The 72,089-nt window shown below is 39.8% G+C and overlaps 4 protein-coding genes across 7 annotated transcripts in view; 1 reads left to right on the top strand and 3 right to left on the bottom strand.

The window, feature by feature from the left end:
* The window catches only part of dipk2aa (divergent protein kinase domain 2Aa), a 21,780-nt gene extending 7,161 nt beyond the window's left edge, over window positions 1-14,619 (bottom strand). The window contains exons 1-5 of one of the 3 annotated variants that reach the window (XM_053628405.1): window positions 14,272-14,619; window positions 9,810-10,128; window positions 9,651-9,693; window positions 6,216-7,106; window positions 447-750 (exon numbers count right to left, since the gene is read on the bottom strand). In XM_053628405.1, coding sequence (XP_053484380.1) covers window positions 447-750; window positions 6,216-6,869 — 958 coding nt within the window. In that variant the 5' untranslated portion in view covers window positions 6,870-7,106; window positions 9,651-9,693; window positions 9,810-10,128; window positions 14,272-14,619. The remainder of the gene's footprint in view (window positions 1-446; window positions 751-6,215; window positions 7,107-9,650; window positions 9,694-9,809; window positions 10,129-14,271) is intronic. The other 2 variants (XM_053628404.1, XM_053628406.1) reach the window with 2 other exon arrangements.
* Window positions 14,620-22,010: 7,391 nt separating this feature from the next.
* chst2a (carbohydrate (N-acetylglucosamine-6-O) sulfotransferase 2a) lies at window positions 22,011-26,381 on the bottom strand. The gene has a single exon (XM_053628403.1). The coding sequence runs from the start codon at window positions 25,870-25,872 to the stop codon at window positions 24,487-24,489; it is 1,386 nt and encodes a 461-aa protein (XP_053484378.1). The 5' UTR covers window positions 25,873-26,381; the 3' UTR covers window positions 22,011-24,486.
* Window positions 26,382-32,927: 6,546 nt separating this feature from the next.
* pls1 (plastin 1 (I isoform)) lies at window positions 32,928-44,992 on the top strand. Of its 2 annotated transcripts, XM_053628402.1 has the most exons (16): window positions 32,928-33,067; window positions 33,174-33,329; window positions 33,791-33,951; window positions 34,147-34,276; window positions 34,792-34,924; window positions 35,369-35,450; window positions 37,242-37,407; window positions 38,014-38,156; window positions 38,392-38,487; window positions 39,078-39,273; window positions 41,994-42,072; window positions 42,398-42,512; window positions 43,068-43,201; window positions 43,536-43,659; window positions 44,101-44,225; window positions 44,320-44,992. In XM_053628402.1, the coding sequence occupies exons 2-16, from the start codon at window positions 33,260-33,262 to the stop codon at window positions 44,447-44,449; spliced, it is 1,884 nt and encodes a 627-aa protein (XP_053484377.1). In that variant the 5' UTR covers window positions 32,928-33,067; window positions 33,174-33,259; the 3' UTR covers window positions 44,450-44,992. The 2 variants fall into 2 exon arrangements, with proteins under 2 accessions (XP_053484377.1, XP_053484376.1); XM_053628401.1 differs by having other exon boundaries at window positions 32,928-33,329.
* Window positions 44,993-47,163: 2,171 nt separating this feature from the next.
* On the bottom strand, window positions 47,164-56,502 carry pcolce2a (procollagen C-endopeptidase enhancer 2a). The gene is made up of 9 exons (XM_053630103.1): window positions 56,402-56,502; window positions 55,182-55,290; window positions 54,289-54,544; window positions 52,790-52,914; window positions 52,287-52,423; window positions 51,669-51,838; window positions 50,038-50,121; window positions 49,634-49,801; window positions 47,164-48,220 (listed from the first exon to the last, which is right to left on the bottom strand). The coding sequence occupies exons 1-9, from the start codon at window positions 56,500-56,502 to the stop codon at window positions 48,090-48,092; spliced, it is 1,281 nt and encodes a 426-aa protein (XP_053486078.1). The 3' UTR covers window positions 47,164-48,089.
* Window positions 56,503-72,089: the final 15,587 nt, after the last annotated feature.

Here is a 72,089-nt window from a genome sequence, read left to right as displayed (position 1 = left end):
TAAGTAATTAAGTAAATACGTAACTAAGTAATTAAGTAAATACGTAAATAAGCAAGTAAGAAACTAAATATTTAAAACTGAAGTACCTAAATAATTAAGCATCTACGTAAAAAACACAAGTACGTAAGTACATGACTAGTGTACTTATGACTAATACATGACTATTAAATAAGTATCTAAGTAAGTAAGGAGTAATTAAGTAACTAGTTAAATAGCTAACTAAGTAACTACACAACCAAGTTAAGTAATTAAGTAACAGAGAATGTTACTAAGTAATTAAGTAACTAAGTGAGTAATTAATAACAAAGTAGCCAAATTAACGAAAGTACAGAAACAAACAAACAAACAAATAATGAAATAAGTAACGTGACGATAAATAAACAGACCCATAGTTCAAAGAGATAGAAAAAAGAAAAACAGCTGGATAACGAATGTTGCCCACGTACTCTGCTTGATCAGCCTCTTGTCGGCCACGATGACGTTCTCCGCGTCCACGACGATGACTTTTCCGTCCCGCGGGCCGACGGCGAAGTTGTCGAAGCTGACGTCAAGCAGGTAGAGAGCGAAGTCGAAGTCGTTGTTGGTGAGCTGCTCAGCAATGTCCATCAGCTGCTTGGCCAAATCCACACGCTTCTCCCAGGGAGCGTTGTAGAAGCTCCACAGCTCCTCGCCCACGTAGTTCACGGCCACCATGCGACCGCACGCGCCCAGGTACTTGGCGAACGGCCAGCCCTCGTCAGAGGGGAAGCTCTGGCAAGACACAACATTGCAGGAGTGCTGTTACAGGACTGAATACTGTGTGAGCTGGACTTTAAGAGCTGCACTTACAAGTTCACACTTGTACAAAAATGTTACTTCCACCACAATAAGAGAGACAGGATTTGTGTGTGTGTGTGTGTGTGTGTGCCGTTATTACGAGGCTCCCACGATTTTGTGCTTTGTGAAAGGAATGTGCACACAGCTTTTTCTTTTGTTTCCTTTTCAGCCTCTCAGACACAACAGGAAGGCGTGTGTGCAGCCACGGAGCCGGTTCTGAAACTTCACTCGAGTGCTCCGAATATCAGATTTCGTCCGTTTCAAGATCATTAAAAATGGATGCGTGACTATTAAACTTTCATTTGTGTGGCTCAAATGTTTCGTGCAGGACTTTGAAAGAACCTGAGAGAAATTTGTGTGACTGGAAAAAAAAGCTCTTTATGTCAAGAGTGAAGCTTGGAAAAAAAAAAAAATTGGCGAAAATTTGTGAATTTCGGAATTGTGAGTCAAAATAAAAAAATAAAAATATATAATAATTTAAAAAAAGTTTTCCATTGTTGTTAAGTAGCTTTTTTTTATTTTATTTTTTTAAATTAACAACGTTCATTATTCAGCAATTTTGTAAATCAAATAATTCAAAATATTTATTATTATTAATTACATTTTTAAGTAGCAGTTTAAAAAAATTTAAAAAGATAAATAAAATTACCAGTTTTTCACAACATGCTTACATCATAGTAGTTTCTTTTAAATGAAATATTTCTTACTAAGCATTAGTTTAAAAATGACAAAATATCAGGTAAAATTACTAACACAATGTTTAAACATTGTTGGTTTTTTTAAAAAAAATTTAAAGTGCTTGTTATTGAGTAATTAAGTCATATAAGTGTCAAATTTAAACAATAGAATAATAATAAATGTTTATTAATAAGTCGCTTTTAATAAAAATACAAAATGTTTATCTTTACATAGAAAGTTTTTTAAAGGTTTATTATGAAGTATTTGTGTAAAAAAAAAGAAAAAGAAATAAATGTTCTTAATAAAGTAGCCTTTTAAAAAAAAAAATATATATATATATAATATATATATATACACACACACACACACACGCAAACACACACCCATATACACATACATATATATACATATATACACACATACACACACACACACACACTATTTTTACGTAGCAAAATACTAATTATTAAGTACCAATTTATAAAAAAAAATATTGTTTGTTTATTATCAAGTAGTGGTTTAAAGAAAAAAAAATACAAAAAGGTTATTATTAAGTAGTTGTTCAAATCTACTAAAATCAATAAGTAGCAGTTACAGCAGAATTTTGTCTTATAACTTGCCAAAAAAATAACTAGCTAGATAATGTTAGCTGTTCACTTAACCACTATGTTCCCTTTAGAACCGCCCACCTGATAGCAAGGTGAAATTCCACCATGAATTACGTCTAAACGCTATTTTACTCTTGTGCTGTTCCATAAAAAATGAAAAGCCAAAACTACTGTGTCTAATCTGCAAACGTGGCCAGTGTCCAGGTATCCTGGCTCAGATTCAAGATGGCCGCTTTTCCCGAACACCGTCTTTATCCCGACTGAGGAAATACAGGACGGCCGGGAACAGAACAAGTCACGTGGCGTGCGTGAAATATTTCAGATGCTTATTTGACACTGACGGAGCAAGGACGAGAGCACGTGCGTGCGAGTGCAGAACAATGCACGCTAACAAAATGTCAAACACATCTGGTGTGAGAAACCGAGGTGAGATCCTTCCAGTTCAACAGGTCACGCACACACGCACACACGCACACACACACACGCGCGCGCGTGCGGCAGAGTGTGAACTCACAAAAATTCACCAAATGCATCATGTCAAGGAAAAGCAGCTCAGTACAGTACAGTAAAAGACTTGAATTCAGCTTATAGAATCGAGTGCAGAAGTTTAGGCTATAGTCTATAAACGTATGGCTGGTTTACAATGCAGTTTGGAATAAAAACAGCTGCCAAATGGATAGAAATAAGTTATTTTCAGCAGACCTTTGGAGAAACAAGTGCTGCATTTGGCAGGAAACTGGCAAAAGAAAAGTTATGCACGGTTTCTGCATTAAGCACGCGAGAGTCACTCATCTGGCACTCTCACTCAGCGCAATAATAAATAAATAATAGAAAACGCATCCTACGCCGTCGAGCCTCGCTCAACTCGACAAGCTGTGATTAGCGTGACCTTCAAAACGACATTGAATTTTGAACAGTATTTAAAAAAAAAAAAAAGAAAAAAACAGACACAAAAAACCCCCGTCATTTTCAGAAAGGAAGCTGGCCAGGTTTATACGTTACGCTTGTAATGGAGGAAAACCTCGTCGAAAAGCTCCTCGTTCGGACTCTGCATCTCAGAATCTCTGAAACTCGATTATGGAGCTGGTTCGGTGGGCGAAATCCAGAGGCTGGGGAGGGAATGATGGTTAAAGGTGCAAGAGGCGATTTACTAGAACAAATGACTTGGGGAAAATATGTAGAATGAGAATAAATATAGCCGTTTCCACCATGGACTTAGCGCACGTGGCTGAGAAAACTCCTTCAGGAAATGTATTTTATAGTCCAGAATGCTTGTTTGTGTTTGGATGGGCGTTTTGTCAGTCTTTTTATACCTTCACTCCGGTCTGAAATGGGCAAGCGCCTGGCGCAGCCAGATAATTCTCCTGCGAGCATTAATAAATAAACAAACAAACAAACAAACACGGGCAGCACTTTTCCAAGATGGTGTCATTTATTATTGGTGATGGCGATGAAGCTGGACGCAGAATTACCGCCGTTGCTCCTGAACTGATATGTATAAAGCGGCGAATTGTTCGAATGCCTTATTTAAGCGCTTATTACAAAGAAAAAAAAAAAGCCAGCGACCGAACATCCTCATATAAATAATTCCACAGAGAATTTTTGCATCTTTAGAGTAGCACGACTTTTACGCAGTCCAGTCCCAGTCCTTTATCCAGGATTCCACCATTTTGCGATAGCGGTATTCGGAGGAGCTTCGGGCCAAGACGTGTCTTGTGACGTCACGTGCGTCGAACGCGAGTCCTGTTTACCGACAAACATCACTGCGAAAGACATTGCGCATAACAATTTCGCCAGTTCGAGTAGTTTTCCAATGATTCTGGTGATTTCGAACACCGACTCCATTTGAACAACTGTAGGTTCTGTGGACGGAGCTTTGCGTGCGTGGGTGGGCGGGAACGGGGGGCGCGCTCGAAGGGTCGTTTTTCTACCTAATCCTGACACCTTTTGACAAATCTTCCCTAAAGCACCTTTAACAGCTTTTTATTTTTAAGCGATGACAGGAACTAACCGTTTCGTGGACGCGCCACAACATTAAACGCGACTAGAAATGGATAAAAAGTCGGACATGGTGTTGCTTGATTAATAAAAACTGTAATCGTTGGAAAGTCAAATTTAAAAGACAAACAAACAAACAAAAAAAAAAACGCCAGACCATCCCCAAACACCACTTACTTTCCCAACGAGCTTCTTTTTATAATACGGAATATTTTGGCATCACATCTTCTGCTGGGTGGAAAAAAAACCCTTTTTTTTCCACTTGTTTTTCTCTTGCACGCTTCGGTACACTCACTGCCCCACGGTGGTGTTTGGGCTCCACGACAACGAGCCGAAAAAAATAAAATAAAAATAGCCGTGCTGAATTCACCCTCGTTAACACAAACAGTTGTAGGGAACGCCGCAGGTCTCCTGTCAATTTTGGGAGTGTTTAGGAAGGTGCCTGGAGGCATCGCAACCTCATAATGACCTCATTGCCAGGTGAAGGATGCGAGGCGTGCTAGATTAATACCTCCATAGACGTGACCCTTGAGGTGCTGCCTGTGCTATTCTCAGCCTCGCTGAGCAGATGGGCCACGTTCTCAACTGAGCAAGGAGTAATGTACTCAACCCCCGGAAGCTTTTCTTCTCTCCCCCCCCTCTCACCACAGCACAAAACGTCGTTCTGGCTACAAGAATATAATTCTCCAGTTCCCCACACACTCACACACACACACACACACACACACACACACACGCTCACACGTGTGTGTGTTCCTGAGAGTAAAACTGCCCCAGCCCCTGGCCCCTTTCGCTCCAACCTTCTCTGCTAATGCAGGGCAGCAAATTGTTTTCCGACCGCTCGGCTAAAAATATCCCGGCCGCGAAGGCTGGAAACGAGCAGCGCGCGGCTCCTGCGGTAGGAAAAATGGGAGGTGGCCATACCGCCGTACGTCAACGTCGAAAACTGACAACTTAATATGGAAGCGGTGACAAGGTGACAAACTGTTTGATTCCTGCGCCCGCCTGTAGAACCCGGCGAATCTGCAGGGCGGGTTTATTTCAGCTTCAAGGAGCCTCGCTTTTATTAGGCTGGCAGACGATTTTAAAAAAATATAAATAAATAAATAAATAAATAAGAGTCATGCATGAGACGTCATCGAGGACGTCTACGAAAGGAGAACGTTTTCTCCACCTGAGGGATCAAAAGGACAAACTTCTCAACAGGCTTACGATCCGTTTTTAGTGGCTACCAGTATGCGTCAATGGCATGTGTTTACGATTACTAGACAGTACGGGTAATCACGTGCTACAGAGGGCCTCGTCTACCCGTCAGGACACGTGAGGAGTTATGTAGGATGTTAATAACGTCCGTTTGACAAGCTCGAAATGTATTAACCGATTCCAGAACCAAGAAAGAAGAGAAGGATTTGGATAAGAAATCAAGTTTTACCAAACAAACTCACTGTGTAAGAACATTTTGGACGACTCGGACGATATTCGTAAGCAGTAAAAAAAAACATCATCATCATCACAGTTCATTTTTGGTATAATCAATTTATAAATCAGAATTGTATTCCAGCGTAGTGCTGGATTTTAATTTAGCCTCCGCTGATCTATGTAATGCAGCAGTCATCAACCCTGTTCCTGGAGCTCTTACCATCCTGAAGACTTGAGCTCCAACCGTAATGGTGCCCACCTGACCATCTACGCATTGCATTAAGAAGTTCCTGATCAACGAAAACAGGTGTGTTAAGATCTTGGTTGGAGATGAAACCTGCAGGAAGGTAGATCTCAGAGGGTTAGTGACCTCTGGAGTAGTGCATTCGGGTTTCGGTAGCCCCGTTATAGGTGTGTCACATCACCATGAAGCAATTACAAAGAAACATACGTACCATATAAAAACCGTATGTAGGAAGTAGTGTCTATTTTCTTTCTCTGATAGTTGAACCTACGAATAAAAACACTAAAACCCCAGACATGAAACCTGCTTGCTTTGGATGCCAGGGATACTAAGACACAATCGCACCACCTGCCTCTTCCAACCCAAGTGCATGTTTTTAACCTATAGGAAAACACTGAAGATAAGAAAACCAGCACAAGCAAAACGGCAAAAAAATTTAAGAATGGACATACCTGTAGCACCAAGGGCTCCGGGTTGAATGCAAGAGTCATCAGTAGCTCCATCCTCTCAGTATCCTTTAGATTCTTCAAGAGGAAGCTTCCAGAGTCTTTGGTCTCAGCATACCTCCTGACAACCCTATCTAGGAGTCTTTGGGAGGGGCAGTGCACCATGTCCGACCAGCCCTCCACCACGTCGGGTGTCAGCAACCTCACGTCCCCGTTGAGCCGAGCGAACTCTGTTTTGTACATGGATTGGACGAGGTCGCAGCGAGGTCTTCCCGTCGCCCTCTTGCAGATCTTCTGATCGATCTCGGCAAGTTCTGCATTGGAGCCCAAGCGTTTGAGCACCACCCGCCGCGTGCCTTCCCTGGGCTCGCCGTATTGAGCAAAGTAGACGTTTTTCACGTTAAAGAAGTCCAGAAAGCGTAGCCGCCCCCACGTCTCGAAGGTCACCTGGCCGTTCGTGAACTTGCGACACCAGCTGGTCCCGAAGCAGGCCGGGCATTTGTTAAGGCCGATGAAGCGGCGGTCGGTGAGCTCGTTCCTCTGGAAGGAGGCGAGCAAGTTGTGGGTGTTCATGAGCAAGACGACAAACAGGGCCACAATGAAAAGGAACTTGATGCACCGGTACACACGGGCGAGCTTCAGTGAAAGCAAGCGCAACATGCTGACTAGGAGTGGCACGAGGAGGATCGGTTCGGTTCAGTCTCCCTCAGTGCCACCGTCCCAAACTTCTTGCCGTTACGTGCTCCATCATCAGCTTTCGTCACCTATTATGATCCATGTTGGCAGCGAGGCCTCTGAGTCACACCATTAGCCTCAAGAACCTCTGTCCACATGTCTGGTGCTCAAGATTTAATTCACACTTTAGCATTGGGCATCCTTCTCAGGAGTCGCCTTTACCTTGAAAAGAACAGAAATCTTGCTTTACACTAAACAATTCACAGATATGTAGGAAGACCTTACCGGGGCTGCTTTAAGATCTTATTACTTAAAGGAACGGGTGTCTACGCAAGAACAAGACGCGGCCTGTTACGAGGAAATCACACTACATCCGTCTTAAAGCGCGCCTATTATGGTTTTTCAAATATTACCTTTCACGTAGTGTGTTATAGAGCTGTTCGTGAATGTAAAAACGTCTGCAAAGTTTCAAAAATCCAAAAAACTCGCAACAAACTGAGTTACTGACTCTCAAAAGGAGTGTAGACGTGGTGATAAACAGTGGGAGCGCGAGTAAGCTCTGTAATGTCTAATTAAAACATTATGATCAAAAGTAAAACAATATTCCTAAAAGCAAAAGCAGTGAGTAACAGAAACCATAAGGGGAAGTGGATGGGACTTTTTATTATTAATTTAGGACTGTAGTTTAATTCAGTGCTTTTTGTGCATCCATAAAAAAAATAATGCAGAAATACTGTAATATACTATAATATACACTTTACTATATATATATTATATAGTAAAGTAAAAGATATATATATATATATATATATATATATATATATATATATATATATGTGTGTGTGTATATATATATATATATATATATATATATATATATATATATATATATATATATATAATTTTAAATGTATTTGTGTGTGTGTGTGTGTGTGTATGGGGTTCTTTTCTGTTTTGGACAAACAGTTGTGTAAAGTTTTAAATTTTAGTCTTAAGTTTGTACTGAAAGTTCGCTCCCTCCCCATCCGATTAATCGGAAAAATAATCGGCCAACTAATCAATTATGAAAATAATCATTAGTTGCAGCCCCAGAGCAGAGTATGCTCTCTGAAAGGAGGAGCTCAGAACGAATCCTTTCGAACGGATCATTTAGCGAGTCGTTTGTGACACTGGGGGGAAAAGGTAACTCTGCAATTTAAATTATGAGCGCATTAAAAAGTGTTTTTGACCTCGGATGTGCGTAAATCTATCGTATGAGATATTTAAAACAAAATTAGGCACGTTTCAAAACCATAATACGTGCGCTTTAAGGCCCAATCCATGCAAATGCTTATGTGGAAGAGTAAAGAATAAAATCTTTTATGTTAAATTTGTTATTGTTGTATTTTATCCCGTATCATAGAAACGCCCCGGAGAATCGTGATCTATCCATCATCACGGAGAACTATACCTTCAGAGATATTTTTACTCATAAGGCCTCATAGCAATGTTAATATCGCAGTAACGATATTACATCATCGTACGACTCTCTGAAAGTGTGACGAATCAAGCAAAGACTCCGACTCAAAAAGTTTCAAGAGTTTCTCCTTAAAACTTTTTAAAAGCACAGTGGAGTTTTTAAAAAATATATATATTTTTTTTATCCTTCCGCCTTTTTCATCTACGTCTGATTCAGCTGAGTCAACGTGCACCGAGAGCAGGCGAATCTTTTTCGTATGATCCTTCGATATTAAATTTAATTGCAAAGCATAATCAGGGAGATAAAAAAAGAAAAGAAAAGAAAAGAAAAGAAAGCGGACGTGTGCCAGGACCAATTTTGATAAGACCGGACAATGGTGTACGTATCTCATCCTTGTCCTTCGGGCGATGAGGGAATTTAATTACTTTAAAAAATGACAGGGAACGCTTTTTGTCTTCCGTCCGTAACCGTTAACGCGATCCGCAAAGACGCTATACATCGTCTACAAATTAGTCCTTTGCACGCTCTGGCGAAACGAGCGATGTTCTAATTGCTTTCATTACCGCTCCGAGTCATCGGTTATCTCTTTTCACACTGCTTCGAATTCCCACATCACGAAGACGTAAGCCTTTTAAAGGGAGGTTCGATAAAAGCGCACGCTGGCAGCCGTGGCGGAAAATAAATACGTAATGACCGAGGAGAACAAAATCAGATCGTTCAGGCAGGTGACACACGGCAGGCTTAGGGATTGCGTCAGTATTCTAACTTCTAATCTAAAGACCTTACGTCCACGTTGAACAATTTAGTCCTACTGGGATGGTGATTTAGAATGGTGCGGGGGGAAAATAAATAAATAAATAAAAATAAATAAACAATGATAATAATAACGTTCAGCGAGTGGCAGTTCTGCCTTGTGGATGAGAGAGGCTAGAGGATGATGCGAGGTGAAGAAGTCTAGTTCAAATAACCGCTCGTCACAGCTGTGGTGAGCAGAAAAGCATCTCAAAACGAGACGGTGAGACTTGAAGCTACAGCAGCGCAATATGGCGTCAGGTTCGACTCGTCGGGCGCGAACGGGAACCCGAAATCGTACGTCGGATTTATTAGGTAATAATTAAAAGCGGTAATGCCGATGCTGGTCACATGACCAACTCCCAGGTGGTTATGAATGAGGCTTTATGCCGCATACTGAGAAGCTGTTGTTATTAGATTTAAGAAAAAAAAAAGAAAAGACTTTTACGAGTAGGTGTGCTGGGTTAGTCAGGAATGACATTAATCACCGGAACAATGCAACAGACAAAACGTACCGCGGCGCACTGCTGCTCTTTCTCTCTCGCTGAGGTTTATGAGCTGGAAAAGAAAGTGCAATAAAACCCTCGTGAATTTACGCACACAAAAAGAGTAACCACTTTCCTCAAGGGAAAGAAAAAAAAAAGACATTATATATATAGAAAAACTTCGCTTACATACGCACGTAGGCAGGGAAGAGAAAACTAAGCCGTATCTGGTGTGTTTAAGAGCGCCGGCAGATGGTGAGAGATGACTCATCAAGCTCTGGTTTCATCAACACTCCAGATGAAAACTGGGCACAAAGCCCGAACCCAACGCTCCTAGGCTTCGAGGAGTCCAGACGGCGCGCTGCAGCCCTCGCCGGCGAGTCAGGTTTAGTACGATAAAGACAGAACGACTTGGAGAGACGAGCGTAATAACTTGGAGAACTAGAGTAAAAAAAACCCACGCAGGAAGAACATGTACAACCTTTTTAAGTGGATGAAGACTGTAGACCTGGAAAAGAAAAAAAAAAACGTGGCTGCTGAGGTTATCGAGTGCTCCGCTCGATAATGTTTGATCACAGAAGCATTATGCTGCTGGGACAACAATCAAGCAGCATACACGCTCTCTCTTCCTGGTGCCCGGAGTAATTAAGCCGAGAACCGAGTGGTAAACGTTCGACGTCCGTTACGTTACAGCGAGTGCGCAACTCAAGTCCTCATAAAACCTACTACAAGCAGGACTTATGGTATACGTGGACGTCGTATAGCTATCATCGTAACTGGTGAATTTTCAATACGGATTGGCCAGTCGTAGCTACAAATGACTTTATTAAGTTCCGATATTCTGAAATGGTTCCACGATAGCACAGGGATGAACAACGTTAAACATAATTATAAACAGATATATATATATATATATATATATATATATATATATATATATATATATAAAAATAAAAAAAGACGTGTGGCATCATTTCTACTAAAAAGTCTGCAGCCAATCACGATCGACGTTACTGCATCCCTCAGATCCTGGTAACTAAATGTAGATTCCTACAAGGTAAATCTACAATGTGTATGGGTTTTTCTCCAGTGTGTGTAGGTTTTCCACCACAGGAAACTCTTCAGGACTGATTGTGGTGTTAAGCTTCTTTTTTTTCTTTTATTAACTTCAAGACAGCGAGGAAAAAAAAAAAGAGAGGTTAGTGACGGACCAAGTGTTTATAGCTGCTGGAACGTAAGTGATAACTTTTTTTTACCGAATGTTCAACGAATGCATGCGAGCAGCGACTGGCGGGTCCAAGCACTGACGTTGCTTGTGCGGCATGACACGTAATGTTGTGTTAGTGAAGACGACCCATTGTAAATCAAACCTCCAAATGCGATGTAACATGCCTACGAAAAAAAATTTAAAATGTCACGGGGCAACTATAGAGTCCCTGCGCTACACCTGAGTCCAAGAATAATCCTGCCAATTACTGGTCCAACCTTTTGGTGATTACAAACGGATAAAACGTATGACGCATCGTACGATAAAATTCGCAACTTGCAGCGGTATACAGGCAATAAAACACTTCACATCACTTCAGGATGTGCTGTTCTCGGAAAATAATCCATTTCAGACTGGGAACGATAACGCTGCTTCACCACCCCACCTCGTCATTGATTATTTTCCTATAACAGCACAAAACCAAGTGTTCTATTCCTTATACATCATCAGCATCTTGTACCACGACCTCCTTTTTAACTTACGCTCAATGGAATGTATAAGAACCTACAAGAGCTGACAAGGAATGCAGCAACAATAAACAGATTAGTTAGCGAACGCGCCTTTTTTTTTGTCGTTTAGCTTGAGCTAGCAGCGGAAAAAAAAAGTAGCGCCCGTATTAGCATAATTTCTTCATTAATAAGGACTGGAGAAGAGAAGTTCATAGCTTTCATTATTTTTTCATCACTCTGTATGGGGGCGTCGCATTTTTTCTGCGAGAGAACTTTGCACGGCACCGAGATGAGGCCTAATTGCTACCTTCGTCCCGGCAGATGCTTTGTTTTTCATTAAAGTGTCGTTCTGACTCCGAGCAAACAAGCCAACGTTTCCCTGCGCGACTCACGACTAGAACAAACATTTTCTGATCGAGCATGTGCAAATTTTAAAACAAAACAAAAACCTCATGCTAATTCATCCTCCGTGTGTGATTTTATTCTGCGTGAAATAAAAACATTAAGCACTGACCAACATAATGCACTTCACGGTAAAATGTGTGTGCAAAGGTCTGTTTTCATTAAAGAAGAACCAGTGCGAGATTAAATGTCACGAGCAAAAGGTCCTTAATTAAACGTCAAGTCGATGCCGTATGACGACGCGTTTCCATTTGAAACTCGGACAACAGCCAATAGGCTTCGAGGTACACCATACCCCTTCTACTGAATCTAAACGTAACCTGAAAGCAGCTTAGTGAGCTAGCCAAACCCTAGCTAACTACAGAGAGCAGCGAAGAGTTTAATGAGAGTTTAGCTACTCAAACTTTTGATAAAATGTACAACCTCAGTTTCGCTTTTTTTTTTGTAGTTTTTTTGGTATAATATTAGAACAGTAGTTATATTTTGATGTTTAAACAGTTCAGCAGACGCCATGTTTTTTTGTAAATTTTTAGACAAAACTTTTTTTCCCCTCGCTCATAGAGTTCACTTGTGAGTCACCATGGATCTGAAAGCCAAATGAAGGAATGTAAATGTTCGGTACGCTGACAGGCGCTGCTTATGCAAACAAGCGGTGAAAGGTGTGTACGTGTATCACGCCATGCTATCGAACTAACTAACTAACTAAGTAACTAACGCAGCAGGGGAAGTAAGAAAGTACTCTTCTCTGTTTTCATAAAATCCTCCTCGCCAGGTTGTGGTTCATAAAATCAGACTCAAGTTATTGTTGTGAATGAACTGTAACGCTGTTTTTGGTGTGTGTTTACAAATATAAGCATTTAAACATAGTTTACGACAAAAAACAAAGTACTTAAATGAAGTTTACAACAAAAACAAAGTATTTAAACACAGTTTATGACAAAAACAATGATTTAAACGCAGTTTATGACAAAAAACAATGATTTAAACGCAGTTTATGACAAAAACAATGATTTAAACGTAGTTTATGACAAAAACAATGATTTAAACGTAGTTTATGACAAAAACAATGATTTAAACGTAGTTTATGACAAAAAACAATGATTTAAACGCAGTTTATGACAAAAAACAATGATTTAAACATAGTTTATGACAAAAACAATGATTTAAACGCAGTTTATGACAAAAAACAATGATTTAAACGCAGTTTATGACAAAAAACAATGATTTAAACGCAGTTTATGACAAAAAACAATGATTTAAACGTAGTTTATGACAAAAACAATGATTTAAACGTAGTTTACGACAAAAAACTAACTATTTAAACAGTTTATGACAAAAACGAAGTACTTAAACATAGTTTACAACAAAAAACTAACTATTTAAACGTAGTTTACAACAAAAACAAGTATTTAAACGCAGTTTCCGACAAAAACAAGTATTTAAATGCAGTTTACGACAAAAAACAATGATTTAAATGTAGTTTATGAGAAAACAGTAAGTACTTGAACGCAGTTTACGACAAAAACAAGTATTTCAGCGTAGTTTATCTCCAGACCCCATTGCCATTTCAACCCACAAACCCGCTGCTGCTCCTCGGCTTCCTCGAGCTACATATCGATTTTTGAGCAAAATTCCACTAAACAAATCAGTGACTCAAACGATTCAATTCACTCAAATAACTCAAATATTTACGCAACAGATTCACAATGGATTCTTTGCCCTGCGAAAGTCTACGAGAAACCACGTCTGTGCGGCATTTAACATCCTACTATACATACTTCCATTTTACATCAGATAAAAAAAAATAAAAAAGTTTTTGGAGGAAAAACTTTTGGAGTCGGTTTTAAGGAGTCGAGTTCAGGTACAGTGTTCAAATATTCAGGACAGGATAAGGAAATGTATTATCCATCCATCCATCCATCCATCCATCTTCTATACCGCTTATCCTTCCTTCAGGGTTACGGGGAACCTGGAGCCTATCCCAGGGAGCATTGGGCACAAGGCGGGGTACACCCTGGACAGGGTGCCAATCCATCGCAGGAAATGTATTATTTACTTCGTTATTTAGTTCTATAATAAATAAGCTACATTTACATTTAGCTTGACTTGACAGTTAAATTGTTATTTTTAATCATGAATACTAGTTATGCACTATATGTAAATTATTATTATTATTATTATTATTATTATTATTATTATTAAGTATTGAAATAAAAAAAATCATTTTCAGATAATCATTGGTTAGTTAAAGTGCAAATGATGCAATAATAGGATTTATATTATATTATATATATATGTGTGTGTGTGTGTGTGTGTGTTTTAAGAATTATATATTAATCCTGAGCAGCCTTATTAGCATACTGGCTAACTCACATTACACTCAATAACAAAAAGTTAACATAAACGTCGCAGTATTAAGAGTTCTCGCGCTCAGGCCAATATCTACACCTATACACATTGAATTTATGTTTTTATATTTCTAAGTACACAATAATAAACGGATAACAAAGTGAAATCAATCCCACATACACACCAAACGACTCCGCAACCGATTCACCGACTCCGCTCCGTCTCTCATCGCCTCGGTCCTTCCCTGCGCTTCAACCGGTTCGCGCCTCACAGCGGAAATCCTGTTTTATTCCTCTGGCCGAGTAAAAAAAACACTTTTGTCTCCCGAATTTAAACTCCGACTGCGATTTTCTTCTTTAAATTTTATTTTATTCAAGAGCTCCACGGGGGAGAGGGAAAAAAAGCTCCGACTCCGTCCGCTCCGGGTTCGCGCTTACGAGTCACGACACCTCGGACGCGTTTACGTTACCTTCCTGGTTACTATAGCGACGGAGGTTAAGCTCCCCCTCGAACGTACACGTAAATTCGTGAGCGCCCCGCCCCCTCACCAACCAGGAAGTGCTCTACAGACCGTATAAAATGATAAATAAATAAATAAATAAAATTATCTATCTATCTATCTATCTATCTATCTATCTATCTATCTATCTATCTATCCCTTTATTTCTTTCTTTATTGTTTTATTTAATATGTTCATGTTTTATTTAATAAAGTGTAATACTGAGCAACAAATAAAAACAAAAAAGGAAGATGAAATACTGTATTATACTAAAATACTAAATGTATTAGTAGTAGTAGTAGTAGTAGTAGTAATAATAATAATAATACTGTAGGTCTATGCAAATAAATATCACTCAATTCTACAGTTATAATTTACTAATTTATTTTAAATAATTCTTTAAATCAGGAACAATTTACATTTATATACGTTATAAGGATTATATCAAGGTGGGTTTTTTTACGTTCTAAGTTCCTGTAGTCTTATAAAAAAAATGTTTTTTAATCATTCCATATTCAAATATTCAAATATATATATATATATATATATATATATATATATATATATATATATATATATATATATATATATATATATATATATTAAAAGTACATTATAGAAGGCAAATAAATAAACGACAATCTTTTAAATCTATTTAAAATTAAAAGGTTTTGTATTGTATTTTCTCAACCAGAAATGTATCCTTAGCAGTCTATTTTAATTAATTTCACCGGTCACGACTGATTATTCTAAAGATTATTTTAAAAAAAGAAGTTTTATTTTAAAACGAGTGAGTTTGGAGTGTAGGTCATATGCTCATTTAAGATTTTAATGAACACTTGACACTTTTTCTGTATTCGATATGATTGCTCTTATTACTGTATGTATACAAAGGTGTGCTTCTTAGATTTTACCCGTATTGTGCTGCCCTCTAGTGGTGAATTCTACACACTACATTTATTTTCGACGACACTGAAATGAATTGTGTGTCATTATCTACACAGGTACTAATCAGCCTGAATCCTAGAGGAATGCAGTTCAGCACAGCTTGCCTGATTTTTCTGACCAAAGATTCGTTTCACGAGTTAATGACCCAGGTCAGTGAGGAAAAACAGTGGAGACAAAGAAAAATGCATAAAAAGTCCAAAGAAAAGGGTTATTTTCAACCGGGAAATGTGAGTAACTGGTGGCATGGGAAGGCCCAGGTCAGTGGGATATCTATTGCAGGATAGTGAACAGAACATGAAGGTTAAGTTACACCAGTAAAAAGAAAGCTGACGACGTTTGACCTTTTGAAGTGGCCGGTTTATATTTCTTGGCAGATGCAAGAAGGGAGCTCGGGTTCACAGTAATGGAGGACTGAAAATGCCCTTAAAACTAATCAGACTCTTAAAAACAACTGCTACTGCTACTACTACACATTCAGCTATACAGCAATCACTTAGCAGTTAAGGTTACGTGACTGTGAGTCGTTACAACATGATGTGCAGTTAAACTGGTGAGAAATACAAGGAAACAAAGTGATACTTTTAGCCCAGAGTAAAGCCATACACACACTCATGTGACAGAGACAATGGGGTAAAAGATGTCTGGGACTCTGAAAATACCCACCTTTCTGAGTCATGATACTGATGATAACTTGTCCCTAAATACCACAAAGCCCTGATTATTCTAGCAAACAGTCAGCACTTACTGCTTCCCTTTAATACACTAACTACAGCGAACAGTCAGCACTTACTGCTTCCCTTTAATACACTAACTACAGCGAACGGTCAGCACTTACTGCTTCCCTTTAATACACTAACTACAGCGAACGGTCAGCACTTACTGCTTCCCTTTAATACACTAACTACAGCGAACAGTCAGCACTTACTGCTTCCCTTTAATACACTAACTACAGCGAACAGTCAGCACTTACTGCTTCCCTTTAATACACTAACTACAGCGAACAGTCAGCACTTACTGCTTCCCTTTAATACACTAACTACAGCGAACAGTCAGCACTTACTGCTTCCCTTTAATACACTAACTACAGCGAACAGTCAGCACTTACTGCTTCCCTTTAATACACTAACTACAGCGAACAGTCAGCACTTACTGCTTCCCTTTAATACACTAACTACAGCGAACAGTCAGCACTTACTGCTTCCCTTTAATACACTAACTACAGCGAACAGTCAGCACTTACTGCTTCCCTTTAATACACTAACTACAGCGTGTCAGGGGGAATGCAAACCTTCTGAGCTCACATGCTCGAGGTTTTCAACAGCAAAACAATAAATCAACATCTATACATCCATTTATCCATCTGTCTGTCTGTCTGCCTGTCTGTCTATCTCTCAACCTCTATCTATCCATCCATACATCCATTTATCAATCTGTCTGTCTGTCTGCCCATCTGTCTATCTCTCAATCTCTTATCTATCCATCCACTCATCTGTCTATCCATCTGTCTGTCTGTCTCTCAAAATCAATTCGCTTGATTTTGCGTTCATTTTTTTTTTTTGCGACCGCAAACTCGCAAAATCCTGGAGGGAACAATGTTCCAAACCCCTTATCCTAGATAGGGTCGCGGGGGAGCCTGGAGCCTATCAGAGGAGCCTCCTCCTCCACCTCCACCTCGCTGTAACTCGATGGTGACTACATGGCATCAGTGTACTGATCTGTGGCCTCACACACAGCTTACACGCTGATTTTCAGTCTCGGCGATATTGCTTGCCATTCTCCTATACTGTTCATTTCTTGCATCTGATGTGTTGGAAGGCGTTGATTACTTTTCTAATCTAGCAGCTGGGACAGTAGTGATATAGTCTCCACAGTAACAGCTCATTTATAGAGACATCGATATGCTGAAGCATTCTGTAAGCAGACGTTTACTTAACATTTAGGGAAAGAGTCTCCAGTGTCAGGAAGTTTTCTGACACGGTTCAGTCTTCAGGACAGAGCAGAGTTTCTCGGTAACACGACAAGCTGCGGTGTGTCCCCCCCCCCCCCCCCCCCGCCAAATAAGAGAATCTGGTTAGGGAACCAAGTGATGACATGAACTAACGTTTCACATCCATAAATATAACTATAAATGGAGCGAATAAATGTGAGCTTGAGTCTTTACAAGTTTCAAAGATTGATATAAGAGAACTGGAAGTTGTGCAGATGATATGTTCTCTAAGATATGTCCATCTCAACAAATCATTTTTGAGAAATCGTTATCTGAAATCTGATATCCATCTACATGCCCTGTTTTCATGTTGTTCGCATGTGTAAAATCTTCATTATTTCCTCTTTCATCATTAGTTTTTCCAGTTTATCTAGATTTTTGGAACTACAAATATTGACATACACACACACACACACACACGGTATATTCAGTTCAAACAAGTGCATGTCACATGGCACGAAATGTCGTGCTAAAAGAAATGAGCCATTTCACAAAGAGCAAACAGGCATTCACCACTTTTGTCTTACTGAACACAATTCTCTGAATACCACCTGAATTCAGACTGTGTGTGTGTGTGTGCGTGTGCGTGTGTGTTTACCGTACAGTGACTCACAGTCACATCCCTGAAATGTCGAGTGGGTGGACGAAACCAGATGGAGTGTGAATATTCTGATGCAAATACACTCATATCTCAGGCTGCAAATACACAAATATAGGCAGCCATTTTTATTTTTATTTGTACTGTAATACCGCACATAATACTACTTCGTAATGAGCGATAGCATGTCGAATATCTCAGCACGCAACGTATAATATGCAAATCATGCCGTGGTAGTTTTTTCAAATTCTGGTTTAGAATTGGCCCCCCGTTATTAATATCATTTGTGTCAGAACAACATTGAACAACAACTCCTTCCTAGAACGTGTGACAAGGTTGGAGACACTCCACGGTTGGAGGGTCGAGGACTCTCGTCCGTGCTCCACGCGACACATCAGACTTCATCTTCATCGGTTTGTACGTTGGTCATGTGTTCGTTTAAAACAAATAAACAAGTTATTTTTTTTACCATATCTCTAAATGGAATTAATATTCTTTTAAGTGCTCGGTCATATGAGAAGGTGGTGTGGAGGCCAAACAGACATATCAGCATTCCAACTGTTTATAAAACAGATATATCAGCATTCCAACAACTCTATGTGGAAAGAATAGTTATTATTAGTCAAAAAAGGGAACGGCGACAAGCACCAATAGACCGCCTGTACAGAATTTTGAGGATTCTTTTTTTTTTTTTGCGGCAGTTGCAGCCAAAAATGCTTGATTTTGCTGCGGCTTTTTTTTCTTTCAAAATTACTTGTATATCAACGACTTGAATCTCACGAAATTGTTTTGCAAGCTCTTTCGCAGTGATGTTTGTCGGTAAACGAGACCTTTTAGCTATACTCATGAATCGAAGAGGGTTTCGGCTGAATGAGCGTCGTGATGACGTCACATGACGCGTCTCGGTCCAAATCTGCGGAAAAACGTGGTAATTCTGAAAAATTGCGCGCTCCTCCGAACACTCCAGTGTTCGCTTGATTTTGCGTTCATTTTTTTTGTGACCGCAAACTCGCAAAATCCTGGAGGGAACGATGTTCCAAACCCCTTATCCTAGATAGGGTTGCGGGGGTGCCTGGAGCCTATCAGAGGGGAACTCGGGGCAGAAGGCGGGGCACACCCTGGACAGGATTCTAAACCGTACACACCCATTCACACACACTATAGACAATTTGGAAATGCCAATCAGCCTACAATGCATGCCTTTGGACTGGGAGGAGGAAACCAGAGTACCCAGAGGAAACCCCCAAGGCACGGGGAGAACGTGACGTATACCACCGTTATTTTTATTTTTTACATTTTGATCTTCTGGGAATGCTGTCATACAAGCACATGTTGTTTTTCTATTAAAAAAAAAAAAAAAAAAAATTATGTATAGCATGAACACCCATGGCATTCTCACTTGTTATTTTAGTCCCTTTGTATTTTCTAAACCTAACACCCCATGATGGGGGTTGAGTGCTGGATAGGCCAGACAAACAAGTTCCCATAGTTATGCAACGTCATTACAAAATTCTTTTTTCTTTTAAATTGTAAAAAATAATGGATGAAAGAGGTGGATCAGGTCCAAATTAGTTACTGAAATGAAAGGGAGACGTGGCCTGATGGTCTGGTGAGAATCTTAATTGAATGCCTTTGTACCTGTAACTATCACAAACATGTCTAACAACATAGTCATAGTATTGTGCGTGTGTGTGTGTGTGTGTGTGTGTGTGTGTGTGTTTCTGAGAAGCAGTTAAATGCCTGGGTTTTTTTTTAATAGGAAATGTTTTATATTCTACATTACGCAGCCCTAAACCTAGATTTTTAAATGCGCCTAATTGTGCTAATGTAGATATGCCTGCTGTTTATGAATCACATTCTATCAATGTAGTAATCACACACACAGACATCTGTGCTCCTCACTTTCCTCATGCCCTTCTGAACGTCCATCCATACGCCTCTGCATTGTGTTCAACGATAAATAATTAATATTCGTCACCTCGAGTTTCCAGATCTGATAATTTACCCCGCATTCATTATTCGTATTATAGACTGTATTTTGTCGGCTCTGGTACTGTCAGCTAACGTTCAAAGCGATCGTCAGAGAAACGATCTCCTGGCTCGGGAGTCACGTAATGTAGCGCTAAACGTTGTTCAACTCTTAACGCTTAAAAAGGGATAACGTGGCGTTTATTAAACGTATGAGAAAAAGAATGTAACCATTGGCCAACACTGTATGATGTGCTGTAATGTCGCAGTGGTAACAGGAAGTCCTCTCTTGTTGCTTACATCTTGTATACGTAAACAAAACGGACTGCTCTTGGTGTGATTTCGGACTTCGCGCAAAGATTCTTGCTGGAAATCTCGGCAAATCTGAGAACACAAACTCAAATGTTGAACTTCCAAGTGGTAGATTTCCGCAAAAGAAACGCACATCTCTGCGTATTTAATACCGAGCACCTTGCTATTGGACGCACACCTCCACCCTCCAATCACATCCGCTCATGAATTCGTAGAGGACAGCTCCTCTGGCATATGTTACCAACCACACTGGGGGTTCGGACAATCCTGTCTCTTGTTACTCTATCTGTCTCCATGTCTGACGGCGAGATCAAGTTCAGGTTGGTTATTCATTTGTTCATTTTATTTTCGTCTTCTTTGTTTGGTCGCACTTCAAACAACAGCCATGCACACACGACAGATGACCTTTCCAGTTTCAATGCTTGTCTAAACCACATTATGAACGGCGGAAATAAAAAAGTGGGCGCAATTCATGTGTAAATAATAAATCTGTAATAAACCATATTACGCTTTTAGCATGTATCAATTCTTAGAATGCACCTGGCCGATGAAGCTCGCTGATTCATCCATTCATTCATTACTTCCATCCATCCCATCCATCCATCAGTGGAGCAGTGGTGACTTGGTGGTTAATGCTCTGAGTTACTGATTGGAAGGTTGGCGGTTCAAGCCCCAGCACTGTCAAGCTGCCACTGTATCATGGCTGACCCTCTGCTCTGACATGCTGGGGTATGTGAAGGAAAAAGATTTCACTGTGCATATGTATATATGATCAATAAAGATCATTAACATTCACAAATCTACAGTGTGCAGCATGGAAGCTTGTGTCTCGTTATAGCTGAGTGAATCTCTCTGGAAGATTTCCCAACCCATGGCTCAGGAAGCAGCCTTTCATGCAACATTGGTCATGATGGAATTTGCTTTAGATTTAAAGGATAACAAACTACATTCACAGCGACTTTCTTTACCAACTGCCTCACTGTATTTTGTTGTTTTTTGGCTAGTTAGTTCCTTTTCCGTTTCTTTTTTTTTTTTTACCTCAAGGCACATATACTTACTTACTGTAACAAACACCTGACACTGGAAACTGCTTCCATTATTGTAACTCAACATCTCTTTACAGATAACATCAGCATATCAACAATGACACGTTTTGACATTTTTCTTTGTTAAATAACGTGCTTATTGAACAGTTATCAGATCTTAGATTAGGTGGTGCGTCCACCATACAGTACAAATCCAGTGACTGGGCTGTTACTATGGAAACGATGACGGTTTAGAACGTGCAAGCTAATGGATAAACCTGTGAATAATGGGCATTGCTTTGAACTGTTAGGGAAGCTGGGCGTGTGTGTTGTATGGCCGAAGCTTAGAAGGTTTCGTACTTTTTGTTCAGTAATACCTCTCGGAACAAAGCACACAGTGCTTCTCATGAGAAACTGCTGTGTGTGTGTGTGTGTGTGTGTGTGTGTGTGTGTGTGTGTGTGTGAATAAGCTCCATGGTTAATTCGCCAGTTTTGTGGAAAATCACTTTTGTCAGCTGTTTAGTAACCTGTTGGGGATTCACTGAGTTTTCCCAGTGAACGTTGACTGAAAGACGTCCATTGACGTCTAATACTGGCCCGATTCAGTTCATTGTCATTTGTCTGCTTTTGCTCGGTCCGGAATGATCCCCCTAAACTTATACCCCAAATTTCCCACTGGCTGCAATCAAGACATTCCACTAATATAAGATCTGACTCTTTATCAGGGAGCATTGGGGGGTTTTGTTTTGTTTTTTGTACACCAAACGACACTTTTCTACAAAAATAGAAAGCAAAACGTTCAGTGCAGCTCCTCCACATTTTTTATTCTCAAAGAAACTCACAAGACTAGGGTTGCCATGGCTGTGATTTTTACACCAAGGTTGCAGGTAAAACGCAAGCAAGCAAGAGTGTTTTTTTTTCGGGCTTAGTTTAAACAACAGTCCACAGTATTAAATCGGAAATAATTATAAACAATTCCCACAAATATATGCTGTGGCGAACATATGGAAAGTACGACATGTGTAGAGTAAGATTTAAAGATGAAACGGAGGAGAGTGGATAATGTTTATACATCAGAAATGATGTATCAACGTTATGATCTTGCTTCCCCACCAAAGGCTAAAAATAAGAAGAAATATAACCAAATCTTTTATTTTGGTTTGTTTTTAAATGCCCTTTAAATGCCTTTTGGCAACATTGCACATGACCTGTCAAATGTCATGTAGGTGCTACTACAATATGTATCTTTCACTCTGTGTAGCTTTCACTGCTGTCCTTTCTCCTTCGGTGAAATTTTTATTAGCGTTTATTAGCTGAAAGAAAATAAATAAATAAAAGCATATCACAATGGCAAAGGGTTAAGCTTCCCAGTATGACGAGCACTGCTTTCACATACTACATTTACAAGGTGTCCTGTCATTGGTTTGTTGCCCAATTGTGTTTACCTGTTCCGTGTTAAATCTTTCATTCGTATTCTACTTTCATCTTGTTGTTCCTGGTTATCTTTGTGTATTATTGTTCATGCAGTTGTCCAAGCCTTGTTTTCAGAGTGCTGTGTACTTCCTGGGGTCCCCCCCCCATGTTTCATCATTCAGTGAATGTAAACAGTTGCTTTGCAAAACATAATTTAATTGGGCAAATGTGATTGAGTGTAGCACCGTATCACTGAGGACTGGGATTTTGAATAGGAGGCTACGTTTTTCCCCAGAAAAAAAAACTAAATCAACCGATCTACTTCGTCTCTCTTTTGACAAATCCATAATTTAAAAAAAAAGAGGAAACAATTATTTAGCAAGATGTCATTTTTAAAGTCTCTTCCTCTGATTTACAACAGAGAGACTGAGAGAGAGAGAGAGAGCGAGAGAGAGAGAGAGAGAAAGAGTAGAGTGGAACAGAAGAGATGGCAGGAAGCCAGTGCAGTTGCCAAGGCTTTGCTCTGAGAGCCGTCAGGTCCCCATTTGAGGTCCCTCTGTGTCCACTTAACATCCTCCCTGTATACCGTGTCCCTATTTAGCGCTGCTGCTATTCGTACTATTTCCCTGACATACTTCACTACTTTTGTGAATCCTGCAAGACTCTGACGCTAGAGCGTCCCTGAGGGGCAAACCTAATCTCTTTACTCTCTTCAGTTACTACAGTCCTGACAGTGTGTGCCGAAGGCTGCTTTTGGAATGAAGGACTCGATTAAGAGGGATGTCTGGGATACAAACAGGAAATAGTTTGGTAAAATCATCCCTTGCCGTTTTTAAACACCACATGACCTGTACTTGAGTATACACAAAAAGGATGAAGGGATTTAAAGGAAAATATAGAAAATGTACGGATTTCTTATTTTCTTCAAGGCAAATACATAAAAACTTTAATTAACCAGATTTTGTAAAAGTGTGATGTATAATCATGAGGAAAGAAACAGAATCGTGAGGGGGGTTTTTTCTTGTTGGCTTTCATTACAACCAATGATTTTTTTTTTACTTCAAACAAGGCACTTCATCTCATTAAGTTTCCCATTATCTCAAACCCTAACCAGAAATAAGTTCAAATAATTTGCTGTAATACAGACATTAGAAACAGACCCCAAACCCCAAAGTTCCAGGAGAACATTAGTCCAAAATATTCCTTAAAAATACTCCCTGCATCATTAAATATTTATATCAGAAGGCATAGAGTCAATATTTTAAATTTCCCACAATCCAGTACATTTCCATGCCTTCATAGCTTTGTGTGAAGCTAAAAGCCTTGGGGCATCACCCACGCATTACTGTGCAATGTATTAGAAGCTTTTTTGTTTCAATAGAAAGAAAGGTCATCTAAGGGAAAGAAGAAAGCTCCAAAGCTGCGCCTGTTATAAAGCAATCTCAGTTGTCTGAGTTTATATCTTGGCACAGCTTAAATTGTAAATCAGACACCAAATAGAGGTATTTTTTGTCTTTTTGTTTTTGGTCAAAAGTGGTCAAATGGTGCTAGTCGTAATACCCAAACAGTCACACCCCATCTAAAAGTCTACCACACTCAATTTGGAGTGCAAAACAACAATGCGTTTGTTCTTTGGCCACCACAGAGGTTCAGACCTTGGGTAACATTAATAAACTCTTGCTCAGGTCTTTCACCTCCCACAACGTGCGAACACGTAAATATCCAAGAACAGACATGGAATGATGGCAGTAGTCCTCCACCTGCCGAATCTGTTGGAGGGTGAGCACAGTTCTCCATGTGCTAGCAGCCACAGTTGCGTTCCTAGACGAAACTTGAAACGGTTTGGCAGAGTTACTGTGGCCACTTGTCATGTTCACGACAAAAGCTTCCATGTTGCGACTAACTGTCAGGTTTACAAAGTGGTAAACACGATTTAAGGTCCTGACTGGGTTTTCCACCAAGTCCTCGTATCGCACCATAATGTACTTCCCTTTGAGCCAGCTTGGACTGCTGAGGGCCGTTTTCAGAGTCTTGGACATGTGCTCGCAAATCACCTCCATGGCTCCGACGGCGTGGTAGTCTGAAGCATCTTTCCTGCCGGCTTTATGGTTCGGGTCAGCCATGGGCAAACGCCGCATCTTCGGGTTCCTACTCCGTATCACTTGCAGGTTCTCCCGAATCAGCCCGTGCTTGGATCTAATTCTGGAGTTGGCTGTGGCTCGTGGGTCCCGCACCAAGTGGACCACTTTCAGATTGAGCGACGGGTCCGCCATCAAAGGAGCCAAGACATTTACATCCAAAATGCGTACTCCTTTAATCACAATGCTGTCATATTTTAAGCACTGCTCCTCCAACGCATGAAGGCTCAGAGGGGGACACTTTTTGCACACTATTTCGTCCACCATTTCCACCACGTCCTTTCTATAGAACGAGCAAAGGGGATAGGAGCAGATAACTTTATTAAATGGGGCACCAAAGACTTCCAGAGTGGTTATATTCTTCCCGGCTTGAGTGTTGTACAACTGAAAAACTGAAAAATCACACCTGTACAGAGCACTTAGCATGTCCCTCTCTGCTCCTTGGAGTGACAATGCATCTCCAGGGTAGAGCTTCTGCCAAATGTGCCACATCGGTTCGTACAAAAAGAACACTCCGGGGTTTTGGTTGAAAAGCTCGCCAAAGAAGGACGAGCCCGAGCGCCATGTAGTTAACACGTACACGAGCTGCCGCTTCTTCACCTGCGGAGCCTTGTAGAGCACGTGAAAGTTTGGTCTGTTCTGAAAGTTCCTGTTATCGCTCACCTGGAGGCTGCACGGCTGTGTCTCTTTGGGCCATTTGTAGTTAGCCAGGTTCAGCATTGTCAGCACCACAAGTGTAAAGTAGGCGAGGATCATGACAACCTTCTTCCGCCTCAGCACTTTGATGACCAAGCCAGGCTTGGCGATGATCCTGGTGTGGCTCCTGGAGGACGTTCTGGGCTTCTTTCCGAACGCTTTCTCCCATGACGGTTTAAGAAGGAATGACTTGTTTTTCATTTAGGTAAGGATGATACAACAGCTCGATATTAACTGAGGCAGGAGCGTTGCGGTTGTGAGTTGACTAGGATGAGGATGAGTCCTAACTGGGCACATTCGATCAATATCGATTAGGCTGTAGTTCTTCAGGGGAGCAGTCCAAACAAGAACCTAGATATGCTAAACTTGCTTAGATACAGACTGAAATATAATTATACATAGTAGTATATTTTAAACTGCAGCCTCTGCTTACCACGCAGCATCCCTGAGATGTTTTTTTTTTTTTTTACCTCACGTTGCAGTACTAGATTAATAAAAGCAAAACCGCTGTTAAAATAACGACGTATCCGCGCATTGTAAGTCCTCATGGGGATATAACATTCCTGAAAGCACTATGATAGAGATATAACGTTTCTGGGGGTGGAAAACGAGCCGAAATATATGTGTCGAGCAGCAGAAGCGCCTCCTGTCCCAGCCTCCTGTTTACTACTCTACAGTACACGAGCTGAGAGAATTCAATCAGGGCTCAGAGACACACAAGTCCCGCCTTCTCTGGCAAGCGATTGGTGGAGGTGAGGCTGTCGGGGAACAAATACGATTGGCCGAAATACACGTGCGTCAAAATTACACAGGGAGCAAATGCGGAAACGCGCTAATAATGAAGAATTTCAAAGATAATACTTGTTATTTAAGAACTTTTACATTTTGTATTTACTGTACTTAATAAATACATTTTAAAAAAAAGTACATTTTCTCAACATGTTATGTGATTTACGTTACGTTTTGGTTTTTTTCAACACTGGTCTCATGCTTTATTAATTAGTCATTACAGTGACTACATCTGACAAAACATTACATAACCTAATGGCAAATAAATTAAAATGTATTGTCTTTTTAAAATATTATTATTATTATTATTATTATTATTATTATTATTATTATTATTATTATTAATAATAATAATAATAATAATAATAATAACAATCTTATTCAAACCTTTTCCACTTTCCTCTCATTTGCCAAAATGAGAGCAAAACGGTCTCCTTTTAAATATTGAGGGCATGAAGTTTCATAAAAATTGGCAGAATAACCAGAATCTAACCTCCACATTTATTATGATATGCACAATCTAGAAGGAATAAGACACATCAGGACATGCCGTCATGGGAAAACTATGAAGTGGCATTACTTTTACCACTCCAAGTTGATTATTTTCCAATAACTGCAAGTCGTGCTTTGTTTCATTCCTCTTATAGCCCACTACAGTATTTTGCACAGGCTTACATTTTCTATTTATTAAATGTATTTTTTAAACACCAAGTTCAACATAATGTTGTGAAATGTCCCCAAAACAAGTACATGCTATCACTAACATTATAGCAGCTATAAACACTACTGTATATTCCTTCCATACTCAGCCTCTCTATTTCTATCAAACAAATAAATAAATAAGCAGTCAAGTTACCAAGGAACTGCAAAGAAAGAAAAAAAGCAGCATAAACTCCTTAAGACTTTCCCATGGTGAAAACTGGAGACTCCTTCCAAACCCGTGATTTGCCTTGCAGCAAGAAACACTATCAGGGCTGCTGTTGTAGAAAGTAAGAAAAAAACCAAATCAACACCTTCAGACCAATTTGAATTGAGAATTCGACAGCGTTGTGGTATCAATTACTGACAGAGAGCTACTAGACCAGTGGTGTTCAAACTGTAGATACTTTTACATTCTGTCTACTATAAATTAAATGTTTCAGTATAGGGCCAAACTACTTCACTGACGGTCTGGAATTTCAATTCAGTTTTAAAAAAGGTCAAACTCTCATTGGGGCTGAAAGCTGAGGCATGACTAATATTTGATTGCTATTAAAATAAATAAATAAATAAATAAACTTTTTTGGAAAGAGGTGAAGAAGGGCAAATAAAATGGTGGTTGTGATTTAAAGACACACTGTATGGATACAATTACACACACTATACGCTCATACAAACAGTGACAAGATATGTACCAAAGATAACCGAGTGAGAAGGAAAACTACAGCTTGGTACCTTGATTTCTCACTATAATTCTAGCAGTACAGACATTTCTTGTCTTACACAAGATGTCAGAACTCTGCATTGCTTTTCTTGTGCATGAGCGCCATCTTCTGTTCTTCTTCTCTTACAAACACACAAACACTCGTAAATATATACAAATAACTGGGTATTTATTTATAGACCCTTAACGTCCATGACACTCACCTGAAGAGACAATTTTGAGCATTTATTTTCATTTCCCTTGTTGCCCAGAACCCCCCCCCCCCCATGTGTTACATTCATGTGGTTAATGAATATAAACATGAATCTGTACGTGACTCTGTGTAGGATTAGTGGAATTAGGGCTGTATTAGGCTGGAGATAAGCCATGAGCTAGATTTGGGATGTGTGTGTGTTTGTGTGTGCGTAGTAGAGTGTATGTGTGTATAGACTTCAGAGATCAAATTTTCACATCTCACTTTTCTCTTTCTGCATTGTTTATTTCTCAGTCCTCCATCCACAAGGAGAAGAATATGAACACTACAGCTGTTTCTTGACACGTCCTGGTGCGGATTATTATCCTGGACGATGGACGCTGACCTTTGGTCCAACGACTCTGGAGAATCAGGCGCTTTTCCTGGGCTAGGAGATCCAGAAGCACCATGACAGGTGAATCCAAAAGTCTGAGTCAGCTAATAAAACTGAGTTGGATTATAAAACAACAACATCATGTTTCACAAATAACAGATTTTAAAACAAATAATTTTCCTCAATTGGAATGGTAATATACACCACAGCCAGCAGATGGCGCCACATACGCCCTCATAAATAAATCGTCTTACTATAACATCGTCTTTTTTCTTTTTTGTTATTTTGTTTATCCTATTCACCTGTGCCTCGTCAAATGTATACAAATTAGCGCATTCTAAGTAGTTAACGCCTAATTTGCATATCAATGTGGCGATTGTGATGACGTTATTAGACACAATTTTTATTGTATTCACCTGTAGGGTCTCCAGTAAGTACAGTACATTAGCCTGTTATATTGGAAGCCTTGATATATTGCTTTAGGTCAACTTTAGCATTAGCTAGTAGCTCATGAGTCATGCATGTCAGCAGGACAGTTAACTATATTTGTCTTTTGGCTAAAAGCTGTAAAGTCGAGGCACTGGTAGCTTATTCTTCTGTTCAACACCACTCACCTCCACACAAGACAAGAAAACACAACTGGGATAGGAGCTGGGAGGAGCTACTGCCTGCCTGTCTGTGTGTCTGATGTGCTGATGTGTGCTCTGCACTGCTGTGCGGATGGAGAGAGAGAGAGAGAGAGAGAGAGAGAGAGAGAGAGAGAGAGAGAGAAAGGGAGGGGAAGGGAGAGAAAGGGAGGGGAAGGGAGAGAAAGGGAGGGAAAGGGAGAGAGAGAGAAGCAGGGAGGGAGAGAGGGAAGGAAAGGGAGAGAGAGAGAGGGAGGTAGAGGGAGAGAGAGAAGGAGGGAGGGGGAGAGAGAGAGAGAGAGAGAGAGAGAGAAGGAGGGAGGGGAGAGAGGGGGAGAGAGAGAGAGAGAGAGAGAGATGGAGGGCATCGGAACTCAACAAAGTCTGATCTCCTGACCTGATATTTAGATTTTTTATTCAATAAATATATTTGGGCAAACAGGAATATATATATATATATATATATATATATATATATATATATATATATATATATATATATATATATATAAAATATTCATTTATTTAAAAAAAAAAAAAAAAGAAGAAAAAAAAGCATGCCACAAAAAAGGGCACGTTCTCTCGAGGAAGAAAAAGGGCAGGTGCTCAAGCCCCCTTTGATGTCTATGTGTGCATCTGCCTGACTATACGTCCTGTCCAGCGATCCGCCACCGATTTTGTTTAATGACAAGTTTGTTTAATGAGAGGTCGTAAAGGACCAGATAAGATTAAATCACTTAAAACAGAAAATAACACGACAGAGTATCATTCCAGCCAAACGTTTCAGTTTGTCCCTTTACCTAATGCCTAATAGATTTAATAAAATCTCAATTTGAATTTTATTTGTCACAATATTGCTTTGTCTATGTAAAAAAAAAACCCCAGCAAATTTAGAAATCAGTTGAAACCCCAATCAGCACATTAATGTAAATATTGACATTATACAGAATTCTACAAGCAGATACATTTAAGTGTTAATAGGCATGTACAGGATAGCTATCAATACCTGCACAAGCCAGTCAGCTACTCTCATAATTGTGAAGGGGATTTTGTTTTAAAAGGTCTTTCTAGACCTATAATTATTGTATGACGTTTGATTTGATATATTGTCATGCAGTGAGTTTGGGTGGTGCATTTCAAGCTTCTGTTCCTGGAAATTATCTAAGCTCCCATTCAAAGCAGTGCTGCTTAGATGTTTGTTGCGTTTCCCTAAAAGGCAACAGACGAGCCTGGCCTTTGCTTTGTGGAGCTGATAACCATTTCCATTGCAAATGTGTACAGTCTCACAAGCAGCAAGTATCTTTAAAAGGTAAAGCTACAAACATAAAGTCTTCTTCATTTTTTTTCCAAGCTAGGGCGTAATTTACGATAGATCGCAGTCTACGGTGGAAGGTTCCAGTAGAAGTTCATCATTTGTTTGTTTTTGTTTGTTTGTTTTCCCCCATCACCAATGAAGAAAGCGTGGATTCAAAAGCAACTGACGCTCTCGATTTTGCTCTCTGACATCAGTCAAAGTTTACAGAGCAGATCAGTAATTACTTTGCCACTTAGGGGCATGCTGTTTTAGGAAAATAATAATAAACAAGATGCTGCAATGCAAAGGTATTGTTACCACCGTGAAGTGGATTATTGCGATGTGTCATGTTACAGAGAAACCTGAAACTTAAAAGTTTCATCTTTAGCTCTGACTGTGATAAAGCGCTGACGCTGGAGACTCCTTCCATAAATGTAAAATATAGAAGAAAACCTCACCATATCGACAATACATGTATTTTCTTTTTTAATCCAGTTATGTGGAACGTCCTCCATACAAGTCCTCATGCATGTTGTTACTACACAAAGAAACACATTCATATAAACCTTGCACCTGGAACTATTGTCAAAACTGCTGTTATAGAAAACAAATCAGTACCTTCGGACCAATTGGAATTGAGAAACGATTATATGGAGTTTAGAGACTTACACGCTATGCATGCCACATGGGCTATACTTCCCTTGTGGATGCTGTGAGTCAGAAGCGATTAATCGCAAAGCGGGCGAGTGGATAAATCAAGGGGGCATGCTTCACCTGCTTGAAGGTCCTTCCTCTGCTTGGTAACTGATCCTACTTCTCGAGCGATCAATAATGCAGGTGGTGGAGATGCAAAGCCCCGTGACGACCTCTTAAAGAAGTCGGCATGGCTTGGTATCAGGTGTCTCAGCGTTTCTGCGTCTCGCTTCCAATTTCTTTCGTTTACACTCTATTAGGAGGAACTTCGACTTTGCCCATGAAGAGAAGCTCTAAAGTTTATCATGGAATTCCCAAGATATACTGCCAAACAGGAAGTCAATTGACTTCCTTAATGCGGCATTATATTTGACGACTCAGCAGGTTTGGTAAGCATATCACTACTGTATTAGACGCTCAGTTCTGAACTGGTTTTGCTTTTGTCCTGAGCTTGCATTTTGTATTTTCCAGCCTGATCCCTGATGTGGACACATTAAGTAACCTTTTAAGATAAATTACGATAATTGTGATTATGTTCTGCATCGGTGAACTGAATATATTTAGTATAATGTGTACTAGCAGCTGCTTCATCATAAGAGGCGTTGTGTCCTTGTTTTGTTTTGTGACATATGGAGCTCTCACAAAAGCGAGTACATCTACAGATATTGTATACCTGGCAGCAAAGTACATGATACCTCAGGACACACACTTAACATAAAGTGTCCCACCAGTGTTGAAATCTGTACATTTCTCAGTGCACTGGACTGCATATGGCTGCTCTCAGAGTTGACAATTTTTCTCAAGCACATGTTTTACATGTGAGCACATGTTTTACATGTCAAATCCACAGGGAAGAGGCTACTTACAAAAAAAAGTACAACATTTTAAAAAAGGACCACCATTAGCTGCAGATCAAAAACTTGATTAAAATTTTTTGACCAATCAGGTGCGAAAAATTCAGGCAACTTCAATCTTTAAGGCTTTCCTTGGACCCCAGTGTTTATCGTTGGAGTTCTCATCACTCCAGGCTTATAGCAAATGCTTACTGCAAATAAGGATTCAGATAGATCCAGAAGCTGGTATAACTTGGTAAATGGTCTACTGTATATACAAGAACCCAACATATAAAGTGTGTTAGTAAGGTGTTGGGCCACCACGATCCATCAGAACATCTTCAATGCAAGCGACAACCAAATCACGTGTACATTCTGTGTAGATGGCCGGCAAATACATGTGCGATGAATCCCATTGCATACACAAATGTAGTGCTTGTCATTTCGGAAATCATTTACATTTCGTTGATTTACATTCATAGCATTTGGCACATGTTGGTGCTTTTGAAGTTTCTGTCCAAAAAAAAAAAAATCCTCATTTTGGTACAAATCTTGGAGTGTCTTAAATCCTCACTGAATACTGTTTCCGAGTAATCAGCAGCACGGAAACATCTTTCTCGATCGAGAGTCCCTGATAGTCAGTTACCCTCTTGGTGCTCTAGTTTGATATGATATGATTTCTACTCCGTGTGTACTGGTTGGGTACTGAGTGTCTCTGCGTAACTGCCGTGCTTTAAACAACACTAGCCTCATGAATTATCCTACTTGTGCACACACACATGCCAGCTGGACCTAGTCAAACACACAGGCTTTGTGTGTTTCTTTGTGTTCACAATAAATATAAAATATTACGATTGTATAGTCTCGGTCAATGGGATATCCTGTGACAACAAGGGAACAATATAGCACCATATGAACGGCAAAATGACTCGTTTCTGATATTCTGTTGCACCATCAGCTGTTAGTTTGGGAAGCTGTTGCTGACTCAGAAGTGGGTGTAAAAGTTAACTTTGAAGCAGACACGGTGAGAGAGGCCTCACCTCGGACATAGTTCATTAAGGCCGAAGGTCTCCTCCCCTTCCTTGCTGTTGTCTCGTGCGCTGTAAGGTAGGAGCTCATCTATATTCTCACAGTAGCTTGGACCTGAAGCAGGAGTCAAACCTAAGACAGAGGTACGCTCGTAGCTTGTAATTCTTTTGTTGAATTTTGTTTGTGGATTGGACGTTCTCTCTGGGTTCTTTAATCCTACTCTGCATATGCTTTGGATGCAAAATCCAGTTTCATTTTCAGGAGTAAGTCTAAATCACACTCGTGTCCTTTCTCCAGGCTGCTTGTGCACTGAGAGAGGCTGTGGAGCAGGCACCATGGAGAACAACGTGACACAGATCTCTCGAGAGGACCTGGAGGAACTCAGGCAAGCCTTCCAAAAAATTGGTCAGTCTGTTATCACATGTTTGCTGTCCACAGAAGTCAGAATTTAAAAAATGTTAATCTTCCAAATAGAATTACACTATCACCTGTATTATCTGTTTTAGCATTTGATGCATGACATGGTAAAGATGATCAAATATGGTGATTACTGCATGACTGTGTGAAATTTACCATGTTATTACGTAGAGAAAAAAAACTTTGTTGCTAGCCTTAACCAAAAAAGGTATAGAATGGTAGAGGAAACATCATCATCAGTCACAAAGCCAGTGATTGAATGTTTTAATTTACAATGCACAGTTTGTGAAAATGCCTTAGCACTCATTGGTTGTAAGCACGAGCTGACCTTTACTAAGGAGAACAGTATTTGGGTAACGATTGGGAGTATTTGTGTATTTGCATAGATCGGCAAAGGAAAAAAAATCCTTTGTCAAGGCCGATTTGTTTCCCTCACTCTCCCTTCACAGACATCGACAACAGTGGTTATGTCAGCGACTATGAGCTGCAGGAGCTCTTTCGAGAAGCCAGCCTCTCTTTGCCAGGGTACAAGGTGCGAGAGATTGCAGAGAGGATCCTTGCTGGTGACACCAACAAAGATGAGAAGATAAGCTTTGAAGAGTTTGTCGTGGTATGGATAAAATATCTATTGTCGTCCATTGATAATATTAGCTGCTAACACAGTAATCCACGGCATTAGCTCAAAAGTCTGGATGCCTCCAGGTCTGGAGACAGACTATATTAGTCTCAAGCAGTGCCCATCATCTTACACCACCTGCCAACTACCACAATGTATGATTACATTGTTTCCCATTTGATTCCACAGATATACCAAGATATAAGAAGTAAAGAGTTAAGAGGAACCTTTCGCAAGGCCATCTCCAGGAAGGATGGGATCCGCTCGTTTGGAGGAACATCTGGATTATCCAGTGAAGGAACTCAGCACTCATATTCTGGTGGGCCAATCATTGTTACTTAGAGAACCGATCATTTTGGGCCATGATTTGAATTGCATACACAGTGAGGATTTGATAACAGAACTGAGGCAAGTGCTTTTGTTTAAAGATGGTGGTCTAGACACTACTGAAAAATCCCATGTCGGTTCTACTCAAGAAAAATCTGCCAACCTCAGAGACTTGACCTACACACAGATGATTTTAATAATCTTAACAGGAAGCCCAGAAGCTCATCTTAGGCAGCTGCGTAACCCAACTCTGAATACAGCCCTTTGTTCTTTGGTGCACCCAATTTGATTACTGGCATTGATGTAATTGCATGTGTAGTGCTCTCGAGTTGTTCTGTCACACGTTTGTAGCTCTTGCTGAAATCTGAGCCAGAGCGCCGTCCCATTAGAAGCGATGAGTTGCATGAATTAAGTAATTTTATGGCCCTTGGATATGAACAATTCCCATTGGTAATCTGAGCCTGCTGCTTCTATTGCTTATGTCTAATTTGTCAAATTGGCCTGCAGATGAAGAGAAAGTGGCTTTCGTCAATTGGATCAATAAGTCCTTGGCAAACGATCCCGACTGCCAACATATCATCCCCATGGACCCGAATACCGACAGTCTGTTCAAATCAGTGAAGGATGGAATACTCCTCTGGTAAGTTGATTCCACCATTCTTTTCTTTATATCAGGGGTGTCAATCTAATTTTAGGTAACAGGCCACATTACACCTTGTCCAATGTCAAGTGGGCCAGACCAAATCAGTTGAGTTGATTAAATCGAAGTGCCTTGCATAAGCATTCACAACTATTGAACTTTTCCACATTTTTTAGCGTTATACTCTGAATCTACATAAAATAGCCCATAATATGAAGTGTATGAGTATAAAAGTTCTGATTCCATAAGTATTCACCCCCACCCCTGTAAAACCCCTAAATTAGTTCTAATAACAGACACTTTGTAAGTAGCTACATTTATGGGAGTGTTTATTACTATATTTTGCCCCTCTAATGGAATAATTTTACTTTAGAACACAGATATGTGTTTGAATACTTTGTTGTTTGTCCGTATTGTTGGTATTGTTCATTGATTCATTCGCAGCAAAATGATCAACCACTCCCAGCGCGACACGATCGATGAAAGGGTCATCAACACAAAAAAACGCACAATGTTCAACATGACGGTAAGAACTTACTCTTCATATACAATAAAGATCTCTTCTATTTAGATAGATAGATAGACAGGTAGATAGATGCCATTATCTTTACTTCTTCATAATTGTACGTTACATTTCATGGGTCAATTTGTGTTGTTCAGACCACGGTCAGGGTGTGGCAGCAAAGTAGCAATGTATTCCCAGCAAAGTAATCCAGTGAACAACATAGTGGAATAATGTACGAAAATGGGCATAGTGCTTATTCAGATCTTTGTAAGCAAGGAAATTTATGTAGCTGGGCCTTCATAAATCTTTATTAAATACCCCTGCTATAGTATAATGGTGTGTTGTTGTTGTTGTTAACTCAAAAATGTACATGAGCTTCAGCCAGTTCAGTGGCATGAATATCACTGGTTTTTTTTTTGCCTGGAGAAGTAGTTGGCCTACTTCCCAGGACCTGCGAAGCTGTAATATTGCAGTTTTACTGTAAAGCATTCGAGTTATAAAGGAGGACAGGATGACAGATTGTTGAATTCCAATCCAAGGGATTTGTAGTCAGCGCTCACTGTAAATGTGCCAGCAAGCACATTTAGCTGAAGACGTCCCCAAATCCCCGCCAGAGCCTTTCTGTCTGCAAATATTGCTGTTCAACAGGTGACAGAGCCGTGCTGACATACGCAAGTGCATCCAGCTTTCCATCCGAGTCACTTTGTGTCAGAACAGCAGCAAGCAGCAAGACATACTGGGCTTGCGTCCAAAATTGGCTCTCCGTGCTTGGCTGGGTCAGAATAAGACAGCCATATTGCTGCTATCAAATCCAGCTTTATGTGCTAAAGGCCAGTCAACACTTCATCCTTTTTTCATGAGCTCTCAATTTTGCTGTGTTAAAGCAGCTAGAATGAAACAGGCACATCACGACTATGCTGACCTCAGCACGGGTCTCAAGGAACTGAAGCCTCTGATTTTATCTGGATAAGCAGAGATGCCAAGTCTAGCTTTGCCAAGGTAGAACCATGCACCAATCTTCAGATGTCGCTTTGTAAATAAAACATGACTTACTGTACTGTATCCCAGGAAAGGAGCTACATATAAGATGGCTGTGTGATGAATAAAACACTTGAGGGGCATGCTGTTATAGGGAATTAATCAATGATGAAGCAGTGTGGCCCAACATAAAGTGGAGGTACTGTTACCTTGTCAAAGTTGACAGCGATATGTCAGTGAATACATTTTTTAAAAAAAACGTATAAACATGAAGATAACATGAAATGATAAGCGCATCATTCTGACCAATCAGATTCAAGAATTCAACAGCGCTGTGCTGTAAGAAAAATCTAAAGGTAGAAAAAGCTATACAGGAAAAAGTAGCTCTACTTATACAACTTCCTTTATAAGTCCTGAATAAATCTGCGCCTTTTTATTGGGAAAACATCAGGATTCGCCAAAGGGTTTTTCCGATTTCTCAATATTATGTCGTCTATTTCAGTGGGTTGCTCACAAAGAGAGATTTCCTTTCAGCCATTATGGCATTTCAGTTCAGTGGTGTCTACTGCTTTAAGAACATCAGATTCCTTCTCAGCAAGGTTTTTCCATATGGAAATGGACTTGACAAAGTGGTTCAAGTGTTGGTTACATGCGTGCATTGCTTCACTTTGTTATTGTTATTTACTTTTTGCAGTGAGGAAAGGCACCATTTGGATTTCCCATGCCTTCTGCTTACATCATTTCTCATAGTCTCCCATCTTTTTTGGATGACATAAACCATAAGTGTTCATTTGTCATGTAAAGACAAACATATCCATTTTTCTTGTCTTCTAGGAGAATTTGATACTGGCCCTTAACTCCGCCTCAGCCATCGGTTGTATGGTGGTCAACATTGATGCTCAGGACATGATTGCTGGAACTCCTCACCTGGTACTCGGGCTCCTCTGGCAGATCATTAAGATCGGCCTGTTCGCTAATATCGAGATCTCAAGCAATGAAGGTTAGACACACACCCTGTGCAAATAAATAAATAAATAAATAAATAAATAAATAAATAACCATGTTTTTATATGTATATATATATATATATATATATATATATATATATATATATATATATATATATATATAAATATAAAATTCGAAAGGAAACAAAGCTAGCTGACAACAATTATACCTTGGTTACTATTTTATGCCGGTTATAGTCTAATGTCTATAGATGTACATTATGATATAATTGCTGCGAAACTAATTTAGCTTAGTAGAGAAAAATTTTGAGAGCATTAGTTTGCACAACCTTAGGAACAAATTATGATAATGGTCAAATTGTGTATGTATTGTGTAAGATTTTAGATCCTCACAATTATTTGCTCCTTGGCACTATAGCGCACCACACACTTTTAATAACGTGACTCGCCATCATATATAGACAGTCTAATATATTTGACATTTCATGTTTTCACTTTTCATGGTATAATTAATGTTCTTACAGAAATAGCAATATAAAGTTTTCACGAAGAAAGGGCATTTAACTGATCTCAGTGATAGTAAGTGATTGTGCGTTTGGGTCGACGGTTTCTCAATACTACTATGCTTGTTTGTGCAGCTCTGATCGCCCTGCTCGGCGAGGGTGAGGACTTGGACCATCTGATGTCCATGTCCCCCGAGGAGCTGTTGCTGCGCTGGGTGAACTATCACCTCAAAAATGCTGAATGGAAACCAATTCAAAACTTCAGCGAGGACATCAAGGTAGCATCACCGTGCACTGTTCTCCAAGTCGTCTTTTGAGTAACACTCAATCAACTTTGTGTCTGGCCGCATCACACTCATTACCTGTTATTCTTTTTGTTAGCGCTTGGTTCCGATGCCTTCTTTCCCTTTGAAGGAAATGCTTCAGCCAAATCGGAATGGAAGCATATTGCAGTAATCACAGCTCTAATAGCCAGTTATAAGTTCAACACTCTGATATTCATTTCTCTCACAGGACTCCAAGGCCTACTTCCACTTGCTGAACGAGATCGCTCCTAGAGGAGATGCAGACGATGAGATACCGATCATTGTCGACATGTCTGGCATAAACGTGAGTCTGTCCTGAATCAGAAATAATGAATGTATGAAATGCATTCTGAAGCACTGTTAAAATCTTCTGAGGAATTGTTTGTTGCTTCCTTTAAAAAAATACACACAGAGGGATCACACAAGGATAAACTACAGTATGTAAGCTATAAAAAGGTTCAAAGTTAAGCATGGATAGCAAGAGAGCCATAAAACCTGGCAGCCAAAAAATGAAGAAGCATTATTTCCTGGTACATTCCTCACACTTGGGTCAAGCGCATAACCCATGTGCAAGTTTTCTCCAGACTGTGGGCCTATGGTGTACTGAATAAATCCATTTGTATTCAGCTTGATAAATGAGGCCAAATGTCACAAAGCAGCTTTGCAAAAATCCAGATGTAGATTTCCTGTAGATCCCTAACAAACGACGTGAGGAATGAGACGACATGAGGGAAAAACCTTGAGAGGAACCAGACTCAAAAGGAACTTGTCCTCCTCTGGGCAACACCGGTTATAAGTGCGATTATACACAGGTGTAGAGGAGGAAAGAGTAACAGGTGTGAAATTGTGAATAAGAGTCCTGGGATGAGTACAGGACCGTATTTATGATTGCAGGAGGACGATGACCTTAAGAGGGCGGAGCTTATGCTGAAACAGGCGGCTCGACTCGACTGCCGGCAGTTTGTCTCACCTCAGGACGTGGTGGCGGGGAATCAGAAGCTCAACATGGCCTACGTCGCCAACCTGTTCAACATGCACCCGGCTCTGAAAAAGCCTGCCAACAATGGCATAGACCTCACTATGATCGAGGGTGAGTTGCAATACGCTAAAGATACTCATAAAGGACAATCGCTCAAGGCTAACAATGGCTGGCCTGACCATCTCTATAGATTCTATTCTTCTCACAATATAAAGCAAAACATTAAGCCACTTCCTGATGGCAGGTGTGTAAATACACCAGTAACCTTTTAGTTTAGTCATTAAGTCTGTAAATTTCAAGTCAAAATGACCTCAACATCACCTTTTTTATGTAACATACAATGTGTTATATGATCATTTCATTATTGATTTATATTGTTTTTATATAATGTTTTATTTATTTCCAAAATTTTTTCGCATTACCAAACAGTTTCAGCCAAAGGTTCACATACTACATAAATGGGAACAACAAAACAAAAAAACTATAGCTATTTCAGCTTGCATGGCAGTTCATCCCAGTTAAATTTGAACAGCCAATCACAAATGTGATCATACACCATATATCACCGTTATCTAGCCTTTCATTTCGTCATTATAAACTATATAGCTGGCTAGCTTAGATAGAGTCGCTTAATTGTTATATGGTGTAGTTACAAGAGGTATTCTATGCTAAGCAGTACATGAAACTGAAAAAAGTGGTGTTTTAGCAAGTTTACAACTGGGTGCTCAGATTTAATAAAAAAAAAAAAATTGGTGATGTAGCAAAAGAGTTTACCATGTCTCATCTTTTCTTTCCACTCCATCCTACCCAGACCTGACCCCTCCCATTGTAGGTACTGTGTTAATGCACTGTTCACTTTGCATGCTCAGGAGTGTGATCACTCTCTCCATCTACAGTGCTAAGATTAATAATAATAATGCCAACCATTCACTGATTTTTCTCTAAGTGAATGGTTTGGTTATTGGTTGTTGTGACTCAGGCACTGCTTCTGGTTAAGGTGATCATGACAGTTTTCCTGTGGCACATTTATACAAGAGGCCACACCTTCATATGAACTGACTGGCACATTAGGTACATATCTTCCAATGGCACTGACAGTCACATAGGCCACACCTCCTTCATTGGACCTGACTGCCACAAAGGCCACACTTCCTTTATTGGGACTGACACTCACCTAGCCATGCCTTGTTAAATAGAGCTGAGTGACACACTGGCCAAGCTCTTTCATTGGGAGAAAACAGTCCTGTAGGCCACACCTCCTTCATTAACACTAACAGTTACACAGGCCTTCATTAAGACTGAAGGTCACGTGGGCCACCCGTCATTCATAGACCAGGGCCAAGCCTCCTTCATTAAGATTGACGATCACATAGGCCACGCCTCCTTCTTTATGACTGACAGTCACATAGGCCACACCACCTTCACTGGGACTGATAGTCAGATAGGCGATGCCTCCTTCATTGAGATTGATGATCACATAGGCCACGCCTCCTTCTTAGGACTGACAGTCACATAGGCCACACCTCCTTCACTGAGGCTGACAGTCACAAAGGTATTCATTGAGAATGACAGTCACCTGAGCCATGCTTCATTCTTTAGGAATGACAGTCACATAGGTGACGCCTCCTTCACTGAGACTGACAATCACATAGGCCACACCTCCTTCATTGAGAATGACAATCACATAGGCCACATCTTCTTCACTGGGACTGATAGTCAGATAGGCGATGCCTCCTTCATTGAGACTTACAGTCACATAGGCCACATCTTCTTCACTGGGACTGATAGTCAGACAGGCGATGCCTCCTTCATTGAGAGTTGCAGTCACATAGGCCACGTCTTCTTCACTGGGACTGATAGTCAGACAGGCGATGCCTCCTTCATTGAGATTTGCAGTCACATAGGCCACGTCTTCTTCACTGGGACTGATAGTCAGATGGGTGATGCCTCCTTCATTGAGACTTACAGTCACATAGGCCACGCCTTTTTCACTGGGACTGATAGTCACATAGGACACACCTCCTTCCCTGCAGTGATGAGCTGAATTTATGTTGTAAAACTACAATATCAAGAGACTAATCCCTGACATTAATTAGTTTGTTAGTTTTATGACAGGCTGAAGGTCCACTATATGATTTGTGCTTGCAACATTATTATAAGCGGCAGAATAATTATATATTACAAAACAAAACAAACAAAAATAACAGAAAGGGGGTTGAATTACTGTATGTGGGTATGTAATGATGAAGCACACACAAGTGTGCAGGATTTTTTAATTCTCATGTTCTGTTCACTAATTAGTAACTGATTCGGGCCGTCTGACTACATTTTATTTTAACATTCACCGAAACAGACTTTCCATGCTCAGGAATCCTCCTGATAGGAGTGTAAATAAGAGAGCACAACTTGTGATCTCCACCTATTTAACAAATCACTTATCTGCATTCAGATGGGAAAAAGATGTGATAGTTCATCGTGATTCAGTTTAGTGATGGATAGCTGGTCTACGTTTAGGCTTTACACCCAGTGTAGGACGTCCCAGGAAACTATTTCAGCACATTTCAACAAAGGAGATCGGTCAGTAAGCAAAAAAAAACGATGGACTGTGAAAAAGAGTCCAATACATACAAATTTAATGTTGATTATTGTTCCACAGTTAAATGAACCATGTTGACTTTTGGGGTTAAAAGCATGCGAGTGTGCAGTGATTCTCTGAACAAGAGACCGAGACCTTTTCCACACCTTTTAGTGCATAAACTGGACAACACTTGCTGAATACCTTGGACAAGTGTGTAATTTCCCCAACAACTGATTCGATCTCATTTATACAGGAGAATCCCGAGAGGACAGAACCTTCAGAAATTGGATGAACTCGCTGGGGATAAATCCAAGAGTCAACCACTTATACAGGTAAGGCAATAGTCTACAGACTATGACAAAAAAAGGTTGGTCTGTGGTTGGTCACCAGCCATGTCAGTCACATTGTCTCGTTTATTGGCTAAACTTACCAAATTCTAGAAACGTAATCATTCATACAGGTGGCAAATATCGAATATAAAACTTTCATTTATTGTAGAAATAAGCAGTCATCATTTTGAGACACTTTCTCTTTGTTTCACTTAGTTTAGAAATCCTACCAGCTGCCTACGCAATTCATCCAGGGTTACCAGTCAATGTTTCAGAAATTCTTGACTACCACAAAGAAGTGAAAGGCCTCTTTATGTTTATTTTGCAGTGACCTGATGGATGGCCTGGTTATTCTCCAGCTGTATGAGAAAATCCAGGTCCCCGTGGACTGGAAGAAAGTAAACCAGCCTCCGTATCCTGTCCTTGGTGCCAAAATGAAAAAAGTTAGTATAAGTGTACAGTGAAAAGGGGTTCAAAGCCATATTTTCTGAGCTTTAAATTGCTGAAAACAATACAAACAGGCAAAAAGAAAAGCTAACTGCTCTTATTGTAGTCATAAATCTATTATCTAGGGCAAAATAGGTTTAAAAAAAATTAGCAATATAAAAAAGTAAACATTTGCTTTATTACAAAAAGACTACAGAAATATAAATGATTATTACACGTACTATTCCCATTTCTTCCTTCCCAGTTTTTCTATCCGTTTTAATTTTGGAATATCAATAAAAAGTTTTTCTTTTAGTTTATGCCCCTTCGTCCAACTAGACATCAATACAGTATTTCACACAGCCTGGTTCAGGATATGATCAAATGTATGAACCTCGACACGCCAATGTATTCAGTTATGTACATGTTATTTCCTAAGAGCACGACAGACTTGTTCAACATTACACACGTCGTTTACATTTATTGTAAAAATTCCTGTGATTCCTGTAGTATGTATGAAGTGCTGCATTATGGAGGTCATTCTAATAAAGCGTATCTGTGTGTGTTCCAAGCTGGAGAACTGCAACTACGCTGTTGATTTGGGCAAAAGGGAGGCAAAGTTCTCACTGGTGGGCATTGGAGGTGACAATATCAATGAGGGCAATCCCATGCACACGCTGGCCCTGGTGTGGCAGCTAATGAGAAGGTACTTCACTCGCCTGTGTGCTGTAACTGTTAACTGAGAGGCACACACGGTATATATGGATATGGAAAGGTGTACATTGAGCTGATTTTCTATTCATGGATTTCTAGAAACTTCATGCTCTTCTGCGTTTCAATTCTGTTGTGTACGTTCCCTCACTGTTAGGAAGAGCAAAATGAGAAAGCTTAATAATTACAATTGCTGCAGCATCCTGTGTTTGCTAGTTTGCAGTCATGAATCTAATGACAGATTTGATATGGTTGCATATATGTGGGTGTGAGTACTTTGGACAGAGAATTAACAAGAGTATTCCATATATTACATGTGCTACATGCAGGTACACCCTCAAAGTGCTATCTGACATTGGTGATGGAGAGAAAATCAGTGACCAAGTCATAGTTGACTGGGTGAACAGCACGCTGAAAAATGGACAGAAACAATCTACTATCAGCAACTTTAGGGTAATTCAACTATTCAACACGTCTTCTCTTCTAACTTTCAAAGTGCTGGATGTCATTTTCTTTTTCCTTCCAACCTGTTCACTAAGGCTTCTAGTTTTTTATTAGGGTTCTACCTGATGGACAAACCAAAGAACCCATTAAGGAGCTGGATGGAATCTGGCAAAGCTGGAACTTATATTTGTATTTATTAATTTGGTGGATAATTTGGAGCCCAGTCCAATCCAATCATATAAAGGGTTAAGGTTGGTACTCAGGAGATCTGCAGCCAGATGCACCATTAGAATGCAAGTTACTAGGCTATGATAGAGCTTGTGTTCTACTGGTCCAACCTTCAGAACTAACACTGCCCCGTACAGAGCTAGTCTTTAAATTAGCGTTTTACTATTTGGTAACACAACTACGCACCATTTGGTTTTTTTCAAAACATTTCAATGCTTTCAGGACAAATCGATCAACACCAGTCTCCCAGTGATCGATCTGATTGATACGATCGCACCCGGGGCAATCAGAGATGAGATGGTGAAGAGGGACGACCTGAGTGAGGAGGACATGCTCAACAATGCAAAGTAAGTAAATCTTCAAGCGTTAAGACTGTTAATCCACAAATTGTTGATCTGACACAAAATGAACCGAAAACTTCTTTCTCTCTTTCGTTCTCAGGTACGCAATCTCAATGGCTCGCAAGATAGGTGCCAAGGTGTACGCGCTGCCCGATGACCTGGTGGAGGTCAACCCCAAGATGGTGATGACTGTGTTCGCCTGCTTGATGGGGAGAAGTCTGAAAAAGTGAAGGCCTGATTGGTTCTGATTATAATTTATTATCCTGAGTATGGAATGGCATATCTGTTCGACGGTCTGTTTGACGGTTAATAATGACGTCACATGTAAAACATATTTCTGGGTAAAGAGCATACCCTGAAATATGTTATAAGATTTTGTGTTTAAACAGGTGGAGTTGTGCACTTTTGGAGTTGCAGTTACTGTGTGAATTATACCAGGAATTTTTCATAGCTTTCATCACTTGCTGTCTTTCAGCTCCTGCATTTTCTGAGCATCACCAAAAAAAAAACATGATCATTGATCATGATATCGTTTAAATTATCATAACTCACCTTTTCATTTAATATGATCTCCATTTTCTATTACTTTGTCTTACTTGTAGTGAACAAGTTGATTTGTAGAACAAGGAGATGTTGACTAATCAGTTTATTTTGCTAGCAAGGTATTATGCTTTATTGCATCAAACTGTTGTCTTGATATTTGCATAATGTTCATAAATGTTGTTTGCTTCCAACAACTCATTAAATGTAGTAAAAAATAATAATCAAAAAAAGAAGTCGATTTGTGACTAGTTCTTTATTTCAGTATGAAATGTCAGACATCGGAAACAAATGTCTGCATTCCAACAACTCTATATGAAAAGATGTTGGTTACACATTTCCTTTAGGTTAAGTATGACTTTTGAAGCATTATTAAATCTTAGTTGCTTTCCCAAACCTGGGGTCCAGCTGCATAAACGTCCAGAAGAAGCCAGGGAACATATTCATTAGATTCAAATTTACACTCAAGTTCCTCCACTCCAACCTTGGCAAACCATGTATTCATGGAGCTCACTTTGTCATGCTGGAACAAGTTTGGGCCTCTTAGTTCCAGTGAAAGGAAATTATAATGCTACAGCATACAAATACATTGTATACAATCATCTGCTTCCAACTTTGTGGCAACAGTTTGGGGAAGAACCCCATATGGGTGTGATGGTCAGGTGTCCACAAACCTTTGGCCATATAATGTATCACAGCAGACTACTCTTGCAAAGAGCAGAGGTGTAGCTTGATGGAGGATGAGGTTTTGGATTCGAACCAGAAAAAAATAATTTATGACAGTTCCAAATGCTTATTAGTGGGTGTTAAGCATAACACACATACAGCATAGTTGATTATACACAGGTCAAATGATCACTGCAAGTAGTGGTTGACGGTATGAGACCGACATACAGATTGAAACAGCAGTGTTATAGTCGCTGTACGGGTCTATGTGGGTGAAGCAGGTGTGCAACACAAAAAAAGGTTCACAACATCCTATGGGTGGGCAGTGACTGGAAGAATAAGGTCACATGTACAGTCAGTAGAAATTAGGTTCCTTCGCAGGGTTGCGGGGGCTAACTCTCTGTGATGTGAAGAGGGAGGTGAAGAGCTTGACAAACCAGCAGAACCTTTTAGTAGAGGCTTGAGAGGAGCTGGATGAGATGGTTTGGGTACCTTATACGGATGCCCCCTTGTTTGCTCCCAAAGATCTCTATTTGACACGTCCCACTAGACAGAGACCCGGGGGCAGATCCAGGACCCACTAGAGATATTGTATCTCACAGTAAGCTTGGGAGCATGTGGGGATCCCATAAGAAGTGCTGGAATCTGTATCAGGGCATAGAGAAGTCTGGACTGACCTTCAGCCCCACCAGGAAAAGTGGAAGGAAAATGAATGCATGAAAACCACTTCTACTTCTGTTAGGTATCCACCTCATGGGAGCCAAGTCCTGGCTACACCACTGTTCAAGCAGGAACACATAATTTTGATAAAAGCTAAATGGGATTAAAATGGAGGCATGGCCAGAAAATCCTGGAAAAGTGCATGTAGCCATCATAATTACCTAATTCCTAAGCAAAAGCAAAAGTAAATTTCCTGGGACTTTAAAACTTAAAGTCGTTATGTCTCCATCTTGATCATTTCCAAGCTTTGAGAAATGGATCGTTAAGAAAAAAAACATTCCAGCTTGCTAACGTTACATGACACTTCCCAAGTCCAGCGGGACTCCCTGTATTTGCAGAGAGGTGAAAGTGCCGACAGAAAAGGTATGTTTTTGGTTGACTTTTGAAAGAGCGCAGGGAAAAACAGTCGCTGGGAGACTATGGAATGTACCGTAGATTATAGTATTATCCTAATCGAGATCGTTTTCTGGCGTTTGGAAATGGACAATAAAAAACACATTGGCATTCCGACATGTCAATGACACGTGAGCTTGTGGAAGTCCAGAGAGACTTACCAGGGTGCTGCCAGAGTCTGGAAGGCTTTAGTTTAGAAAGGCATGATTCATTCAGTATGAAAATACAGCCACTGATGATGTTGGTTGAGATTATATTGGCAAGTTCCAACTTAAAAAAATGTCCACTTACCCAAAATATAGTCAAGGCATGTTTGTTGTCCAATGTGCAAACTTTTTTTCTATAAATATCATCCAGTTCTTCAGTAAGCTGTCGCTGGATGAGATTATATTACGATGTTACAAGTTCCAACTTTAAGTTGGGTCCATTTTTTTTTTTTGTCCAAATTTTGTTACAGTAGTAGAAATCATGACCCATAATGAACTAACTTAAAAAATGAACAAAATTCCACACGTACCTGCAGTGTTGTCTGATCGACTCCAGACATCGGGATTATGAGATAACGATATGCTGTTAGTCCGTTTACTCCAGGTACTGAATAAAGGCGAAAGGGACTAAGCGCGTTTAAACTTTTATTACAATTTTAATTATTCATTTAGCCCAAACACCTCAGAGTGGAGGACTGAATATAAAACGTTTTGCAAAACAGAAAAAAGTCTAGACATGAGGAGGAAGGAAAAAGGCTGTACGCTGCACTTCTGCATACTTGGAAGCTTTTGGAAATCCTCTGAGAAACGGACCGCACACGTTGTTTCCAAAATACAGTATTATTGGAACCAAGATAAGTACACCCACTTACACGCCTGATTCAACTAAATACAACACAGTATAATTATTCTGGAAGCTTTTTCGACCTTTTCAAAAAGAAAATTATTTCACCCTCCCACTCTGTAGTAGTTCTTTCTTTGTCAAAAAAAAAAAAAAAAGCAATCATTCATTTAACTATTGATCTTAGCCACAAGCGGCAGTTTTCCACTATTGAGTTTGGATCCATTACATTCACATTTATTTATTTAGTCAGATGCTTTTTTCCAAAAGGACCATGATACAATTTAAGCATTTAGCAGTTTGCTTCTGGTCATTGGCATGAAGTCTTCTGAGATCCTCAGGTCCAACTGCCAGCTTGTACAAATGAAAATTAATTCGAAAACATTCACAGAAACATTTCAATTATTCACTTGATACACAAAACGTAGATACTAATGGTCAAATGTGCATTTGCTATGTAGTACTGATACTTCCCCGTTGAGCGGTTTGAAGCCTGTAGGTTTACAGCTCAGAATAAAAGAAAAACAGCCTAAAAAGGAACTAAATATGGAACTACTGAACAAATGCGACATCTACAATGAATCAACATACATATACTGATTACCTCTCGAACCAGACTTATGCTCTGGAAAATATGTTACTGTGATGACTCCCAGTTTGGCATGCACAGATCCAGAGGGTGACCTGATGAGCCTACAAATCCAACATGGCCATCGCCTACCATCAGCAGCGGGCATTACTCAACACAGCCAGGTCCCTCTGCTTCTTAGTCTTGAAGGCCATCACAAAGTTCTGAGGTGAAACGACGCCTTGTCCCTGCTCGTCGACGTGACCCATGACGATGTAGTTCAGACCTTCGGACAGAACCATACACAGGAAATGCAAGAACAGTTAAAGCTGTATTTGGTGGTAAGGTGTAGAAGCCTCAAAACAGGCACTAATATATGTGTAAGCGAGAGAAATTGTAGACTGGACAAACCTAACAGTACAGAAATAAATCATGTGATTTTCTACAAACAAACAGATAACAAAAAGTCCCCCTGCTGGTTTCAATTCCGCTCTCAGAGCAAATTCCACCTGGGCAGCTTGAGAGCTATTTTTTTTCTTTCTTTCCAAGCAAAAACGATCCTGCTTGACTTCTAGATTTTTCTTTTCACCGCATTTGCAGCTAAATAAACTGAAGCGAATGCATTTCAGTGCAGAGTTATTACTGCTGGCTTGGACAAACGCACCACAAACACAGACCTGGCTTTAAGTTATGTGACATGATGCCACATTTGGCAAAATGATGCTGAAAATATATATATATTATATATATATATTTTTAGCAGAGATGGAGGCATGTGAGGGAAAACTTACAGAAGAACGTTAACGTTATTAATGAGTCAGTGAGCATTATGTTATACAGTAGCTAAAGATAGATAACAGTTAACTCGGCCAGTGTTAGCGATGAACAAAAAAAATCAAGTTTTGATTGTATTAAATATTTTGACAGGTTTAAAAAAAATTAAAAATAACAAAGTTCCATTTATTGTGGAAGAAAAACAAACTGGCTGAATAATTATGGAGTTCTCTTTAGGGCTTCCTCTATGGCACCGCTCTATTCGACATATTTATTATTATATTAAATATGCCTACTGTATCTAATCAGTGTGTTACGGATACTCATTTGGTGTCGACACAAAATAGCGAATAATTCAACTCGCAGGTCTTATAGAGAACCAGAATAAATTCATTTGCATGTCGTAGCTGAGCGGTTGCTAGGAAACTGTCGCTAAAACACCAACGCTACTATCTCGGCGACACATTAGAAGCCTGCACAGGCAGGCTAGCTGCATGTTCGTTGCACGTCGTTGCATCATTTGGGCCTTATGCAAACAGACAGCCTTTCCTGCCTGGGTTTTTCTCGCCATATTCTCCTCTATAATTTAGCCGATTTTGTTGACTGACGAGTTGCCAGGTTTTCTTTAAGGGAACAGAAACAAAGAGCGCGAGTATTTATGAGTTTTGGGGATAACGAGGGAACTCGTCATTCCAGAAGCTCTGTGGTTCCCAGCTCTGCTACACGATAAAATCAGTTCATCTGCTGTAATCTGAGGCAACTGTGGCTAGATCCAGTTCGAGCACGACGTCGAGAAGTGCTCGTGAAATCAAATTTGTGTGTGTTTTAAGGATATCTGTTCAAACAGGACTGGGCAGCAGACAATTGCAGCACCTTGTATCTCCAGTAGGAGCACTTTTCAGGTGAAGTCGCTCGATCCACTCACCTCTCCTGACTAAAGGGCATTTCTTACACAGGATTAAGACTTTAGTGCTCATGCTCTTCCCGGCCTGCTGGATGGACAGGTTTCCTTCCTTGTACACGTTGGTGATGGAGAAGGTGGCAAGCACGCTCAGTTCCCTCATGGCAGCTGAGACGAGTGTTCCCGTCAGCACTGTGACGAGACGACAGCAGAATATCAACTCATCCTCCACTGTATTGTGTCGTACTGTGAGAAACGTGCTGTTATTGTGAAGGACTTGGAGTTATGTAATAAAACGAAATTGTGGCTGAAAAACGTCAACTACAGAAGATCTCTATGTGCGTTATACTAGCAGTAATGAAAGGATTCCTCAGTGAAGTTCTCTTTGGTCTTGGAGGACTAAAGAGTTTTTGTTTGTTTGTTTTTACCAAAGTTGCTTAAGCAGTAATGACTTTCGATTGTTCCGGTTCTCTTGCACTTCTGCTTGCAGAGAGCTTCAGAAAACTCCAGCACTGTGGGGGGTGGGGGTGGGGGGGTTGGGGAAGAAGAAGAAGAAATCGTTATCGCCACAGTGGAGGAAATGCTGGATTATAACACCGTGAAAGTGCACATATAACAGGCGGCATAAATTATTATCCTGTTTGACCAAGCTAGCAAATTCTATATGCACAAATCAACATAATACCACTGTCACATTCTTGATTCTTGGTCAGAAGGTGTTGATTCATTTACAATGACAGCAGCTCAACAAACTTGTGTCCGCTGGAGCGGCTGAGAATGGTCCTCTGTCGTTGTACAATATGAGAGCGGCCTCTAGAGGCGAAAAAAATTATTTAAAAAATCACTGACAAATTTTGTCATTATTTGAAGTGGTTTTTTTTCATTCATTTAGGATGTCTCTATTTTCATTTGTTACTTGGAGCATTACTTTTTGGTTCAGTTTGGATGTATATCTTTTATTTACTTTAATATTTATTAACAGTTAATATACATAAATATTTACATATTTAATTCACTTTAAAAAAAAAAAACTACAGTACATTTTCATGGTACAGTCAGTACTGTTTATTTTTGTAATAAAGTTTAGCAATATTTTATTTAGAGTGTTGTGTTTTTATTCAGTATCAATTTTTTAAATTATTGGTTGTCGCCAGTTACCGCTCGACTTAGTTTTCGCTTTCGGTAAAATGCATCAGTTGACCTGTGTGTGTGTGTGTGTGTGTATATATATATATATATATATATATATATATATATATATATATATATATATATATATATATATATATACACAGTGTAATTGCTGATATGGTGAAATTTCTGTTAGGAGAAGTTTATTCTCCATCTATGGAAGGAGTCTCCAGTGTCAGTGCTTCGGTGCAGTCATTAGTTGCGCTATAACTTCAGGGTGGAGAATTTTGTGCTTTGTGTTTTCTTGGTAACATGACAAGCTGCGTTTTTTTGTTTGTTTGTATGTTTGTTTGTTTTTGTCTTCAAGAAAGATAAAAAAAAAGGGAGGCAGGTGATGGACGACTGTTTCCAGTTATTGTTCGACAATTAAATGCAACAATAAATGGATAAAAAAAACAGTATGGAAAGTATGACGTGTATGAAAATTGTAATTGTTAGACAACCACTGTGGTATAAAAGGAGTAAAACACTCTGGTATGGCAACATTGACACCGTTTCACATCGACGCACTGTCGTTGATTATTGTCCTATAACCACACACCCCTCAATTGTTTTATTTCTCATCAATATTAAGTCAGCAACTCTGCCATTGCCTTATTTTCAGCAAATTTAAAGGCAACGTGGAAGGACATCGTCATCGTCCTCGAATATCACAAACGGTGATAAACTATTAAACATCTTTGAAAATCTGAAGCGTTCAAAGTTACTTTTTAAAAAATATTAAGCAACACCTACTGACGAATGAGAATCGATGATTCAACAGCGCTGCGGTAGAAATAGTGCACTGTTAAAGTTCCCGGTGGATTGTTTCTTTAACTGACACCATCTCAGTGCAGTAAAGTTAGAGGAAGAGGAGAACAGGACAAACCTATGGGCCCTGCAGTGGTGGAAACAGCAGCTGCAGTAACGTGAACGGTGGAGCCTGCGATGGTGGAGTTCTTCGGCTTGAACGTGTAATGGCAGATGAAGCCGTCGGCAGTGAGGCTCAGGTCGGAGACGAACTGGATGAAGAGGTGACTGCCGTCAGAGTAGATCGGCCTGAACACGGACACGACACCTTTAGACACTTCATCATCATATAATACTCAACAATAACTAACCAAAAAATCATTCGCAGATGAGGATTATAACTTTCATTTCATTTCATAGCCTATAACAGCGCATCCTGAAGTGTTTTATTCCTTTATACCACAGCAATCTACCCCCTGTCATTATAGGAAGCACAAACTCAAGCAAAAAAGCACTGGCACTGCAGACTCATTCCATGAGCACTAAATAATATATTACGTTATACAAGCCCCGGTGAATGAGCTTCACAGTTACTATAGAAATGATAACGTGCAAGAACGTGCGCATTAACAAAGAATAAACCTGTGATACGCAGCTGTGATACAGAAAATGAAAATGACTTCAGCAGCGCTGTGGAGACATGTGGAGTTTGGGGAAACTGACCACAGGACTAGAACAGCAGAGATGAGGCTCTTACGCAGGAGGGCTGTCGCCGCAGAACTTCCCGATCCTGGTCTTGTCGCTTGTTTCCACACCGTTGTAAACGACCACATGATCATAGCGGCAGTAGTTATCCCGCTCCACGTCAAACTTCTCGAACTTCAGCTCGATTATCTGACACGGCAACGAGAAACGGTCAGCGTTCATTCAGTCCTTTCAGTGGCGTGCTGCTAAAGGACAAAATCATCAACGATCAAGTGGCGTGATGAAGCAGCGTAACTTTTATACTAAAGCAATTTGCAAAAAAAATTAAATAAAATAGTTCAGGAAAATAGTTCTTGACTTTTACACTAAAAATTAGACTCACTGTAAAAGTCAAGAACTATTTGAACGCAAATTAATATTGTATTTTAAATCCTACTACTGTATTGCTGGGAGCTTGTGATCAGCAGTACACCGTGATACACATCACGTAATTTTATCATATCGTCAAAGTAAATTAGCTCCAGGTATGCAAATAAATAGAAATATTCCACTCACCTGGTGCTCAGGTGCTATAATATGCCACGAGCATGTCACACCTGCAGGATAGTCTCTCTCCGGCCAGTTTGGGGTCGTGAAGGTTCCCAAAGGTTTGTCCAAGAGTCCGCCGCAATACCGCTCCCCTAACACAGATAGCAGAAACACAAACACTGAGCATGGATTCACTCTCAACCTTTTAAATGGGTAACTCAGTGGTTAAGACGTTGGTCTACTGATCGCAAGGTTTGTGAGTTCAAATCCCAGCACCACCAAGCTGCCGCTGCCGGGCCCTTGAGCAAAGCCCTTAACCCTCACCTGCTCAGCTGTATAAAAATGAGATCAATGCAAGTAGCTCTGGATAAGGGCGTCTGCCAAGTGCCGTAAAAATGTAAATGTAAAAAGTCTTGGCGACTTTTTCAGTGTAGTAAAAAAAAACCATATTAAAGGCAAAATCAAGAATCTGAGAATTCAACAGCGCTGTGGTGTAAGGCTCTGTAAAATTATATATATATATACATACACACACACACACACACATATATATATATATATATATATATATATATATATATATATATATACATATATACGTCGTCAGTATGATTCAATTGGATTTACTTTGCAGCACTGAGAAGCAGCCGGAGGAAGAAAATGAGACGTTACACCGTACAGAGAGCAGCCGTGGGCATGAGCAGCCTTTTTCCGAAATATCATACTTATCTTTCCACAAAATGAGCCCGGAGAGCGCCGAGATGGGCCACGTTCTATATTTAACCAGGAATGAGTTGCTAGTAGGGATGGAGTATAATATCAACTCCACCGCAAGTACAATTTTATATTATATGCATGTTATATTATAGTGTCTGCACACACAGCACACAGCAGCAGTGAGAGCACTGAATTGCTCGGGAAGGAAAACGAATATTATTAACATCACTTTTATTTATTGCTTTAGTTGAAACTTATTTTAATGAGCAAAAAAACAACAACTCAGTTTGATCACACTGCCTTTGTTTATATATGTTTTCTGTATGTATGTTCTTGACTTGCCTTTGCAGCGTAGCGCTGTTGAATTATCAATTCTGATTGGTCCGGAAAGGTGTTGATCGATTTTCCATAACAGCTACTTCATGGTGGACACTGTACATATTTTTTTAAATAATAAATGGATTACAAATGTGTTGTTATTGAACAAAGATCGGCGTGTAATTGTGGATATGGTGCAGTTGCCGGTAAGGAGCTTCACGGAAGGAGTTTACGCTTCTCTGTAATATGACAAACCGCCTATCCTTGTCAACTTCAAGAGAAAGAAAAAAAAAAGACTTGATAACTTGTTTCATGGATGTTCCTTAACATTAAACGTACCTATAAACGGATAAAAAGTATGATGTGTGCAGGAGGGTGATATGACAAAAATAACGTATCACGATTGTCAAAGATAAAGGCATTTCTACACCCTGATTAAAACCTGATATTTGATTGGTTTGTTTATTTTGCCGTATGGTAGCTGTTATTACCCCTTGCATCCGGCCGAACGGCGACGTATCCGGCAAGGAAGCCGCTCCCGGCCGTGTTGGCATCCGAAACCATCACTACTTGCATCCTGTTGCGATTGGAGATCAGCGCTCTGGGCCGGGCGGTGCCACAGAATCGCCCGAGCCGCTGGCTGTTAACGAATCCGTCGTACACATCCACGTAGTCGTAGCGGCAAAGTCTGTCGTTCTCTAGGTCGAGGGAACGGAAAGTGAGGGACACCACTTTGCCCTGAGGCACCTGAGGATGATTTGAGGTTGGGGGGCGGGGAGGGTGTGGTTATGAACAATAAAATGATCAAATTCAGCTTCAGAATATACCATCGCGTAGTATGAGCAACACTCTAGCTCGTTTTAAAGCTAGCTAGCCTCGGCCACTTCACAACTTTTAAAAACAATCTGTGTTTACTTAGCATCTGTATTTCTGTATTAAACTTACAATCTTTTATTTAAAGCTTCGTGTACTTCCGAGTTCGTACGTAAAATGAACACCCAAAAATGAAACCCGCACGAAATACACGTACGTACGATGTACGTCACTACACCTTGTGTCACTGGAAATCGACAAATCTTGCTATTAATAAATCCCCAACAGCATGAACATGGGGTTAGCTACTATTTTATTAGCTATGGCACGCACACGTCTATAAACCCATCAGTGATGGACGACAGCGCCCCCTCCTGGTGATCATTTATTTCACCGCCACACTCGCACCCTGTTCGCACAACTTCCATTCAATATTAAGAATATTAAGAATAGTGATCCAAAACGATGGTGTGGCAGTGTCTTCACAACATGCAAGTGTGTGTGTGTGTGTTGGTCTAGAAATTTAGATAGCTATTTAAAGCTAGCCCGTTGAAGACTCCGTGGTGCTTACCGTGATTCTCCAAACGCATTTGGTGTTAGGGGGGTAAACTCCGGGGTAACCCTGACTCCCAACAAGACCCGAAGTTCCAGTAATGTTTCCACCGCACGTGAACACCGGCCTACAAGAAACAGACATCAGACAGAATGTTTTGCTAGCTATCTAAACAGTGAAAATTAGTGCTTTACTATTATTATTATTATTATTATTATTATAGTGTTTATTTAATGAAGTACCAATACACAAGTTAGCCTCTGTAGGTTTTCCTTGGGACTAAGACGCTAATATCGCTAACAAGTAAAGTGAAGTGTATGGCCTCCAGTTTAGCATGGGGAGAATGATCTTGTCCAAAGCGTCACGTTTCAGTGTCTCTCCTTTAAATGAAGAATATTTGAAGAGTTTAAGCACGGCTTGTAAAGATTAGTATTCTTCTTATTATTATCTTAGTTTTTATGTTACCCATATGGATCGATATTACAATGAGGGTAAGAACGATTAATCGGGCGACCCGTATCCGATTTCTAAGAAGCATTTTATCGATTTCTAACATTTCCGAGTGGTCCAATAATAATAAACATTTATATATATTGTAGATTCAATTAACTGAATGGCCTTCGATGATATTTATATGTGTCATTTGTAATATTTTTACGCAAAGTTACACAAAGAAATGTATAATATATAGCATTTACGGTTGATCGATAGAATACTATTCCATTAACTACCATTAAAACCATTAGAGAAATGTTTAATGGAAACCATTAGATCATTATTTTCATTAGGAAAGTGAACTGTTACTTTTGATATCTATAAAGGAGCATTCTTAATTATTAGCAATTAATTAACTTTATGTCATTAAAAATGAAGTAAATTAGAGTTAATTCGACACTACAGGTTAAACTTGCGCGTATTTGTGAAATATATTTATATATATTTAAACAGACTGGACTCAGCCTCAGCAAATAATGGACATATAACTAAGTTTGACTTTATTACACACATACACACACACAAAAAAAAACTATAAACACAACAAGTTTATTAAACAAACCGTGTCACTAAAAAAATTTTAATAAATAAAAATAAAACCTTACTTTCGTTGTCTTTCACCAAACACCGAGCCGAAAACTAACGGAACCCAAACACTCCACGTTACAGTCCACATCTCGAGCTCGGAGTGAACAGGACGTTGTCCGCGTCCCAAATCACTCCCTACTTCCCTTCCTGCGCACCCTTCGTACGCCTGTGTCCCACGACTGTTTCCGGCCCATACGCAGCGCACTACATGTCCGTTTAGGGCGCGACCAATAATTAGCTCGTGAGCCTTATGCATTCGTAACATTGATTAGCCGGTTAGTATTTACGTGTTTAATGAGCTAGTTTGTAGTTCACAAAGTTTATCACTTCTTTGACTGTTTTAAGATCATTATAAATAATTATTTTTTAATCATAATCATTCACACAATCAGATAAATATTCTTAAATTGTTACTCGGGTCGTTTTTTAAACACCGCGAGTGGCTGTTTATATTACTTCAGAAATTAAAATGAATTCAAAATGGCGCCCTACTGGTGCACTACATAGGTCGCGAGGTCCTGACTTTTAAACCTATATGTTGTGCACTAAACGTCCATTACAGAGCGGTTTGGGACAGAGTCTGCGGTCGTTTGGATGAATGAGCCGTTTGTTCCAGGAGAAGGACCGGAAAGGGAATTAAGGAATTTCAGGAGGGGGAAGAAGAAAGAAAATGAATTTTCACTATGTGACTGGAAATGAAAAAAAAAAAGATTTTCCGAAATTATTTGCTTTTATCGTGTTTGCTATGGACACATTTAACAGTGTGTGTGTGTGTGTGTGTGTGTGTGTGTGTGTGTGTTTATATTAGTTTGTTAGCTGGATCACCACTAGATGTCTGCATTGCACAAGAATTTGTCAACACTTAATTCACAGGGTCTGGCCACTGAGAAAACCATCTGAAAGTATTGGCACCCTTCCTGAGAAGGGACTGAATTATTTACCTTTCATAAGAACATGTTTTTCTTAACTACTACTTAATTTTTTCTCCAAATCATGTGTTTCTCTCCAAATCACCCCCCCCCCCCCACGAGAGGAGGGGAATATATATATATAGATAGATAGATAGATAGATATGATACAATTGTTCTCCAGAAACTCGATTTTAGCCATCATTAGTTTTTTGTCATCCATCACAGTTTCGGAAAAGAAGTAATAGCAGAAAAGAGACGGATGGTAGTTGAACTGCAGGATAGGATGTTTTAGCAATACCTGATTGCATCTACCATGAGGTTAAAATTTGCTTTCAACAAGATAATCACTATCAAGCATTGTGTCACTTTGTGTGACTTTAAAAATAGGCTGTTCATTAAAAAAAATCATCTCCATAAAACTCTGCCTCTACTGTTTGGATGCCTAAACGTGTGGTGGTGGGAAATCTTTTACCGGTTCATGCTGTTTTCCCATCACTAGCGACTGGAAATTGCTTCCAGGCTCACTCCATTTCCTGCTACCATGTTGTCGTTAGCTTAGTGGTTGCCCTCGAACACATCTCGGATAGAGGGGCAAATTTTACCACCCCATATTAGCAGCCCAGACTTTCGCAATCCCCGGCAGCACGGAGCAGGGCAGACCATCCATTTGGGACATGGCCTTTGTGGGCATCAGTACTAGCGCTAATGGAAAGACGTGCAGCCGAGTGTGCGACATGTCATTTGTTAAATCTCATGCGCTGGCCCTGGATTCCCCAGAAACTCACTCGGACGTAAACAAGGATGTCTCAGACATGCTAAAGATGCTGAAGGTGCCACATTCTTCAAGAGGGCATAGTATAAACGTCTGCTTTAAAACACATACACACACACACACACACACACGCACACATATGACATTTTTAAGGGGAAGATCACGTTTCCGCTGGTCTATTACGCTGTTCTAGGTCGGCCTTGAGAAACACATGCTATTGGGGAAAGATCACATTTCAGCGCGTCTGTATCTGGTGTGGTCAGTATAGAAACTGTTCGGCCTTGAGACGCAAACACATCTGAAGGAAGATCACGTTTCAGTGGGTCTGTATGTTGTGTGAAACGTGGCTCATCGCATAACAGCTATTCAGAAAGAAATAAAAAACAAATCCCAAATGGCTCCATCTTTCCTGCATAATTGCACTATGAAGAGAGTTAAGGGAGAGTGCATACTATATGGGGCTAAGTAACTAAAAGTTATAAGTCACTTATAAGTCAAAAAACACCAAAACATTTCTGTTTTCTGCTCTAGCTACTTAACAACATAATTAGCATTTACATGCCTGTTAGTCTCATGTAAAACGTCTGCCATCTTTAGTTTTTATTCTAGTTAGAAAGATGCACTTTAAAATACAAAACACATTATGGCTTTCAGTTCTTTTGTTTCTGTTTGATGCTCTTGCTAATCTTGCTAACAACATAACTAGCATTTTGGCCCTCTAATCTCATATAATACTTTTCAGTTACTATATTCTGATATTTCTTACGATCGATCGATCGATCGATCGATCAATAGATAGATAGATAGATAGACTTTATTCAAAACATTGAAATTGGGAGTTTTAATTCTTCTGTTTCTGTTTCATGTTCTTACTAATCTTGCTAACAACAGAACTAGCATTTGTCTGCCAGATACATTCCTATAGCTATCATATCTTTAGGGGTTTTTTTTTGTTTGTTTGTTTAAAAAAAAAAAAAAAAAAAAAAAAAAAAAATAGATATAGAAAGTTAGGACTGCTTTAAAATGTCAAAAACACTGAAATTAGGAGCTTTAGTTCTTCTTTTTCTGTTTTGCTAATCCTGCTAACAACATAACTAGCATTTGTGCTAGCTATTCTTATATAAAACATCATCTTCATTTTTTAACAGTATTTAGATAGATAGATAGATAGATAGATAGATAGATAGATAGATAGATTTTGATGTGATTCAGTCATTCATAATATAAAACCCAGCATATTATTTTTCTCTGCAAAACGTCACACCTAAAGTACATAGTCACAAAAGAGGAAATTAGAAACGTTGTTGGTACCTGTTTTTTGTTTGACATTCTTGCTAATTGAATGTGCCACTAACAACTATTAAATTAAGGCAACATATCCGTTTTGCTAGGTGGCTAGTTTGCAGTTTACAAATTGGAGTCTTGTCTAAATCGTGTACCAGCTCTAAAGCCTATTAAAAGTTATTAGTAAACTGATATTAGCACAACATGTTTGCACTAACTGCCTTTGAACTCATCGTTCTTTTTGAAATCCATGTCTCCAAATGTCCACTGTGTCCACTATGAAGGTGTCCCCTTCTGAATCAAAATTGGGCAAAATACATGTGCAAAAAGACTTAAAACATCTCCTAAAGAGTCACACTTAGCTAAACATTTCTGTTACATTTGCTATAAAGTTGAATCCCAAATGACTCCATAGTTCCTGTACCCTCTCAGAAATGTACTTTTCCATGTCGGTGGAGTGGTACAATCTTAAGGACTTAAATTATTTCTTTTAGATGAAAGATACATAATAAAGATTTTTGCCCCTAACAAGTTTGATACCTCTATTTATGAGTGTGCATGGTTGTGCATGGTTGCACTAGGTAGGATATTTGGCTCAGACTAAACAGAAGACAAAATACATGGAAAAAGCCCGTTAACCATCCCCACAACATGTCAGTATCTAGTAGTTCACACATTTTAGTCTCGTATGACGGCTATTCAGAATACAACAGGGTTAAATCCCAAATGGCTCCTTACTTCCTACATAAATAGCATATGCAGGGTATGAAATAATGGCTTCCACACTTATTGGAAAGTCTGCCAGCCAACTCGGAATGCCCCAAGGCTGAATCCTAAACGTCTACTGAGTTTCAAGGGGAGGGAGTAATGGCTTCTACACCTACACAAATGTGTAATGCAGTCATTGCAAAGTCAGACAGCCACTTTCGAATAATTGGTGTATTCCAGTATATAAATGTCCACTGCATATGGTATGAAATGAGACTCCTACACACCGTGGACTTCCTCTAATTAAAAAAAAAAAAAACAAGCAATACATCTGTATTTTGCCTGTTTTAAAAAAAAATTTGGTACTTAAAAATGGTATACCTACAAAGTATATAAGTATGAATGCAGCCAACCACCTCAGAATGAACAACAGACACCTAAATATAACACCTAAAACACACAAACAGTTAAGAGCAAGTGGACAGGGCTGTCAAACACCGCTCTGGGCGGAGGGTGAAGTTTCGCATTTGCACATGGAAATCATGATGGCAATTGCATAGTGTGTTTTTGCGCGAGGGGGTCTGCACATGTCACACGTCCATATATGTTTTGACTCGAGTCCACGCTAGGACGGAGCCTGTTTTCCTGTGATGGTTTCTACACAAGGTAGGAAAAAAAGTAAAAAGAAAAAAAATTCCTCCTCCAACCTCCCCCCAGTGAGAGAACCATGATTCAATGCGCCATTTGATTTACAGCTTTACATCTATATTTATTCTTTTGGCAGTCGCTGTTTTCCAAAGCAGCGTACGATCCATGCCTAGAGCTGAGCAGTTGAAGGTTAAGGTCCTTGCTCAAGGGTCTTCTTCGGAAGTGTTGGGATTTATCCTCACAACCTTCTTGGTTGGAAGATTCCTTTGTGAAAAACTGCCTTGAGCCTGTCCCCGAGTCAGTCTAGGAAAATGTGGTAAATTTAAGAAAAGGGATAGAGGAAAGGTCAAAAGATTGTCTTTTTTTCAGTTGATACTTTTTGAATTCGCTCTGCAGATTCCCTCACAGTGTTCAAGAAATGCCAGGAGGCTCAGGACCACTTGAACATCGAAGCAGATTGAATGTGTGTGTGTGTGTGTGTGTGTGTGTGTGTGTGTGTGTGTGTGTAAATATATAAATAAATAAATGTATGTGTGTGTGTGTATATGTATATATATATATACACACACACACACACACACACACACATATATATATATATATATATATATATATATATATAAAATAAATATATATATTTGCCTATATATATGGCAGGGGCGTGGCATGGTGGCCTAGCGGTTAGCACACTTGCCTCGCACCTCTGGGGTTGGGGATTCGTATCCTGCCTCTGTCCTATGTGTGCGGAGCTCACATGTTCTCCCCATGCTTTGGGGGTTTCCTCAGTGTGCTCCAGTTTCCTCCCCCACTCCAAAGACATGCATTGTAGGCTGATTGGCATCTCCAAATTTGCGCGATTGTGCCCTGGGATGGATGGCACCCTGTCCAATTCCCCAAGCTCCCTGGGATAGGCTCCAAACACCACTGGGACCCTTTCTACAATAAGCGGTATGCAAAATGGATGAATGGATGGTTGTTAAAGTTGTTTATTTTCCAATAACAGCATGTGCATTAACAAGTGTTTGATTCCTCTTCCAACACAGCGATTTGCCGATGATAACATTCTTCTTTTTTTGCTTTGTTTATTAAACAATGAGATGTTTTACAGTTCAATTTAATGTTATGGAAGATCCACGAAACAAGCTAGTTCCTGTTACCATTTCATTTAAAAAAAAATTTTTTTAAGTTAATAAGCACCTTGCCATGTTACAGAGAAACCTTACTGACTGAAAACTCCTTCCATCAATGTTAAATATACACATCCATACAGAAAAATAATAATGTTTTTTTTTTTCAAATCCGTTTAGATTTAATACTAGCCTTAGATTATGTGTTGTGTCCCCCATGCGAGTCGCTGTTACTACAGAAACGGTAACGTATTAAAAGGAGAACATTAATATAAACATGTGATTTGTCTTGTAGCCAGAACTACCATCAGAGCTACTGTTATAGAAAATCAGAATCGGGAATTTGACAGCGTTGTGTTTTTTAAAAAAAAATTGTTAAATACTTTTTTTTATTAGAAGTTAGCCTTCTTCGACTTTGTATTTAGCTTTGGGCGTCTCAGTACGAGTGTGTATTAATTTCTGCCTCGCTTCAAAGTCTCTTTGGGTAGAACAGTCTGGAAAAGAATAATATAAATGTGAAATTGCTTTTGTTATCTGGGCCCTCTTGCTTTCAGTGAAAGAGCTCTACGCGTAAGGCAATGTTTATTACTTAGCCCTCAATAGAAATGCAGATTTCTTTTTCTAGTCCCACAAGACAAATTGCTTCAAGGAGAGTTATTAGCTTTGACAGTTAGTCGTTGGCTAATGTACACTTCTAAGCGAGAAAGTCTTACTTTTTTGCTATCAGAGTGCGTTTAAATTAATGCTTTTGGCCAATGAATGATAGTGGAATTGAGCCAACCAAAAATGCTAAAGATCCTATATTTCAGTGGGCATGAGAGCACTTAATGGACAGTGAAAACTCAGGTTAAGATTAAAGATGGGGTTGGGGGGGGGGGGGGGGGGGCTTGGGTTTTGGGGGAAGGACGCTCACACAATTTTCCACTTCTTACCACAAATGTGGACAATGAGCTAAGACGTGTTTGATGTCTTGGCATTTGTGGCTCAAACCACAACCAGTGATGTACTGAAGTGGTTTAGGACACAGGGGGACTTCCTGTCATCTAGGAACTTTTTTGTGTATGTGTATGTGTGTAGCTCAGGGGTACGTAAAATTTGTGAGGGTTCAGTTACATACAATTCCTTACAAAGCGGATAACATGACTGAACGGTTTATGGCTATAAACAAGACGTCAGTCTGAACTGGCTATGTTTTGGTTCACGCTGTTGCGTCACATTACCACTTTGGACTAGAGTCACAACGTCTGAACAGATCAAAGTCTGTTTTGAATAAACACATACTTCTCTGTCCAATTGTCTTTAAACATTGTTTTTGTCAATGACTTTTTTTTTCAAAGTGTAGTCAGTTGTAGTCAAAATTAGACCCGAATTAGACCTGGCTAAAGTCTGAAAGCTTGAAAACTCCTTCATTTCACAAGCTGCATTCAAGCTAAATAAATTTACATAAATGCATGCGATTGGTCGCATCTGCTACAGAAGCTACGAAGGTTCATGTCACCAAACTACAAGCATTTTTTCCTTATGTTTCATATGTTTCGCTTCGAAATACATTTCTGGACCCACCAGTTGAAGCCCCCTGCTGTAGCTAAACATTGTCATTGGAGCAGCCATCTTAGATAACTGAATCACGTTTTTTTCCTCACAGAAGTTTGGTATAATCCCACGCCCTAGGCCCCGCCCCCTCCCTCCCCATTGTTTGAAGGTTGAAATGTACCAGAAAGGTCAAATGTTTGCAGATGATAACAGGGATGAATTTGTAAATACAGATTAAGAGCAGGAATGTTTATTTGAACGTCGCTAAAAAATAGTCATGCATTACTAGCTACGTCAAGAACGAAACGTGTCTTGGTCGGTTGATGGAAAATTGCAAAGGCAAAAAGTGGGAAATTCCGTATGTTTATTTTTGTACATTAATTCCTTTAACATTCTTAATCTTAATGATGAGACCTTATGATACACTGAATTGCTCAATGTTAATAGTTTTATTATGAGGCTACTGATAAATATTCGATTTTTGCCTCCCATCTAGTATGATGACCAAACGTCTGTGACAAAGCCTTATAATCTGATATTCAAGGGACAGATTTTGTGTTGTACCGTTTGTCAGCGAAAGCACACCTGATGATCGGCAAGTCCAAAACCAGATGAATCAGGTGTATATTTTTGCAGGGATGCATGAAAAAATGTGTAGTGTTGGGGCTATTCAGGGACCGGAGCTGAACATCAGTGTTTTAGAACTTAAAAAAAAAAAAGCACTAGATCGGCACAATTTCGTCTCTCAACACAAGAAAAGGCAGTGAAAATGACAAAAGCCAGCGAAACATGAGAGCCTTGACAGTAGGCATGACCTCGGAAAGTCTGTACTCAGGTGGAAATGCAGCGACACTTTATTTTTTTTCCCCCATATTGTCCTTTAAAAGCAGTCTGAATCGGTTTAAAAGAGATGGGGCGTTTGGAGAATTAGACAGTGTGATATTACATTACACATATTTACTTATTCATCTGGCAGAGACATGCAAGTGAGGCAGAATCCTCACAACCTTCCGGTCACACGACTGCTGAACTGCAGCTGATAAACTTTATTCTTACACCATTATATTTGCAGAAATAACAGCTCATGGTGCATTAGTTTAAAAGAAGGATGGGGAAATGAAATGAGCGAAAAGAATAATATAATTTAAAAAACATTACTGTCTGAAATAAAATGCATGCATCAGACCAGTTATAGAACAATTAGAGAAAATGTGTGGACATAAATCGGACTTAAAAAGGAAAGTGTGTTTTTTTTTTTTTTTTTTTGATTTTTCAAATTTATTGTATTAATCAATTTGTTTACTTTTGCACTGATTTCCTTCTATTGCTCTCTGTGTCTGGGGGCGTGGCCAGTAAAGGAGGCATGGCCTTGGTGGCACTCGCTTCCATTGGCTTTTCTGTGAATTTTGTCGCTGAAAGAGGTGTGGCCTATTTATCCATCAATCATAGTGAAGGAGGTGTGGCCAGTATGACTGTCAGTCTCATTGAAGGAGATGTGGTCTTTGTGTCTGTCAATCATGGTAAAAAGTAGAGTGGTCTACGTGACTGTCAGTCATATCAGTGAAGGAGGTGTGGCCTCTCTGTCACTGTGTCACTTAAGGAGGCGTGGCTTGTGTGTCAACCAATCACAGTGAACGAGGCGTGGCCAATGTACCTGTTAGTCTTTGAAGGAGGCGTGGCTTCTGTGAAGGAGGTGTGGGCTTTGCTTTCTGTCAGTTTGTCACTGAAGGAGGTGTGTCCTTTGTGTCTTTCAATCTCAGTAAAGCAGGTGTGGTCTTTCTTTCAGTCTGTCATTAAAGCAGGTGGCCTCTGTGACATTGAGTTCCTGTAAAGAAGGTGTGGCCTTTGTCAGTTTGTCATTGAAGGAGTCATGGCTTATGTATCCGTCAATCGTAATTAAGGAGTGACTGTCAGTCTCGGTGAAGGATGTGTGGCCTCTATGTTCATCATTCGGCATGAAATGGGCGTGGCCAATGTGCCTGTCAGTCCCAGTGAAAGAGGTGTGGCATAATATAGGGGTTAAAGCAGGAACTCGCTAACTATATTATAGTAAAACACCATGACATGATGTGTGTAAATGAAAAATCTAGATTCAAAAGTTTTCACTTCTTTCTGAACGTGATATAAATATTCTTTAATAATGTTTCCAGGTGTTGCCGTTATCACTGACTCCAACTTTTTTCATATCCTCTGAGTAGCTTTCTTTTTTAACTCCTTTTCATTCACTCATTTCTTCTTCTTTGTCTTTGACTTCTAAAATAGAGGTACATTTTTCTTCACCCCCCCCCCCCCCATTCATACACCATGGGGAATACATGAAGCCAAGTGTATTTCATATAGTCTGTCTTATGTCTTGTCTACTATTGAAAAAGGTGGAAAATCATAATAAAGAGAAAACCAGGAAAACACTGCTATGAGCAGGTGTGTCAAAACCTTCGCTTGATAGTGCACACGGCAACAGGAAATTGTTTCTATTTTCAGTCTGTTAGAGATTTCCGTGCACCTTGATGGAAAATAGGGTTTATTTGCAGATCCATGGCCGAGTGGAGAAACGGCATGAAGCGCCAGATTCTCATAGTGCTCAATATCTGTCGACTCTCATCTGGCGAGAGATCAGAGGCATTAGAATCAGGTGTTAAATAATGTCTCAAGACAGATCATGCTGGATGTTGATTTATCTCAGAGGAGGTGCTTTAAAGTGCTCTTCTGCCAAACGGTGAATTGTAGCAATCAATAGTTTTCAATAGATTTATGATGGACTACAGTAGCGGAATCAACACCCTGCCTGTCAAACATACTGCTCTTCCGACGTAACACGACGTCAAACCTTTAGTCTAACAAGTACGGCTATAAATAAAAGATGACATTTTTAATAAGCCTAATAAAAACAAACCTGAGCCATTGGCAGACCTGTTTGTCATCGTACAACTACCTGACATTAAGGAGCATTTAATTTCCTACCACATTTGGGAGCCACAGTCATGATTTTCGGTCAAAACACATATTGTAATTTTTTTCATTCATACATCAAGTCAGTCAATTTTCCCATCACATGAATAGCATCCTGAAGATTTTTTTAAAAAGGGGCTCTCGGCACTCGGACGGAAGCCGTAATACGAAATGTAGAGCGTGTCCAAAAGTCTAGCATGTGTTGGAAGAATTTTACTGTAATGTTCATTGTGAAAACATTAAAAGAACTTTAATTGGGATAGAGGACATACTGTAGACAGTGATTTTAACGAAGAAGACGAGAAGCTAGAAAAGAAATGGAGGTGTGTCTCTTTTACACACAATTCTGAGCTTATGTTGAAGACCGAATGTGGAAAATTAGAACAAGTGAGTACGTGGAGCAGATGTTAAAGGAGAGTGGTGCAGCACATTTTAAAAAGAAACTGGTGGTTTTTACTAATTTGGCAAATCCAAATATTGAATTTAAAGCGTGATTGATAAATTGCCTACATCCCTTGCACACATTATGTTTTCATAAGTATCTTGTGGCTTCATTAAAACAACTAAATTGCAACATAATGGGATGCACTGGATCAAGTGCTATTCTATAACCTGTTGAATAATGAGGGTGGAAGCCATATTTTTTTCCTTTCAGAAAACGTTCCAAGAACAACCAACTAAACAACACTGCCTTGAGGAACCTAGACATGAATTCTAGTGTTTGACACGGAGCATATATTGATCACAAACCAACCACCCACATTACGTATTAATGAAAAACTTGGCACGTTGAGAAAAAAAAAACCCACCAAAAGTGTTAAAAATACAATCCGAACGTAATTTCCTCCCTACCCTCTTAATCGACACTACTGAGGAGCCGAGCGCTTCCTGGATGGAAAATGAATTCTGAGTCAGCCCGCTGGAGATTAAAAAGGTGGAGAGGATGAATAATGATGGAGGGAAAAGCTGCAAGAGAGAGAGAGAGAGAAAATGTGGTGACTCATCAATACTTTTAGCCGAGAAGGTGTCGGCATGAAGCACCGCAGCAGAAATGCCTCGCTAATGGGAATGTTTTTCTTAGTTTTTGGTTGACTATGACTATCTCAGATGAATGTCTGAGGAGGGCATTCCTGACACCAGCTGTAACTTTACTTCATTAGGAAAAAGGGGTCGAAAATGAACATTTTTATGGCCTTAAAATAAATCCATTTGTTTTTTTTTTCCCACAGGTAAATCGAATGCCTTTGTCTATCATGGTGTATAGACTTTGATATGATATATACTATATAGAATAAATATCGTGAGAGGGCTGTGAGTGTTGACTGCACATTATACTGTAATTATTTAGAACAGAAATACTGTAATTATTTAGAACAGAAACACCCACACCAGAAAGAGAGCGAGATGCACCAAGTCATCTGTCTTGTTTTCAGCGTCTATGAAAGCGCTTTGTTGTTTAAGAAGAACCGGCCCAAAACAAATTGGGCTTCTAGTTACATTTCAGTTTCCACAGTGTAACTGTGAGAATCATACAAGTGACTGCTTTATCATTTTTGTGCTTTATGTTGACGCCATTGTTCTTTTAAAGTGCACCTATTATGGATTTCAGATATTACCATTCGTGTATTGTGTTATAGAGCTGTTTGTGAATGTAAAAATTCTGCAAGGTTTAAAAATCAAAGCACACGACAAATAGAATTATTGATTCTCAAAAGAAGGAAGCGATTCTGAACAGCTGAAACGAGTTATTAGTGATCCCAGACTTACTTCCTGTACTAACCTACGTAATTTTGAAACAAAAAGCCCCGCCTCTGGTCTTCATCGGCTGCTAGCTGACAGACGGAGCTGATACTCGTTATTGTAGTGGGCGTTTCCTTTTCGACACACGCTGACCAATCACACACAGACCAATCACAATAGACTGGCACATCTGACCAATCAGAGCAGAGTATGCTCTCTGAAAGGAGGAGTTTAGAATGAATCCTTTAGGACGGATCATTTAATGAGTCGTGTGTGACACTGTGGGAAAAAACCTTATGCTGCAGTTTAAATTATGAGCGCATTAAAGTGGTTTTTGATCTCAGATGCATGTAAATCTATCGTATGAGAGCTTTAAAACAAAATTAGGCACGTTTCAAAACCATAATAGCTGCGCTTTAAATTCAGCGTGGGTGAAGTGCTTGAATGCCGACCATCTTCTCGTTCTCTCCCGGCTCCATTTTCATATTTTTTTAAAACCATAAAAAAACCAACAACAGTTCTAGTTAATCGCTCTTACGACTTTTACCTGTTGGAGAGTTGGATAAAACTCCTCTACAAGAAAACCCCCAGCATTGCCAAGACCACTATATATCTCATGTCTGTCTCATTGGAAATACCATTACTGTTGTTTAAGTATAACATATTATTTGGATGGGGGGCACAGGGGCTTAGTGGCTAGTGAAGTACTGAACACTGAAAAGGGGGGAAATAATTCATTCAGTACAAAAAATATACGCCCAATCAACTACTGACAATACTTGAAATATCTTAAACAGGTTTATTGTGGCAGGATTTATAACCCAGCTCTATTCTCCAGCATGTAGCCATTTAAAGTGACTACAAATACCAATTTTCTGAGCATGTTGTTTTTTTTGTTCCTCTGACCCACTGGCCCTTCAGCTCAAGCACTAAAACTAAAAGCCGTTTTCATCGCCTGGCTGCTCTCCACCATATATATGAGCCTGGTGAATTACATTTTTTTTTAAAACTCTGTCGTGAAAGCTGGCCACATGGGTAGAATACTTTATCCAGTGGAGTATACGGTGGCCCTGAAGTACACACACTTTCTATCATCACTTTCTCCCGCTTCTGTATTCCCTGGCCTCTCCCTGAAACTGGCTGCGTTCCTATGTAGCAAATCAAGCCCCTGTTGAGGCACGCTGATGAGAACGGATGTGAGAGTTGGCCATGTTTGAATGCTCACGTTTGATGCACGTGTGAATCAGTGCAGTCTTTGGTAATCTTGCATGATCTGGGTCTCATTAGATATTTTTTTTTTTGCCTTGCTGTAGAAATGTCATACACGTTTGTCTTTTGTCATGAGTTTCATAAGCATACTGGCTGCAGTGAGGATTTGTTTGCTGTGAGATCAATGCATTATTAAGAGAAGAAAATCAATGCAGCCTTGAATCCGTAGAAAATCTTACGTCTGGACAGAGCAGTATACATAATTACACAGCAGCTCAGACGAGAATGCGAATGTCTTGATCTGCAGGAGGTGTTCTGGACTGAGACGCTGTCCTGACATACGTTGTGAATACTCTTTGTGTTACTCTTCAACTCGATATAACCCCACTGTACAATTTCACTTTCATCGTACTACCCGTCTAATGCTACCTTAACACCAGTTAATCAGCTTATATAAGTAAAGAATAAACACAGACATAATCAGCTGTGAGGTGGTATGATGTGTGGAGGGCAGTCACTACCCTGAAATAAACATTTTCTCATAACAATTATGTTTTATTTCTCTTATTCCACAGCAATTTTGCCTGCCAAGAACCAGCGTAGCTTTGGCAGTCTTGCGGTTACGTGAACCTCAAACCCAAGTCTTAAATCTCTCGCAGACTGGAACAGGTTTTCTTCAAGGACTTCCCTATATTTGGCTCCATAAATCTCGCCCACACCCCTGACTACTGAAAGCATGACCTGATGAAAAGCATCTCCACAATATGATCCTACCACAACCATGCTTCTCTGTGGGAATGGTGTTCTCAGGGTGATGAGCAGTGTTGGGTTTCTGCCAAATGTTGCGCTTTTGTGCCAAGGTCAGAAAGTTAGATTTTGATATCAGCAAACCGGAGAACACTTTTCCACCTGTTTGCCGAGTCTCCAAACGAGATTTCATACAACTTTGTTCTTCTCTCAATAAAGCCCAGGTTTGTGAAGTGTACAGGCTCCGGTTTTCTTGTGAACAGCTTCTCCCATCTGAGTTGTGGATTTCTCTCCAGCTCCTTCAGAGTTACTCTTGGCCTCATATCGCATCTCTGAATAATTGCCCTCTTTCCCCGGTCACTGAATCTCACTGCTGTGCCTGCTCTAGGCAGAGTCATGGTTGTTCCATATTCTTTCTATTTTCTAATAATGCTGCTCTGTGGGATGTTCAAAGTTTGGGACTTTTAAAAATATAACTCCTGATTGATGCTTTTTTTTTTAAAAAAAAATTTATTTAAAGAACTTGTTATGGTAGCTCCTTGGTCTTCATGATGCTGTTTGTTTAGGTCTGTTTTCTAACAAACTCTGGGTTCTCCCAAGAGCAGGCGTATTTATATTAAGGTCATTTGACACTTTAAGGGGATGAATACTTCTGCAAGGCACTGCATGTATACTCAAATACAGCAGCACATTAGTATGCGATTTGAGACACAGTGCTGTTGATGTTCCATTAAGCCCAATTAAATGGGACTGCTACACTGAGACAAGTCAGTGATTACAAAATTGAGTTTTGATTTGTTCACAAACAGTTTCACAACTAATGAAGCAAAACTATGAGATTTACAAGAATTTCGGTAGGGAAAATCAAGCAGAGAAACAGCAACAACTTACCAAATGGCATAATGTTATTACAATCTCAAGCACAGATGGTCTACAAGTAGGATTGAAATGAATCTCTCAAATATTTGGCAAAAGAGCAGAAGGTTGTAGGTGGACCTAGAATAGATTATATGGTAAACATGTTTCAAATCAACAAAGTAAAGTTACAGTGAAATAACAGTAATGACTAAACATAACCCCAGTTCAGGTAAGGTCATTGTATTTGTTCTGGTCTAAGTGCATTGGCAGTTGTCTTTTCCAGAGCATATGCAGAGGACAGACAACAGGGGGCGCTGTATGACAAAAATAGAGTTGTAGACTCAGCAAAGGCAGTGTTTTATTACAGTCAGCAAAAATAGGCGGTATGATGGATCATTATTTGGATAATTAAAGATGAATTTTGTGTACGCTCAGAGTCAGCAGTGTTTACCTCAAAAGTATGAAGTATCAAGTGAGGTCAATGGATTTAGCCCACAAACATTAGCTTGCATTTAATGATTTGGGACACGCCTGCAAGGTGAGGTTGAGGGATTTCGGGCATGAACAGTGGATGAGGTTTAATGGCTGGGGACTGTTTAGGCGTTTGGGTGAGGCTGATGGATTTTGGACTTAATACTGGGTGTGGTTGAGGGCTTTGGGACACATATGCCCACCAGGATAGGTTAAGAGGTGTAGTGCAGACATTATCTGAGGTTGAGGGGTTTGGGATAGACCCACCAGGTGAAGTTGAGAGGCTTAGGCCACAAACATTAGCTGAGGATGAAAGGTTTGGGACACTCCCACCAAGTGAGCTTGAGAGGTTTGAGGCACAAACAGTAGGTGAGTTTTAATTGGTTGAGAGAGTTAGGATACATCCATTTAGGTTAAGGGGTTTAGTGCACAAACATACAGTGAGGTTTAGAGGTTTGGGATAGACCTAGCAGGTGAAGTTGAATGAATTAGCCTACAAACATTAGGTCAGGGGGGCATGGTGGCTTAGTGGTTAGCACGTTTGTCTTGCACCTTCAGGGTTGGAGACACACCTCCTGTATGGCCGGAGTTTGCATGTTCTCTCCGTTCTTCCGGGGTTTCCTCTGGGTACTCCAGTTTCCTCCCAAAGTCCAAATACATGCATTGTAGGCTGATTGGCATCTCTGAATTGTCCGTAGTGTGTGAATGAGTGTGTGAATGTGTGGATTGTTGCACACCCCGTCCTTGTACCCCAAGTCCCCTGGGATAGGCTCCAGGCTCCCCGTGACCCTGTGTAGGATAAGCTGTACAGAAAATGGATGCATGGACATTAGGTGAGGTCTAGGGGTTTGGGACAAGCCCACAGGATGAGGTTGAAGGGATTGAG

Source organism: Ictalurus furcatus, chromosome 7 (genome assembly GCF_023375685.1).
Source record: "Ictalurus furcatus strain D&B chromosome 7, Billie_1.0, whole genome shotgun sequence".
Lineage (NCBI taxonomy): Eukaryota > Metazoa > Chordata > Actinopteri > Siluriformes > Ictaluridae > Ictalurus > Ictalurus furcatus.
This window is presented reverse-complemented; position numbering and strand designations above follow the sequence as displayed.

Bases quoted from the DNA above. Each gene is read 5' to 3' on its own strand.
- chst2a (XM_053628403.1), bottom strand. From the start codon at position 25,872: ATGAAAAACAAGTCATTCCTTCTTAAACCGTCATGGGAGAAAGCGTTC.
- pls1 (XM_053628401.1), top strand. From the start codon at position 33,152: ATGCTTTGGATGCAAAATCCAGTTTCATTTTCAGGAGTAAGTCTAAAT. The intron at 33,952-34,146 runs GTATGGATAAAA...TTGATTCCACAG, and splicing joins GCTTTGAAGAGTTTGTCGTG to ATATACCAAGATATAAGAAG. The intron at 42,073-42,397 runs GTAAGGCAATAG...TTTATTTTGCAG, and splicing joins AGAGTCAACCACTTATACAG to TGACCTGATGGATGGCCTGG.
- pcolce2a (XM_053630103.1), bottom strand. From the start codon at position 56,502: ATGCATAAGGCTCACGAGCTAATTATTGGTCGCGCCCTAAACGGACAT. The intron at 51,839-52,286 runs GTAAGAGCCTCA...GTCCGTGTTCAG, and splicing joins TGCGGCGACAGCCCTCCTGC to GCCGATCTACTCTGACGGCA. The intron at 49,802-50,037 runs GTAAAAACAAAC...GTCTCGTCACAG, and splicing joins TTACTGCTTAAGCAACTTTG to TGCTGACGGGAACACTCGTC.